At 38.3% G+C, this 72,089-nt stretch overlaps 4 protein-coding genes across 4 annotated transcripts; 3 read left to right on the top strand and 1 right to left on the bottom strand.

Annotated features, from left to right (window-relative positions):
- The first annotated feature begins 6,375 nt into the window (after positions 1–6,375).
- Positions 6,376–7,251, top strand: LOC125651758 (uncharacterized). Its single transcript, XM_048880511.2, has one exon. It carries the CDS (start codon positions 6,440–6,442, stop codon positions 7,175–7,177), a length of 738 nt encoding a protein of 245 aa, XP_048736468.2. The 5' UTR covers positions 6,376–6,439; the 3' UTR covers positions 7,178–7,251.
- Positions 7,252–13,874: 6,623 nt separating this feature from the next.
- On the top strand, positions 13,875–14,609 carry LOC125651760 (uncharacterized). Its single transcript, XM_048880512.2, has one exon. The coding sequence runs from the start codon at positions 13,875–13,877 to the stop codon at positions 14,607–14,609; it is 735 nt and encodes a 244-aa protein (XP_048736469.2).
- A 3,301-nt stretch (positions 14,610–17,910) lies between these two features.
- On the top strand, positions 17,911–46,682 carry LOC125650676 (IgGFc-binding protein-like). Its single transcript, XM_048879141.2, has 43 exons — positions 17,911–20,102; positions 20,269–20,964; positions 23,252–23,530; positions 23,774–23,803; positions 24,476–24,523; positions 24,641–24,774; positions 25,086–25,218; positions 25,351–25,455; positions 25,536–25,780; positions 25,885–26,195; positions 26,432–26,724; positions 26,847–27,052; positions 27,271–27,466; positions 28,699–28,746; positions 28,873–29,006; positions 30,491–30,623; positions 30,754–30,858; positions 30,939–31,183; positions 31,288–31,598; positions 31,834–32,126; positions 32,249–32,454; positions 32,638–32,833; positions 32,941–33,057; positions 33,739–33,983; positions 34,159–34,469; positions 37,251–37,543; positions 38,084–38,289; positions 38,943–39,138; positions 39,231–39,335; positions 39,521–39,765; positions 39,943–40,253; positions 40,591–40,889; positions 41,096–41,298; positions 41,531–41,723; positions 41,817–41,921; positions 42,024–42,265; positions 42,354–42,664; positions 42,749–43,041; positions 43,247–43,446; positions 43,537–43,729; positions 43,813–43,872; positions 45,997–46,305; positions 46,603–46,682. The coding sequence occupies exons 1-43, from the start codon at positions 20,042–20,044 to the stop codon at positions 46,608–46,610; spliced, it is 8,853 nt and encodes a 2,950-aa protein (XP_048735098.2). The 5' UTR covers positions 17,911–20,041; the 3' UTR covers positions 46,611–46,682.
- Positions 46,683–47,531: 849 nt separating this feature from the next.
- LOC125650677 (mitochondrial amidoxime-reducing component 1-like) lies at positions 47,532–56,163 on the bottom strand. The gene is made up of 7 exons (XM_048879150.2): positions 55,737–56,163; positions 51,099–51,275; positions 48,744–48,918; positions 48,307–48,447; positions 48,151–48,212; positions 47,910–47,984; positions 47,532–47,758 (listed from the first exon to the last, which is right to left on the bottom strand). The coding sequence occupies exons 1-7, from the start codon at positions 55,952–55,954 to the stop codon at positions 47,647–47,649; spliced, it is 960 nt and encodes a 319-aa protein (XP_048735107.1). The 5' UTR covers positions 55,955–56,163; the 3' UTR covers positions 47,532–47,646.
- Between the last annotated feature and the right edge of the window lie 15,926 nt (positions 56,164–72,089).

The following is a 72,089-nucleotide window of genomic DNA, read 5'->3' as shown; positions in this document are numbered from 1 at the left end:
CCATGGAGTAACGTATTTCGAGATATATAATAATTATGATGTTGTAGACAGTACTTATGGTGAAACTGAAAACAACTTAGACGGTTATGATTCTGATTCTGGAACTATGGTGGTATCGCTTAATGCGCATGATAAAATTTACATTCACTCGCCATGGCATGGACTACTTATGTTTGAAGTTCAGTCCAAGCCAGAACATCTTTTGCAGGATGGAAATTAAACTGCTATTCTTGCAAAATATGTGTTTGTTTTACTCTCCGTCGAAAATATTTCACTCATATTGAGACGTCACCAGTTCTGACTGAAGTACCAAATTGAGACTCGGGGCCGTAACAGTGAGGGTTCTTTAACGTGCTAAGGCCTGCCGCGGCACGGGACCTCCGTTTTTAATGTCATAACCGATAGACCCCGCAATTCTCACTTCTGAATGCCAAGGGTTTGGCGAAGGAGCAATCACTACTTATGTTAACGTCTTGGGCTTGACTCGGTTACGAAGCGAACGTCTTGCACAATAAACTCAATTGTAGAATCAGTGAAATGAAATGCGTGTGTGAAACGCAGGGCCCCTGGTTGTAAAATGGTTTAAGTTATATAACTTGACATTGATTGGAATTTATTGTTATGACTTGAAGTCTATTATCAGATGGCAACGACGAAATGCCAAATTCATTTAACTGAAGTTTGGGAAGGAAAGACGCCTGGAAACCTTGGACAACTTTGTCCTAATCATTGATATCATTGTCTAAAGTTGTTCAGCTCTCTTGTGAGTTTGACCTTGTGTAACTGACTCGGCTCGGAGCTAAGAAATTTCAGGATTCTGGCATGTATCTATGGCTTATACACGAATTTCATGAGCATCTTGGTATAGTGCCAGTGAGATTGACTTTACTTTATTGACCTTGATTTGTCATAGGAAAAATCCGAATCGATTTACCAATAGACACTAAAAATCCTCGAGTTTGGAAATACTTTCGCGTCTTGTTGTTATTGATCTAGTATTGCTTCTTCGTCTCAATTACATTCCTAAGTAATAGATACTATTTTTAAAAAAAAATTCTTCATTGGGATAAAAGGTTGGTCGGTGGTTCGTGATCAGATCTACTAAGATTAGAGCCCCCCGGGCTTCAGATTCGATCAGCGATCACCCCAGTTTATATTCCAGTGAAGTTTTTTAAATGGTTTCATTTCCTAAACTACAGGGTTTTAAAAAGTTTTTTAATTTAAGGCATATCAAATTTTGAAGCCTTTACCTTATTAACAAAGCTCTGAATATACAACATTTTTCTCGATATTCCTTGTTAATTTTTCTTATTGCTTACAAAATATATCTATATGTGAGACACATTAATGTGATTTTCCCATTTCTATTTGTCAACAAATGTACCGGCGATATTTGTAATGCGAAAATGAACGTTGTGTGTTTTCGACCTCTGCATAAAGTACTGAAAATCGACACTGACAAGACAGGTATTTTGTGATTTGATGAACATTTGATCTACGATATGAAAAGCAACCCATGAACTAATACACAGACTTAAATTAGAAATACTCTCCTATGAGTACCCATGAAATATTTGGCAATTCCATGCGAGGGTTGCAAAAAAAAAGCGGTATAACCCGAGGCTTTTGCAACCCTTGATTGGAATTACCTCAATATTTCATTGCTACTCGTAAGAGAGTGAAAGGTAGATAACGAAGAGGAGTCAATTTCCTAACTCCTATAATGTAAAACTTATACGGTACCAATTTTGATGCACCAGATGCGCGTTTCGACAAATAATGTCTCTTGAGTGATGCTCAACCGAAATGTTTGAAATCCGAAATAACAATGACGTTTTAGAGCTATTATAGGGAAAAGCAGTGTGCCAAAAAATGGAGTCAAATTCGTCTAAGGATAAGAGCTATGCGTGAGGGAGATAATCTTTAATTTTGAAATGAATTTCTAAATTTTATAACCAATTAAATATACATCCGTATTTTCAAGCTAGTAACGGAATACTATAATCAATACAAAATAGATAGTTGGGCAAACACGGACCCCTGGATATACCAGATATAGGATCAGGTGCCTAGGAGGAGTAAACATCCCCTGTCGACCGGTCACACCCGCCGTGAGCCCTATATCTTGATCAGGTAAATGGAGTTATCCGTAGTCAAAATCAGTGTGCCAAGAACGGCCTAACAAACAGTATGAAACACGTCAGACAGCATTTGATAGGTTGCAAACTAGATCGTTATAACGACCAAAGAATTTCCGAAATGCTGACTTTAAACGAAACTGTTGGAACTCCTGCACCATCAACTTGTTTGTAAGTAGCCTGCTTTGATTTAAAAATTTATCATAAGCAGAACAAGCTCTTTCATATCGAATCAGTTGAGATATACAAACACCAGATGCAGGTGATAATGGAATATTGCTATATAAATATGAGAAGCTGAAATCATCATATTTGTCACAAAGTTGAGCTGTTAGTTTGCTGTTGATATCTACTTTCATTAAAATGTCTAAGTAAGAAGCAGAAGTGGACGACTCTGGTGTCTTTTATTTCGAGTTCACTGGGATATATCTAATCGACATATGAATGAAAATTATTATTGTTAATAGATAATACGTCGTCGATATACCTAAATATCGAATTGAAGGCCACATCAAGAGGGGTTTTCTTTCATGTAGAGGTTTTTAAAAAAATAAATTCTGCTTGATAGGAATATAAAAACAAGTCAGCTAACAAATAAGCACAATTCGTGCCCATGGCAATTCCAACAGACTGTTGATAGACCTGATCACCAAAGACCACGCAGATATTGTCAAAAAGGAACCCCAGCATATTTTTTATTTCAACGTCAGAGTACTTATGCGTGAAATGAGAATGGCGTTAAAGAAAGTAATTTTTGGATGACTAATCACTAGATAGAAATATATGCGTTTTCCTTTTTTGTTGAAGAACCAACAGTCTATATTGTCAAAAAGTTTAGTCTTTAATTTATCGTGAGGAATGGTCGTGTATAGTGTTGAAAAGTCATACGTGTTGATGTTGTTGATTTGAGAAAAGTTTTGCGATATCAAGTTTACTGAAAGTTCTTTAGAATTTTTTAAAATCCACATTTGATTTACACCACTTCTGGCATATGTAATCGCACAGTACGTTTAAAGTTTCTCCTTCACAGCTGTCAATATTTTCGTGAGGAGCAAAGATAGGGGCTTGATAGAACATTTACTAGATTTAGCAATGTATCTTTGCAAGGTGAAGATTACGAACAGTGATCAATCTCATAACTCCTACAAGCAATACAAAATAGATAGTTGGGCAAACACGGACCCCTGGACACACCAGAGGTGGGATCAGGTGCCTAGGAGGAGTAAGCATCCCCTGTTGACCGGTCACACCCGCCGTGAGCCCCATATTCTGATCAGGTAAACGGAGTTATCCACAGTCAAAATCAGTGTGCCAAGAACGGCTTAACAATCGGTATGAAACACGTCAGACAGCATTTGACCCAATGCGAGGTTGTATTGACGAACTAGATCGTTATAACGACCTTAGAATTTGCGAAATGCTGACTTCAATCGAGACTGTTGAAATCCCTGTACCATCAACTTGTTTGTCAGTAGCTTACCTCGATTTAAAAACTGACTATACCCAGAACAAGCTCTTGCATATCGAATCAGTTGAGATATATAAACACCATATGCAGGTGATAATGGAATATTGCTATATTAATGTGGGAAGTTGACGATGGAGAAGCTGAAATCATCCCGTTTGTCATACAGTTGAGTTGTTAGTTTGCCGTTAATGTCTACTTTCAATAAAATATTTAAGTATAAAGCAGAAGTGGACGACTCTGTGGTGTCCTTTATTTCGAGCTCACAGGGATATATCAAATCGACATATGAATGAAAGCTATGGTTTTTAAGAAGGTTAGGAATCCAGTATACATGTAGGTACGGTAACTCAAATTCATCCGACCATTGACTGGGATATTAAATGTGTCTAAAACTGACCCATGATTTTGAAATATTTCCTCTTTTGAAAGGGCAGTTGGAGTATAAGTACGAGTACCAGATGTGGAATTAATGCCAAGTTCGTTTAAAATACAGTTGTAATAGTGAGCCTTACAAACAAAGACAATGTTGTTACAATCTTTCTCAGCTGGAACCAAAACATATTCCTCATGTAATCTATCTAATTCTTTTATCACTTCTGGTTTACTAAACACAGAATCGTCTAATGCGGGATTTTAATATCCCTTTTATACTTTTAACTCATTCTGACAATATATCAAGTTCTTCTTTTTCACATTTAGCCCACCGTCTGGCATAATCCTCGACAGAATTCATAATAGAGATGAAGTTCTATTTCTAATTGATTTTTGTTTTCCTTTAGTCTGGATCATCACAACGTTTGTGTATACGCCGACAGGGAGTCGGTGTATACACAAACGTCGGGATGATTCTGAATAGATTTCCTTATGCCAAGCGACGACATACTGAGAATTTTAAAATCGATTTATTTTAGCTATACAATAAAAATTACACTAGAAACGAATTCTACGACCGTAATTTAGACAATTATGTTGCTGACAGTAAAATCAAATAAGTAGTGTTTGGGCGAAGAATATAAGAGTTATTATTAGAATGTTTGTCCGATTGGTTTCTGTTCTGGACAAGTGGACCTCACACGATTTCATTTTCACCTGTCACCACATGAGATGAGGATGAACCCTATCGAGTTTGGGATTAAAAGGTTAAGCATACTGGACACTGTTCAAGGAAAACGGTTTCCGGGCCTCGAATCATTTCTCTTTCCACCTTGATTATATTTCATTTAGAAACTTCCCATAGGATGATGATTATGACCCCTATTAATTTTGAAGTTCAAAGATCATGCAAACTGGACAATAATTAAGGATAATGGTTTTAGGGTAATAAAGAATTCCCTTTTTCACTTGAAATCACCAAACTTCACACAGAGACAAGGGATAAGGAAAACCTTTATTGATATCGGGGGCCCAATGTTCAAAATAAGCTGAATTATGAGATATAGTTATAAGTGGATTTCCCTTCTCGTGTAGAATTCTGTTACTCTCTAATCATATCATCATGAATGTATCCAATGGTTTCTAGTGTTTGTCATCATCAATACAGCTGGGAAAAGAGACCGGATATGAGGACAGATCTCTCTCCCCGACTACCTTAAAACAATTTTCGAAGTTACAATGAAAATAGAGGGTTATTTACAACCCAAAGCTCTTTTTAGCTCAACTGAGTAAATTTGACTGAAATTGGCCCGTTGGTTCTCGAGATGAAGATTTTTAAAAGATGCTACAAAAACTAATTCTTAGTCATCTTCCCTTGATTCAATTGTACAAACTTGAATTTTCTTTACCTAAGCATGTTTCATGACAAGTTTGGTTGAAATTAGCCCAGTGATTCTTGAAAAGAAGTCGAAAATGTGAATAAATTTACGGACGGAAGCGGGACAAAATGTGATCAGAAAATCTCACGTGAGCTTTCAGTTCAGGTGAGCTAAAACGATACCTTTCCTGCTCATAAAAGGAGGAATACAGACTGTATCTGAACCACCACTGCGAGAGACATTCTCAAAACTGTCACTCAATACCATGATAGGGGTTTAAAGTTTAGAAAGTAAAAACAGATGCTAAAATATTTTTTCCTTTTTTCATGAACAACACCCGCGTAATTTTATTATGTTCGATAAATGTGCAAGTATATATCAGTGGAATTTTCCAGAACTCTCGGTTTGACCATCTCTATCGCTGTCTTTTCTAAAATGGTCCAATATCTTGAAAACGATCGAGTTCCTCATACACTGTATATAATTTTTGACAAGTCAAGTTCAGAGATACACAAGATTTTTAAAACTATAGAAATCCATACCCATAAAGCATGGATTTTCTTGTTCTAAGGGCAAGGCGATTGTGATGATTTATAACATAAACTCTCAAAGAAGACCATCTATAGCCCCGCTCTATCGGAAGTGGTCCCAATATCTTGAAAACGATCGAGATCCCCGACCGTAAACCCTCTATTTCCCTGTGACAAGACGAGTTCAATAGTATCAAACAGAAGAGGAAGGGGAATATCGATCTCTATTCCAGCCCTTTAAGAAATTACCAAAGTTTTTGTGAAAAAACAAATTATTCAGGTAAGCACTGTTGCCCATGGGGCTTCGTGTTTTATCACCCCACTCAGCTGCTATGAAAGTAGGTGCGAGGAATATCAATTTGGGTTTCGTCAATCTGTCTGTTTGTAACACCTTTGGTTTCCAGATGATCTTATTTACACTCTAATCGTGAACACACGTTCATGTATCGAAGATCTATTTTTCTTATCAAACGTTCCTATCCAAACTGTTGGTGTCATTGCATACAAGATAAGGAAAGACATCACGTGATTTTTGTTTGTACACTTTGAAGAATGATTGGCCTGGTTGTGATTTTTGGTGTGTTAACAACCTGTTCTGCGAATAGTTATATCGAGAGAGAGTTTTTGCAAATACGCGCGACTCTTAACCGCCAGGAAAGGGAAATCAAAGAGCTCAGAGGTGAGAACAGGGTTCTACGTGCCGACATGGACAAACTTAACGCGGAGATTCAGAGACTTACAAATGGTCAAGACACTTCTCCCCGTCACTACGACGAAATTCGAGAAAACAATAACAGTGAAGAAGAGATTATACAAAGCAAGCAACTTAATACGATCACAGAGTCTGACGTAAAGCGAATACGACACACAAGGATATCCCCTGAACCTGTTGCCTTCTATGCGTACATGAGTAACAATGAGCCAAGTCCAAGCGTACATCACTCCTTAATTTTCGATGTCGCGAAAACAAATTTGGGTGGAGGTTACAACGAATATAGCGGGATGTTTACAGCGCCAAGTTCCGGTGCATATGTGTTCACTTGGACTATTTATACTGGGAACCATGGAGCAACCAAATTCGCGATATACGTTAATCATGATGTTGTAGACAGTACGTTTGGTGAAACTGATGACGACTTAGGAGATTATGATTCTGATTCTGGATCTATAGTAGTGTCGCTTAACGTACGTGATAATGTTTACATTCGCTCCGCCATCACATGCACTACTCAAGTTATCAGTAATTCAGTCTATGCCAGAACATCTTTTGCCGGATGGAAATTAAACTGATGTCCTTGCATGATAAACACATTATATCTTTTAAGGTTGTAGAATTTGTGAAATAAAATGCGTGTGTAAAACAACTGCAGGGTTGTAAAACTATTCAAATTATATGAATTGACCTTAATTGGAATTAATTGTTAAGACAAAGCCTATCAAGTTGCCTTATCAGATGACAACGATGCAATTCCAAATGCATTTAAGGTTCATCGATCCTCATGTGATGTCATCGGTTTTTGTAAAAATCTTAATAATTTAAATTTTGCGCATGATAGAAATATATCTTTCTGAGGAATTTTATTCACTGGATATAATAAAAAATCTGGTAAACTATTGATAGTGAAAAAGTTTATATTTTCCATAGATAATCAATTATTTATGATCTTAAAAATGTTGTCAAGGGCAATAACTCCTATGGTGGAATTTCCTCTACTGGATGTCTATTATACATTGGTTTCCCTAATATCCAGAGTTAATCTATACATATTTATGAATTAGCAGTGTTTTTTTTTTAAAAACTGATGATATTTAAATTTTGTCATTTCAACAAGTTTTTATCTATTTTTATTATTCTGTTTAACGAAAATGTGTGATTTTCTGATGATGATGTATACCTCAATTTTTGTATGCCTGACAACTTTAAAAAGATAGCAACATATACATTTTCTTTTGTTATTAATTAAATTGAACTATATTGAGTGGAAACTAATCAAATGTTTCCACTTTTAACCATTAATATTGATAAGTCACATGAGGATGGAGCTACCTTAAATGAAAGGCGATTGATTTCAACACTGAATACCATAAACAACTAAGAAGTATATGTTGGTAAACTTTTCTCGAGTACCAAGAAATTTGGTGCTGAGTGAAGCGAGGGACCGAATCTAGTGGCGAGAGAAAAGTTGAACAACATACTTTTAGTACACGTTTCACACGAGTACTTAAACTCTTTTGTGGTTTCTGTTTAACTTATCTCTTTGTGGTTTTTGTTTAATTTATCCTAACCTTTCTGTGTTTTTCGTCATTTAATCAGATCAACAGAATGTATCTTGATTGAAATTTTGTACTGGTTGGTTTTGATAATTAGTACCCACCAAAGGAAATTTACCTGTACTCAACAGCCAGGTGATAGCCAATGGTGAGTAGTTTCAAGCAAGATTATGTTTTTTCTACAAATTCAAAATATCTTCTTTCATGTTTCAAGACCACGTATAGTGTAAAACTTATACGGTACCAATTTGGATGCACCAGATGCGCATTTCGACAAATAATGTCTGGATTTAAGTCAAAACTTCCTAATAGTAACCTTTTGGACATTAGTGAGGAATGTTTTCGGGCATGTGTAACCGGAACCAGTACAACAGGGGCAGGAACTCAGGTGATCGAATGCACAAATAAAATCTGTACACTGCCTCTAGTAAAATGTTCAACCCAGGTAAGTTAATTCCTGAACTATGGTCAACACATCGGAATGAACACACCAGTCAGGAGTTTATAATTTGTTAACGATATAGGGTTGATTTTCTTTTAATTGATAACAAATTACATAGATAAATAGCCAAGTGTAAAGTAGTATCAAAATTGAAATATATCAACAAAAATGGAATATTTTAAGTTTTGAAAATACATTAACTGAGTAATTTAACAAAAGGACTAAATAGTATGAGAAAAATCTGTGAAGAAAGGTAAGGGACTGACGGAATCAAAAATGAAAATATCTAAATATGTCCTTACTGTGCCTCCATAATACTGAAAACTTCTAAAAATAGAAAGAGAACGAACTACATCTTAACCTGTCAAGAGTATTCCCTTTGAGAAACTATACAAAAATGGCTGACCCTATATTCGTTGTAACCTCCACCCAAATTTGTTTTCGCGGTATCGAAAATTAAGGAGTGATGGAGGCTTGGATTTGGCTCATTGTTTTTCATGTACGTATAGATTGATTGTATCTTGTTTAACATCCCTGTCGAGAATTTTTCACTTCTATGGAGACGTCACCAATACCGGTGAAAAACTTCAAATTTAGATCTATGCTCGGCGCTTACGGCCAGCGTTCTTTAGCGTGCCACACATACTGTGAAACGGGACATCCGTTGTAAAGGTCATCTCCGAGGACCCGTGATATTCACACCTGATGACAAACGTTTGGTGATGGAACTGTCACTACCTGTTTTAACAACTTGGGTCTGTCACGGCCGGGATTTGAACTTCCACATGCAGGGCGAACGTTCTATCTGTAGACTACCGCGGCGGTCTGTAAGCATAGAAGACAGAGGCCTCTGGGGATACCCTTGTTTTTATAATTCGTTTCATGTCAGACTCTAAGATTATGTTAAGTTGCTTCTTCACTGTTATTGTTTCGTAGAATTTCGTCATCTTGACCTGGCGAAGAGTTTAGACCATTTCTAAGTCTTTCAATCTCCTCGTTAAGTTTGTACACGTCGACGCGCAGAACCCTGTTCTCACTTCTGAGTTCTTTGATTTCTCTTTCCTGGCGGTTAAGAGTCGCGCGTATTTGCAATAACGCTCTCTCGACATAACCATTCGCAGAACATTTTGTATGCAATGAAACCATCAGTTTGCATAAGAACATTTGATAAGAAAGATAGATCTTCGATACCTGATAAGAATCTGGAAACCAAGGTGTCACAGATAAACCCAGTCTGACAAACCTAAATTGATATCAACAGTTGCGTGGGACAATAAGAAGAAAGAGTCCCACGGGGCCAAAGCACCTCAAACTTTGTACACTGGTTTCTTCTAAGAAGTAGATGTCCCCAATTGATTTTGAAGTCATAAAGGCCAAAAGTCAAACTGGATAGATATCCCCAATTGAATTTGAGGTCATAAAGGTTTAAGGTCAAACTTGACATTGTTTGCTCAATATCTAAAGAAACCTTTGCTTGACAGTTATCAATCTTGGTACAGTGATTGACCTTAGAGAATAGACGAACGTATTGATTTTAAAGTCACAGGGTCAAAGTTAACTAAGCCATGTCCACTCAATATCAAAAGAATCCTTTGCTTGAAGGCCCTTATTGATTTTCAGGTCACAGGTTCAAGGGTCAAACTGGAATAGTAAGATAGTTTCCATTCAATATCTTGAGAACGATTTGTTTGACAGACCACAAACTTAATAGATACCATACAAAGTACCAATCTACTAAGTTTGGTAGCTATTAAGTAAAGGGTTTTCTAGATATTGAACGGACAGAACTTGGTTGACAGACCGACCTACCGACAATATGTCCAGAATAGTTTGACTATTAACTTTTGGCCTCAAAATCAAAACGAGTCATCTAATCTTTAGGTAGAACCAGCGTACGAAGTTTGTGGTACGGAATTTTGAAACATGAATGAAGATATTTTGAATGAGCAGAAAACCCCAATCATGCTTGAAACCTAACGATGGACTTTGACCTGAATTCAGTTAAGTTTCCTTTGAGGATACTAATTATTAAAATCAACCAGTACAAAATTTCAAGATAAATTCTTATGATGTTGATTAAAGGATAAAAAATACAGAAGGGTTCTTATAAGTGAAACAGAAACCACAAAGAGTTTAATTACTCGTGTAAAACATGTACTAAGTATGCATAGGTAAACTTTTCTCGAGTACCTAGAGATTTGGTGCTGAGTTAAGCTCAAGTCCTCTTAAAATCACCAAACGTCGCACACAAACAAGGGATGAGGAAGACATTTATTGACTTCGGGGGTCCAATGTTTAAAGCAACTGGGTTGTGATAGAGAGAAATGGTTTCTGGGATACAAGTAGTTTTTCTTTATCATGTAGAATTCTCTTATTTACTCTCTGATCATATCATTGCAAACGAGATCATGAATGTATGCGAGGGTTTCTACTGTTTGTCATTATGAATGCGTGATTACAGTCGGGAAAAGAGACCGGATATGAGAACAGATTTCTTTCCCCCTAACTACCTAAAGGCAATTTTAGGATGAAGCAGGAAGGCAAATCGCGGGTTATTTACAAACAAAAGAGCTTTTTAGCTCACCTCAGTAAAAATTCGTCCATTGGTTCTTAAAAGAAGCTTTAAAATGTTAACTAATTCTTGATTACATGTATATCCCTTTGAAAAGGGATATGACTCTTCAATGAATTTCCAAGATTGATTTGTGGCAAGTTTGGTTGAAATTAGCCCAATGTTTCAGTTTACGGACGGACGCCGAAGAAAATGTGATCAGATGAGCTTCCAGGTCAGGTGAGCTAAAACCCTACTCTGCTAAAAAAGAAAGAAAGAGGGAATACAGACTGCAAAATGACCGGGATGCAACCCCTGTAACACCTGCTCCCTCCAGATCCGTCACTAGTGTTGGTATACCTAAAAAATGATTTACAATGCTAAAAGCCAAGTTTCCGAAATTCGTTCTCCCTTGTAGTAGCAAATCATACCATCCCATAATATCACTAGATAGACTGTTTTACGCCCCATCAAGAATTTTTCACTCATACTGAGACGTCACCTGCTGTAGGTGAAGTACCACAAATCTAGACCTATGCTTAGTGCTCAGGGATGTACCAGTGAGGGTTCTTTAACATGTCAACGCCTCCGTTTTTAAGGTTATATATCCGAAAGACCCGTGATTATCACTTTTAAATACCGAGCGTTTGGCGAAGGAGCAATCACTACCTATGTTAAGGAGGTATGCTACACCAGAGAAATTTGATATGGGTGAAAAGTGGAGGGTATGTACATCAATATTTTGAAATTGAAAACTTTCAAATTTACTTTATTTAGTCCAAAAATACAGTTTTAGTTGAAAGCAATCTGAGAAAAATTTTAAACCCTGCTGGACTCGAACACGCGATCTACAGTTCAGCAGTCGACGTGCTGACCTACTGAGCTACTCAGCTATGCGAGAATTTTTCTAATGAATAGACAAATATTGCGGATATTCATATTTTCATCTATGTTTTAAAAGGAAGTCAGCTGTTATGACAATGTAGAGTACCCCCTTAACGTGTTTCTTGTTTGACGCGGTCATGGCATTAGTAGGGCTCGAACTCACGGCCTTTACGAAGCGAACTAATATCACTAAACAAATTGTTGAATCTGTATCATATTTTATGCACATGGTATGTTTTTGACGTTTGCAATTCTGAAGAATATAATGAACACTTAATTATCGTGCAACAACTTTATCAATCGCTATATCTTATGACACATCTTATCTGAACCGCCACTCCGAAAGGCATTCCCAAAACTGTCACTTAATACCATGATAGAGGTTAAAAATTTAGAAAGCCAAAATCAGATGAGAAAAATTAAAAAAAAAATTCATGAACATGCATGTAGTTTGATTGGGTCACATGAATATAATAGTATATATTTTCTTGTTCTTTGTGACAATTCAGTGGATTGTTACAAAATGGCGGTACTCGGTTTGTCCATCTCTAGCCCCGTCCGTTTTAGAATGGTACAATATCTTGAAAATGATCGAGTTTCTCACACCTCTCTCAATATATTTTGTACCCTGTGACAAGTCAAGTTCAATGATACACAACAGAAAGCCGGGAAGGGGCAATCCTTAGTCCCTCCCTTTCTAAAATGTTCCAAGATTTTTAAAACTGTACATATTCCCACCCCTAAAGCATGAATTGTCTTGTTCCATATGCAAGGTGTTTGTGATGATTGATAACATAAACCTCAAAGGAAACCATTTATAGCCCCACCCTATAGGAAATGGTCCCAATATCTTGAAAACAATCGAGATTCCCACCCCTGATATAAACCATACCTTTTATGCAGCTTCAGTCCCAGACTGGTGTACTGCAGGGTGGAAAAATAACCTCGAAGCCAAGTAGTAATTCAATACTTTATTATGGTTATGGCTTGACAAGAGGTAAAAGACTGAAATTAAATATAAACCACAAATAAATTCCAACACAAAAAATTCCTGATTTAGAAAAACACTTATTACTCATAAATTTGATGATTTCACCTAACTGACTTTGGCAACAATATGATTTGACAAATCTAAACAGTAAAAAAGATTCCTAGGTAAATTTAACAATGAATATCTGCTATATTTTCGAAGTAAACAATCGTTTAACACCTAACCCGAATTTTCTCACCTATGTTCCAAGAATTATCGAACACGTGCTTGGTATTACTAAATTATACAAAAACATATATAAACGCATTTAGATCAGTGTTCTAATGAAAACTTACATCGGTGTGGCATCTCAAATGATTGAAAAAGAACAAATTTTCAGTAAATGTAGCAGCCCGCTGCATTGATGAAGTCCCGGACATAAAGTGCTAATCCCGTATAGACGGAATTGGGTTTTCCGGAAAACGCGGCAGCACATCTTTCTTTATGAAAAGAATGGTTCAATGGTATCAAACAGAAGAGGAAAGGAAGATCTCTAATCCAGCTTTTTCTGAAATGATCAGTGGTTTTGTGAGGGGAAATTACTATGGTGAGCGCTGTGGCCCCATGGAGCTCTTGCTTGATATTGTTCCACTCATATATATCAATTTGGGTTTGTCAATCTGTCTGTCTGTAACGCCTTGGTTTCCAGATGATCTCATTTACACTCTAATCGTGACAAGACCTTACGATATCGAAGTTGTAATCAAACGTTCCTATATGCAAACTGATGGTGTCAAGATAAGAAATAACCTCGTGTGTTTTTCGTCATCCCATACGGACAAACTTTTATGTCAGTGCACTTTCAACAATGATCGGCCTAGTTGTGTTTTTTGGTGCGTTAACAACCTGTTCTGCGAATAGTTATGTCGAGAGAGAGTTTTTGCACATACGCGCCACTCTTAACCGCCAGGAGAGGGAAATCAAAGAACTCAGAAGTGAGAACAGGGTTCTGCGCGCCGACATGGACAACCTTAACGCGGAGATTGAGAGACTTAGAAATGGTCTAAACTCTTCGCCCTGTCACGATGACGAAATTCGACAAAACAATAACAGTGAAGACGAGACAATACAAAGCAAGCAACTTAATATGATGTCAGAGTCTGGAGTGGAACGAATACGACACACAAGGATATCCCCTGAGCCTGTTGCCTTCTATGCGTACATGAGTAGCAATGAACCAAATCCAAGCCTCCATCGCTCCTTAATTTTCGATGTCGTGAAAACAAATTTGGGTGGCGGTTACAACAAATATAGCGGGATGTTTACAGCACCAAGTCCAGGTGTATATGTGTTGACTTGGACTATTTATACTGGAAACCATGGAATAACCGAATTTGAGATATACATTAATCATGATGTTGTAGATGGTACTTTTGGTGAAACTGATGACAACCAAAACTATTTTGATTCTGATTCTGGAACTATGGCAGTGTGGCTTAATGCACATGATAATGTTTATATTCGCTCCACCATACTATGCACTACTTATGTTGCCAGTGAAGTCCACGCCAGAACATCTTTTGCCGGATGGAAATTAAACTGATGTTCTTGCAAAATAAACACATTTGTTTTAAGATTGTAGAATCTCTGAAATAAAATGTGTGTGAAACGCATGGCCCCTGGTTGTAAAATGACTCATATTATATAACTTGAATGCTTGGGAAGAAAAGATTCATGGAAACCATTGGCAACTTTGTCATAATCATTTATATCATTGTCTAAAGTTGATCAGCTGTCCTGTGATTTTGACCGTGTCTAACTCGAGATTCTGGCTTGTATCTATGGCTTATACACGAATTTCATAATCATCTTAGTATAGTGCCAGTGACTTTGAACTTAATCGATTGACCTTCATTTGCCATAGCACAAATCCGAAACAATTTCCCAAATACACAATTAAAAGTCTCGAGTTTGGAACTATTTTAAATATCGTCTGGTTGTTAGTGATTTAAAGTTTCACGTTCGTTTTGAATACGTACGTAGGTAATAGAAAAGGCTTCATTGTGTTAGCACGGCGCTCACAGCGTCAGGGGATGCTTACTCTTCCTAGGCACCTGATCCCACCTCTGATGTGTCCAGGGGTCCGTGTTTGCCCAACTGTCTATTTTGTATTGCTTGTGGGCTTTGTGAGATTGATCACTGTTCGTTATCTTCGCCTTTCATTGGGCTACAATGGGGGTCGGTACGTAATCAGGTCTACTAAGATCATAGCCCTTCGGATTTTCTCAGTGATCACCCCACTTTCTAATTATATGCAAGTGAAGTTTTTAGAATGGTTATTCATTTCCTAAGTTATTTTTTTGTAATTACTCGCATGTCAAATTTTTAAGCTTTTACCTTTAATATTTCCAAAGCTCTGTATGAAAGGCGAAGATAACGAACAATGATCAATCTCATAACTCCTATAAGCAATACAAAATAGAGAGTTGAGCAAACACAGACACCTGGATATACCTTAGGTGGGATCAGGTGTCTAGGAGGAGTAAGTGGACGACTCTGTGGTGTCTTTTATTTCGAGTTCACTGGGATATATCGAATCGACATACGAATGAAAATTATTATTGTTAATAGATAACACGCCGTCGATATATCTAATGTCGAATTGAAGGGCACAGGAAGAAATTTTTTCTTTTCACGTAGAAGTTTTTGAATAAATCCTGCTTCATAGGAATTCAAAAACAGGTCAACTAACAAAGGAGCCCAATTCGTGCCCATGGAAAATTCCAACAGACTGTTGGAAGACCCGATCACGAAGATATTGTCAATGAGGAACTCCAGCATATTTTTTATTTCAACTTCAGAGTGCTTGTGCGTGGAATCAGAGTGGCGTTTAACAAAGTAATTTTTGGATGACTGATCACTAGATATAAATATTTGCGTATTCCATTTTTGTTGAAGAAGCAATCGTCTATGATGTCAGAAAGTCCAATCTTTAATTTATCGTGAGGAATGGAAAGTCATACGTTTTTATGTTGTTGTTTTGAGAAAAGTTTTGCAATTTCAAGTTTACTAAAAGTTTTTTATAGAATTTTTAGAATCCACATTTGATTTAAACCACTTCTGGCATATGTAGTCGCACAGTGCGTTTGAAGTTTCTCCTTCACAGCTGTTAATATTTTTGTGAGGAGCAAAGATAGGGGCTTGTTAGAACATTTACTGGATTCAGCAATGCGTCTTTGTAAGGGTTTTTATGAAGTTTAGGAATCCATTATAGGTACAGTAACTCATATTCATCCGACCCATTGATTGAGATATTGAATGTGTCTAAAACTGAAGCATGGTTTTGAAGAGTATAAGTACAATTACCAAAAGTTTTATGGCCTACAAAATCATCCTATACGAGGGCTGTTTGATGTGTAATTTTACGATATCTCAAAAGCATTCGACTCAAATAGTGAAATGAACATTACATCCCTTCAAAGTATTCTCCGCGGTTTGAAATACGTAATTTCAATCTCTGAATCTATTTCTGAAATGCGTCATGGTACGCTGATTTAGGTAGACTTCTGAGGCACTGACTGATGGCTGACCCAAGGGCTTGTCGGGACTTGTAACGACGACCAGATAAGAGCTTTTTAAGTTTTGGAAAAAGGAAATAGTCGCATTGGGCTAGATCTGAAGAGTATGGTGGGTGTGGAAAGACCATAACCTTCTCCGATTTCAAAAATTGCTTCACAAGCTCAGGTGTATGTGATGGAGCATTATACGGAAGTAGACGAACATGCCTAAATCCTGATACAGGGCGTCGTTTATGATAATATTTCTTGAGCTTTTTAGTATAACATCTCGGTAATACCGACCTGTAACACTTTTGCCCTTCGGCACCGACATTTGTACGGTTATACCATCACATGAGAAGAATATGCAATAAAGAACCTTCTTTGTGCTTATGGTTCTTTTTGGCAACTACATGCCTTCTACCGTGTTTAGTTTAACCATATTATGTTTCTAATTTTTCTTATTGGTTCGAAATAGTGAACTCTTGTTTCGTCACCAGTAACAATGTTTGCAATTTGTCTTCGATTCAATTTGGGGAAATATTTTGGGCAATTGCTTAGCGGTTTGTACTCGTACCCGTTTTTGGTCATCTGTCAATATATGCGGTATCCATCTGGCAGAAATCTTTTGTACTTTCAAAATACGTTTCAAAATGAAATGCACCTGCGATAGCGATATACCAACAGTTTTTTGTAATATCACGAATCGTGTATCTGCCATCATTTTCAATTATTTCCCTGACTTTTGAGACATTTGCCTTGCCTGTTACAGTCACAGGTCGGCCAGATTTTGCTGCATTTTTGACGGACTCTGTGCCAGTCAGAAATGTCTTTCTCCACCTACGAACTGTCTCATAAGATAACTTATCAAACTTATAAACTTTCCCCAATTCATTAAAAATCTGCATTACCGTATGACCGAGTTTTGTGCGAACTTTTATATAAGCTCTAATTTCTTCAATATTCCCAACCCAACCATTTTTACAACAGTGGTCAACGACTGGCTCTATCGAAATGACTATAAGTTTAAAACTATGTGAAGCTGAAGGCTCGTGTTTATACCGTTGGAAGGGTATTGAATTAAGCTATTCAAAAAGTATCATCATCCACGAAATCGTGCAAAGCATTATCGCGCTGTGGTACAATACACATTACATATCGGACAGCCCTCGTATCTGATAAACATTAATGTGGTTTTCTATATGTCAACAAATGTACCGGCGATACTTGTAATGCGAAAATGAACATCTTGTGTTTTCAACCTCTGTAAATAAAGGTCTGAAAGTCGATACTTAGAAGACAAAACAAAATCCAATATTTTGTGATTTGATGAATGATCCCCGATATAAAAAGCAACTCAGGAAATGATATTATCCCCTCCGTTAATATATCGACAAAGAAGAAACAGCTCATTAAGGTATCACACCGGTAATTGTCCAATCAAAATGAACGTAGTCAATTGTAGTTCCATATATTTAAAGAAATATTTTTTCCTTGCCCGATTTTTCTCATTTCCTCTTCTTCTTTTCTCTTAATTTTTGCACCCCTGATTAGGAAATTTTGTGTAATTTGTAGAAATAACCAAGTGTATACAAAGGAACTATTTGCTGTTGGTAGGTGAGGCTACTTCCTGAGGTGTACTCCGGCTGTTTACACACATGTGAAAAACACGTGGATTTGAGGGTAGTCTTGTTTGCGGGTAATTTATTTTCGAAAATGCCGCGTAGGGTGGTGTTTTTCTGGTGTCGGCAGACGAGATAGGTAACATAGAACGTTTCTGACTGCGTTATTCGGCATCAATTCTGTAAACTGATTTTTAATGAATTTTTTTCCTCTATAGTAATATATAGTGAAAATAATTACCGGTGTGATACCTTAAATGAAAATGGTTTAAAATGCGCTATCATAGAGCAGTATATTTTGCTGTTGCTCGGCACCATAATGGCGGACTGCCAAGTGATGAAAATATGGCGGTGCCCCTAAATGATGCCAGATTTTACTAAAAGAAAGAGGAGAAACACGTTCTTCAAACTTAGTACTATTTTTAACATACTATCACGAGACACTTAATTCATTACCTGATATTTTTGTAAAGCAGGAAGATTCTGAGAATAAATGGAAAATAAGACACACACAGGACGATATTATGTTTGATAATGTCTCATGGAAATAGTTTATGGCAGAAGATATGATTATTTAAAAAAGGAGTAATTATGTAGTGACGCCAAAACACATTAAAACTCCTCTTGAAATGAATTAAATATATGGTAAGTTCAGCTCACTTAATTTGGGTATTTCAGACGTCCCATTTGGTTTATATTCAAAAATCCAATCTATGAAAAATTGTCCTTTCTCATGACTTTACTGATTAACAATACAGTTTCTCTAAAGAAAAAAAGCACTGCTAGTGAAATTCTATAAAAATCTGGTAAAAATGTGTAGGGATATTTTGAAAGTGTCTAGGGTATTTCTAACTAGATTCACAAGAAGTATGATTAACCCTGCATAAATCTGGGGAACCACTTGTTGACAAGAGAAATGTCATTATCAATGAACAAATGTTTGTATGCTTTGTGTAGAAGTTGAGAATTCGTTGAGCATACATTGCGCAGAGCAATAGTATAATTACCATAAGCGCGATCCGAGAAACGCCTTCCTTAATTTTATTAAAAAGATACGCTATCGCTAGAAATGCAATACACTAACTCATTGCCAGTAACGAAAGATTGTCATCCGTATTAGTTTTGAAATGAAGGTGTTTTTAAATACCGTGTTATTTGCTTATTTTATTTCTCGCATCATTTTGCGGAAACTGATTGATAACACAGGTAAATCACAGTAGCTCTTTTCTACGCAAAACAGAACGTATTTACTCAATGGAATTGTAATTCTAACAGTTATTTGCTGGCGTATTTCCTGTTCGATAAAACAACACATTGGCCATTTATTGTATGTCGGATTTAATACCGTGACATCCTTTTGTGTTTTCTGATTTTCGTGTATTGTTAAAGTTTCGGACACTTAATTACGCACTTTTGACTCCTAGCAGCTGTTTGTATTTACCATTAAATAACGCAACAGTCTTTAATAAATAAGATTTGTTTAATTTCTACAAAAAGATCAGTTATTTCACAAAGAAGTATCCAACCTTTTGTGGGATGTGTCGATTTCAATACCCCAGATGTTGAAGAAAAGGTTCGACACGGGGAATTCTGTAGTGAGAAATAAAAATGAGTAAAAAAAATATTTAAATATCTAAAATCACAATTCAATTTGAATAAATATTGGAATGTACATGCAAAATACAAAACGAAAAAATTACTATCCCATCAGAAAAAAATGACAATATAGTAATTCATACACAGCCTTTTCTTTGAGCAATAAACTTTACTTCCCTACCCATGGAATATTCTTCTTGCTGTATATATAAGAGGCGGCTGACGTACAGGCTGATTTGCCAGTGGGTGTCGCGACGAAAATGAGGCTCTATCTATTTTTTCTCCTTTTGGCGATCGTCATTATAGTCGCCGAAGTAGAAGGTAGGAATGTTTGTGTATTTCATATTTTAAAAATGTATATTGCTAAAATGCAGTTTGAATTTCGTATAGGAATCAATACTACCATTCAATTGTTTTTCGTTACCTTTTGTTTTTGTTTAGTACAACAAAACAGACGCATCTATATTCTCGTTACTTTTATTTTCAGGAAAGAAAAGTAAAAAGGGTGGAGGGAAAGGTAAAGATAGTGGAGGGAAAAGTATAGAAAAACAAGGAAAGCATAAAGAGCGTGGAGGAAAAAGTATAGAACATGGAGGGAAAAGTAAGGAAAGTGGCGGGAAAAGTAAAGAGAGTGGAGGGAAAAGTAAAGAGAGTGGAGGGAAAAGTATAGAAAAACACAGAAAACGTAAAGAGCGTGGTTGGAAAATCAAGAAAAGTGGAGGGAAAAGTAAAGAAAGAGGTGGGAAAAGTAAAGAAAGAGGCGGGAAAAGTATAGAACATGGAGGGAAAAGTAAGGAAAGTCGAGGGAAAAGTAAAGAGATTGAATGGGATAGCAAAGAGAGTGGAGGAGAAAGTATAGAAAAACAAAGAAAACGTAAAGAGCGTGGTTGGAAAATTAAGAAAATTGGAGGGAAAAGTAAAGAAAGCGGAGGGAAAAGTAAAGAAAAAAGAAGGAAAAGTAAAAAACATGGAGGGAAAAGTAAGGGAAGTGGAGGGAAAAGTAAGGAAAGTGGAGGGAAAAGCGTTGAAAAAGAAGGAAAACACAAAGAGAGCCGTGGTAAAAGTCTTGAAAGGGGAGGAAAAAGTAAAGAAAGTGGAGGGAAAAGTAAAAAAGGCGGAGGAAAAAGTAAAGATCATGGTGAGAAAAGTAAAGAGAGCAAGGAGGAAATTGGAGAAAGTCGAGGTAAGCCTTCAAAAGTAGTTGTAAATCTATATACAGTGCTCCCTTGATATATTGCCCCCTGTTATAATGCCATCTCCGCTAAGTGCCTGATTATCCTAAAGAACATATTTCTCCCTATGTTAAAACCCCCGTTATATTACCAACCTCCCATAATGCCATATCCGCTGATTTTCACAAACAAAAGGTAAAATTTAATAGGATTTACCCTCAATAATAATGCCAATTACCTAACACGCATCAATAATCACACCCGTACTTTGCAAGTAGTGCGGTGAAGTGTGACAAGCTGGACAAGGTATGCAGGTGGCCAGTTTAATTACAAATTATTTCTGAATTAAACTCAAAATTATTTAAATGTTTACACAAAATGGAGCCCAAAGACATTTACAGAATTGAATTTCATTTGACTGTTCATTGCATTATCTGTAACGGTGAATTCGTTGTATTGCGACCCCCGCTTTATTGCCCAAATTGGTCTTGCACAAAGGTTGGCAATATATCGAGGGAACACTGTACTGATAATTACTATAGTAATTTCATTAAACCAAAATCAGAGATTCAATGCAGTTTATCTTAGACATACATAGACAAATCAAATGGCTCACGGCAGATGTGAACGGTCGACAGGGGATGCTTACTCCTCCTAGGAACCTGGGGTCCGTTTTACAAAACAACTTACGACAAAGTCGCAAGTCTTTTAAATTGTATTACACAGTTATTAGTTTAAACGAGGGAATTAAAATGCTTCTGAAACTTAATTTTCAAAATTATGTTTTCACCATTTTACATTGGAGTGAATTATCTTACAATGAACGGGATAATTCCAGTACGTAAAGTTGGTAGTAAGTCGTAAGTTCTTTTGTAAAATGCATCCCTGATCCCACCTATATTATGTCCAGGGGTCCGTGTTTGCCGAAGTCTTTATTTTGTATTCCTTGTGGGAGTTATGAAATTGATCATTGTTCGATATCTTCGCCTTTCTTTATGAGATATGTCCCCGTGGTCATTGCTTAAAGGAATAAGTGTCATTCTAAATTGATATTATCAAAGGAATAAACGTTTTCGCTTTTTATCAAGGTATATAACTTATATATATTGACTTAATCGGATTAAAAAACAATCAAGATAATTTCCAATTCATTTATTTATCTTCCTAATCGGATAATAAACGCTCCATTCCGAAATGTTCATGATCACGTGACGGTGTAAGATGAATTTAAAAATTAAGAAAGTAAACTGGTTGTTGGCGGAACACATTCAGCTATAAAAGATAGTCAAACGGGGGATGATGAAGGTTTGGTTGGTTGATTGTATATTGTTTAACATTACGCTCGAGAATCTTTCATTCATATGGAGACGTCACCATTACCGATGAAGGGCTGCAAAATTTAGGCCTATGCTCGGCGCTTACTGCCTTTGAGCAGGGAGGGATTTTTATCGTGCCACACTTGCTGTGACACAGAGTCTCGGTTTTTACGGTCTCATCCGAAGGACCGCCCCATTTAGTCGCCTCTTATGACAATCAATGAGTACTGGGGGACATATTCTAACCCGGATCCCCACGGGACGATGTGGGATGGGGAAGGGAAACCACTTTGAGCAATGGGCGTGTAAAGGGGGTTGGTTGGATAAGTTTAATGTTGATAACATAAAACCAATTTTAATACGACAACATATAGTAAACGAAATCCTCTTCCTCCATGGTGTTTTTAATAATATTTTTCTCGTGCTCTTGCGCATCTCCACCTAAAACGTCTATCTTTCATTAATGTGCATTAGAAAATAACCGTTTTAAACTTGCATTGAATAGACCAGTACTTCGTAATACCAATTTGTCGAAATTGTCAGATATTATTTCTCATATCTTATCATACTGACAAAGTTTTGTTCTGGTTTCCAACATTGAAAAAAAATGTTTGATATGGCAATTTGAGAAATCTTAAGAATTTTTTTAGTGACTTGTAGTTTTCTTTATAGATTTATGAGGCAATCGTTTTATACACATTTTCACAGAGATTTTCTTTCGAAATTGTTCATCTTATACGCCAAAAGCATGTATTTAGCATAAGGTTTCAGTGTTGAAACGGTTAGGCAAAATTTGTAAAGGATGTTATTGGTTTTGAAAAATGTCCATGTGAATAATATCCTGTTGATGCTCTTTATTACAAAACCAGAGATTTTGATATTCAGTTTTCCTTTAATGAAAACATTTTGGCTATTCATCCATTGGATACCTCAAGGAGACAAAGAAAATGATGAAAATAACTACTACATGTACTATTTTCAGGTCCGAACAAGATAATTATTTGTGAACGTGCCAAAAAACAAATCACGTGTCCAGTAGGATCACGTTTGAGGATTCTCTCTGCTTCCTATGGACGATCTAGTAGAAATGTGTGTCCGGGAACTATCCGAACGCTACGTTGCTCATCAAAGGTTGCTCTTGCGAAGGTCAGAGGTCATTGTGATGGACGACGGTCTTGTGAACTTTTAGCCTCCAATACCGTATATGGAGATCCATGCCAAGGGACTGCTAAATACCTAGATATCAGCTACAACTGTCAGGGTGAGATAAGTATACCATATGAAGGTATTATAAGATTGCAAAAAGTATTTAATATAACCTATAAATGATACACATTTATCAACATATTTATTAAGAACTAATATAAATGCTCCGACAGTAAATATTAGCGTATAAAACCTCTGAACTTAGGTTTCAAAGAAATAATCATTGAAAAGCCGAGGCTACATTTGTAGATGGTTATAATGGTAGAATACCACAGTAAATCTTTTTGAATGTTTACAGCGATTCCTTCACGTCCTCCAAGGATGTCAGGTAAGAGCTGCTTTCTTTTTCATTCAATGATTTTAAAGGAATGACGACAATTACATGTATCATACATGCATATGCAAAATTTAATTCAGAATAATTTACAAACAGCACCGAAGACAGTTACGGTAAAGACTGCAAACAAATATTCCTACCATTTCCTGACCCAGTATGGTATCACTGCAAACGACAGAACTTGTTTCCAGTTTGAAGTTTTATCTTGTCACGATGCACACGTTGCCATCATGGACTCACCCAAACAAGCAAAAAACTTCTACGAGATTGTGATAGGAGGCTGGAACAATAGAAAATCTGTTATACGGAATATGCGACAAGGAACCCCCAAAACTTTTTTCATGAGCGGTTTATTGAGCTGTAAGGAATTCCGACCATTTTGGATCAGCTGGATCGCCGGCCAAATCAAGGTTGGTCGTGGGAAAATATGTGAACAGCAGATTTTAATGAGATGGAAGGATCCACGTCCTTACAAGACCAACGTTATTGGAATATCTACCGGATTTGGAGCTTATGGAATCTGGCGTTTTGGGACTGGTGAGTAGATGTTTGACTGACTGAATTTAAGAACAAGTAGTGATACATTTCACACTCAGGAAGATGATCTGGACAGTGTTACATTATACTGATTGCAAAAAACTTTAATACATATGTTAATTTCAGGAAAACCTACTAAACCACAAGAAGAGCCTCCTGTACAGAAACCCAAAGGTACACAAAACACTGACGCAGGCTTTGTAGTGATATTGTAAGCATAATCCAAATGTTTGTCACATGGTGGCAAAAGTGAATGAAATTAACCTTAGCCTCTTATATTTGTGTCTGTAGATATTTACCTTGGTTGCTATGAGGATCGCAGAGTTCGTCTGTTGGATCAGCAATATATGCGGGTGACAAAATTAACCATTTCGTCTTGTAAGGAACTCTGTAGGAAGCGAGGAAAGAAGTACGCTGGAGTAGAGGTAACACAATGCTTAACAGCTGAAATAGTACAGTGGAAAGATAGTTCTACCCTGTTCTGTTCAAATGATAAAAGAACACGCCATTGTACACCATCACCAAAATGTCATAGAAAAAAACCCACTCAAGATCTTATATTAAAGTTCATAATTTAATTTTCCAAAAATCAAAGGAGTACATCAGACATAAGACATACCACCTCCGTTCCAGATATGTTAAATGCTGATATTGATACAACATATTTCAACCATTGGTCAATATACTGTATCAGTAAAACACTAAAGCTCAATATCACTGTCGTTTTGTTCTCCAGCACCGCAATGAATGCTTCTGTGGAAATACCATGAAAAAATATCCTAAAAAAGCGGACAGGGAATGCTCTTATCCTTGCAGTGGCAATCCCAAAGAGAAATGTGGCGCTTCCTGGAGGATCAATGTGTATCAGTGTATGTATATATCGGTGTGTTGCAAGCCATTTGTTGATATCCCAGTTCATAACATGACAAAGTATCATGCATGCCTTTGTAAATGTCTTGTTTTTGTGTTACATATGTAATTTTATTCATTTTGATATAAAGTGAGCACACCAACTTGTGGACAGTGTAACAAGAACGCCAAATGTATCAATGGGAAATGCGTATGTAACAGGGGTTATCATGGTGACGGAGTAAACTCCTGTCAGAGTAAGTACCTTTTTCATTACAACATAACTCAACACATATTCTCCTAGGGACAAAATCTGATGTTTTTCATTACATCACAGAATCGTGTTTCTGCATGGCGTCGGGAGATCCTCACTACAAAACGTATGATGGTGAAATGATCCACTTCATGGGAACATGCAAATACACGCTGACTAAATCCACGACGTCAAATGACACTTGCGGATTTCATGTTACCGTGAAAAACGAACATCGTCACGGAAAAACACACGTGTCTTATACCCGTCAAGTGGACGTTGATGTCCTCGGGAAGCGTGTCAGCCTTCGACTGAAAGGGGTTGTGATGGTATGGCTTCGTAATACATCTTATTTCAGTATTTACCAATTTGTTATTTTCAATACAATATGTTGTACAAGGAAAGAATACCAGTGAATAAATATGATTTTCAGATTGACGGGGAAAAGAAGTATCTACCAGTAAATGAACTTGGCGGTAAACTGAAGGTGTTCCGAAGCGGACGTTATGTTCAGGTGTTGACTTCCTGTGGAGTACGAGTGAACTTCGATGGTGTCCACGCTGTGTCGGTGACAGTGCCCGGTACATACCGAGAAAAGCTGAGCGGGTTGTGTGGAGATTGTAACGGTAAACGTGATGATATGAAGACCAGTACCGGACGTGACGTCAGTAAAGAGAGGTTGAAATATTCATTGATCGGCAACAGTTACGAGGTCAAGGACGACACGGGGGATGTGGGAGAGAAGTAGGATTTTTTTCTTTGGGGTTTTGCTCGTTTCTTTCTTCTCACTTCCATTTTTATACATCTCTCAAGGAATAATTAATCGCAATTACGTTATATATTATATCACAAATAGATCTAAACATTCCAGAATTAACGTTAGTGTTTTTCAAAGACCGACAATGCATAAATATATATACATCATGCGTAATGCCTCTCTCATAATAATTGTTTCAACAAAATTGTTCATTCATGACCAGGTGCAAAACGGTAGAGGATGACCCAAACAGTTTTAAATGTGATAAGAAGATGAACGATCTAATGGCGACCGATAAATATTGTGGCCTGATCAGGAGTACGTCAGGGCCTTTTGCTGCGTGTATAGCCAAGTTTCCAGACATGTCCAAGGAGTACTTCGAATCCTGTCGCATTGACGTGTGTTCTCTGCAGGGAAGCGGTCTAGAAGTGGCCAAGTGTGAAGCGGTGGAGGCGTTTGCTGAGGACTGTGCCGACAACGGGGTGACTGTCAAATGGAGAACGAAGGGCTTCTGTCGTATGTTAGACTATTTATCTTCTTTGTAAAGCTGGAATATGATTTTTAGACGGTAAAATTAGATAAGATTGTGTTCAGATGACATCTTGTTGCTATATAGACGATTATGACTATTCTTTCAGCTCTGAAATGTACAGACCGAAATTCAGAATATAGAGCTGGTGGTTCTGGGTGTCCGGCCACGTGTTTGGATCCAAATTCGGAGACCACGTGTACGTTGGAACCACAGGAAGGGTGTTTCTGTAAGGCGGGATATTTAATGAGTGATGGAGCATGTGTTCCGCGAACGCAATGTGGATGTAAAACGAAAGCAGGCGATTATTATCCGGTATCTAACATACCTGTCGTTATCTTCTCCTTTCATACTCTTCAGACAAACGTCGGAACAAGTTAATCTTCTGTTAGTGTTGTTCATTAGCACTCGAAGCTAAATTTTGTTTATTACACAAAGTGAAGGGAAAACTACTTATTGCTAGAGTTAATAATAACCGATGACGAAGTATACATGTATATTGATATCAATTAGCTTCGATTTCATTTCATTAGGTGGGAGCAAAACTGCAAAGTACTGATTGTGGGTCAGTCTACTTATGTCGAAACACTCGTGGTGTGTCTTCTTTTAAAAGAATATCTGTTGGTCTGAAATGTCACAGGAATGCCAAATGTGGACTTAACAAAAAAGGAGAAAGGGCGTGTGTTTGTAACAAAGGATACATAGGAGACGGATACCGCTCCTGTTTACGTAAGTTTGATATTTGTTGTTGCATGGATAATGAAGTCCTCGCAGAAAATATATAAGCGATCGAGGCTAAACTGAATGCTGTGGGGGAAAAGTTAACTACCTCATGCACAGGTTTCACTGTATCCGATCGGAATATCGCTCTACCTTTTCCGTTAAATCAAGAAAAAACGAGGTTTTGACGGAAAAGATCAAGTGATGTTCCTATTGCACCTGGATCTTCCCAAAACTTAAATTTCCACTTTGTAGGAGAAAGCAATGTTTGATGAATGCTTCATGTTGTAAAGGCAGATGCATGTGTAAGCGCGGTTTCCATGCTGGTTGTTAAAATTCTTGTACAAGTAAATCACAAAAACATTATAACCTCTTTCAAAATTTACACTCATTCAAAATTCCAAATGGGGAAAGGCCCGCAATGAATTAACACTATTTGGAGGAAGGTAGATTGAAATTGGTAGTATCATTAAAAGTCATTCACAGCATTATTTTTTACCGTATGCCCTTCTTTTCCCATTTTAGAACTGTCAAAATGTTTAAACTCTAAGTATAAAATGTAAATTCATATCATAATTCAAAGTTTCATATTGTATTGGATTAGATGGAAATTTTATTTATTCTATTGCTTGGTTGAATAATTTTCACCTTCTCAATTGAGAATTTTTCACTCATAACGGAGACTTCACCATTGTCGGTGAAATGCTTCAACATTTAGGTCTATACTCGGTGTTTACGGCTTAATTTGAGCAGAGAGAGATCTTTATCGTGCGTCACCTGCTGTGAAACAGGGTCTCGGTTGTTGTGGTTTCATCCTACGGACCACCCCATTTAGTCGCTTCTTATGACAAGCAAGTGGTACTGAGGACCTATTCTTACCCGAATCTCCCGGGATTTGTTTACTTGAAATTCAAACCTTTGGGAAAACTTTAAAGTGGTAGAATAAGAATAACACGATATCAATTTTTTAACCATTTGATACTGTCATCAAATGCAGAAGGAAAGGATAACAAACATTTTTATCATTTCTATCGAAAGTATAAAATCGAAAAGCGGATTAGGGCCTACTCGAAGCACAAAAAGTACACTCCGCACTTTTCATCCTCCTTTTGAAAGAATACAACTAAGTCTGAATACACGTGCACTCTGCATTTTCAATTCAGTAAGATTAGACAGTCTATTTTCTATGTCTTAATTCTTAATATATCCTGATCAAATGAGTGCAAAACTTTTAATTGCAGGGAAACCCACGGTGCCACAAGAGGAGCCCCCCGTACTGAAACCGAAAGGTACATACTGTTCTAGACACTAGGACAACCTTTGTAATGATATTGCCATCTATATTCAGATGCTTGTAACTCTTTTAGGAAAACACGAAGGAAATTATATACTGCTATTTTTCATTTTGTTGACAGATACTTATCTTGGTTGCTTCGAGGATCGCAGAGTTCGTCTTTTGGATCAGCAATATATGCGGGTGACAAAATTAACCATTTCGTCTTGTAAGGAACTCTGTAGGAAGCGAGGAAAGAAGTACGCTGGAGTAGAGGTAACACAATGCTTAACAGCTGAAATAGTACAGTGGAAAGATAGTTCTATCCTGTTCTGTACAAAAGATAATGGTAATAGAACATGATATTCTAGATACACACTTATATTTCATAGAAAAAAATAATTCAAGATCTTAGATTCATCATGACTGTCTGACATTCTAATTTTCCTAAATTCAAAGGAGTAGAACAGACATTAGACATACCACCTCCACTCCACATCTGTAAAATGTTGATATCAATACAACATGTTTTCAGCCATTGGTCAATATACTGTATCGGTACAAAGCACAAAAAGAACTTTGCACGTTAAATCTTGATTCCCGCCTACATTTTCAAATCGTATATTTGAAAAAGCTCCTCAATTTTGCTAATGAGATTTTTTATATACAAAACAGAATTTATTAGAAATTGATGATTAACTTTTAAACCAGTGGGTTTTTTTCTATTATATAAATATTTTTCCAGAATCTATTCTATAACAATAATAATAAAATACACTAATTCATAGGGCAGCTGCCAGGGATGGGGCCCTGGCTAAGCTCCCTGAAAATATGACAAGACATTACCTACTGTGCCACGAAGGGCACTTCCTATAAATTCTATTCTATAATGTGCAAGTATATCTATCTGTCTAGTGTATTATAATGAATATAAAAAACTTTATTATGTATATTAATTATGATATTTGTTTTGACAAACAAAACAAACAAACAAAAAACATTCTAGTATACATTCTTTAAAAAAAAAGATTATCACTATAGATAAGATGATTTATGATTTGATTCATAAAAATAATGTTATTTAAATGGACTGAAGAATTTTAAAATATACCGCTAATGCTGCCTTAAAGGTCCACACACGACAACTGAGAGTTCATAGATGACCCTTAAGCAGCCTAACTTTTAAACCAGTGTTAATTAATAAATTGCTCTTAATTACAACTCCTTTTGATTCAGGAGTAAAAAAAATCTGTTCCATAGTATCATGCTTTAAAAGCCTTATTGATGTCAATAAATAACCAGCTCATTTGTCAAATTACATTATTATTGAGTAAAAATGGTTAAACTTTATTTTTCATAGTACAATCTTAGTTGCAAGTGATTGAAGAATGAATATTTTCGCCGTGTTTTGGTTTGTAAATATATACCCCCACCCCGTGAAACAACAAATGTTTGATATAGAATTACTAAATGACAATCTATAATACATGTACCTGTACAAGGGATTTGTGTTTCACGGGGAAGGGGTGTTTTAAAATAATTTCCGTTTTCCATTGATTTATATCGTGAAATACGTTATTTTAACCCAAAATATAGAGTTATCTCTCTTTGTTTTGTCCATAAATCAACTTTTATGACAATTCATCTATATGTCTATATTGACAGAAAAATTATAACATTTAGAATTTGACCAGAAGGTAAGCAGGAAAACGATACTATCGTCCGCAGTTCTTCAATATTACTGTCGTTTTGTTATTCAGCACCGCAATGAATGCTTCTGTGGAAATACCATGAAGAAATATCCTAAAAAAGCGGATAGGGAATGCTCTTATCCTTGCAGTGGCAATCCCAAAGAGAAATGTGGCGCTTCCTGGAGGATCAATGTGTATCAGTGTATGTATATGTCGGTGTGTTGCAAGCCAGTTGTTGATATTCCAGTTCATAACATGACAAAGTATCATGCGGGCCTTTGTATATGTCTTGTTTTTGTGTTACATATATGATTATTCATTTTGATATAAAGTGAGCACACCAACTTGTGGACAGTGCAACAAGAACGCCAAATGTATCAATGGGAAATGCGTATGTAACAGGGGTTATCATGGTGACGGAGTCAACTCCTGTCAGAGTAAGTATCTTTTTCATAACAACATAATTCAACACATATTCTCCTAGGAACAAAATCTGATGTTTTTCATTACATCACAGAATCGTGTTTCTGCATGGCGTCGGGAGATCCTCACTACAAAACGTATGATGGTGAAATGATCCACTTCATGGGAACATGCAAATACACGTTGACTAAATCCACGACGTCAAATGACACTTGCGGATTTCATGTTACCGTGAAAAACGAACATCGTCACGGGAAAACACACGTGTCTTATACCCGTCAAGTGGACGTTGATGTCCTCGGGAAGCGTGTCAGCCTTCGACTGAAAGGGGTTGTGATGGTATGGCTTCGTAATACATCTTATTTCAGTATTTACCAATTTGTTATTTTCAATACAATATGTTGTACAAGGAAAGAATACCAGTGAATAAATATGATTTTCAGATTGACGGGGAAAAGAAGTATTTACCAGTGAATGAACTTGGCGGTAAACTGAAGGTGTTCCGAAGCGGACGTTATGTTCAGGTGTTGACTTCCTGTGGAGTACGAGTGAACTTCGATGGTGTCCACGCTGTGTCGGTGACAGTGCCCGGTACATACCGAGAAAAGCTGAACGGGTTGTGTGGAGATTGTAACGGTAAACGTGATGATATGAAGACCAGTACCGGACGTGACGTCAGTAAAGAGAGGTTGAAATATTCATTGATCGGCAACAGTTACGAGGTCAAGGACGACACGGAGGATGTGGGAGAGAAGTAGGATCTTTTTTCTTTAGGGTTTTGCTCGTTTCTCTTCTCACTTCCATTTTTATACATCTCTCAAGGAATAATTCATCGCAATTACGTTATATATTATATCACAAATAGATCTAAACATTCCAGAATTAACATTAGTGTTTTTCAAAGACCGAGAATGCATAAATATATATACATCATGCGTATTGCCTCTCTCATAATAATTGTTTCAACAAAATTGTTCATTCATGACCAGGTGCAAAACGGTAGAGGATGACCCAAACAGTTTTAAATGTGATAAGAAGATGAACGATCTAATGGCGACCGATAAATATTGTGGCCTGATCAGGAGTACGTCAGGGCCTTTTGCTGCGTGTATAGCCAAGTTTCCAGACATGTCCAAGGAGTACTTTGAATCCTGTCGCATTGACGTGTGTTCTCTGCAGGGAAGCGGTCTAGAAGTGGCCAAGTGTGAAGCGGTGGAGGCGTTTGCTGAGGACTGTGCCGACAACGGGGTGACTGTCAAGTGGAGAACGAAGGGCTTCTGTCGTATGTTAGACTATTTATTTTCTTTGTAAAGCTGGAATATGATTTTTAGACGGTAAAATTAGATAAGATTGTGTTCAGATGACATTTTGTTGCTATATAGACGATTATGACTATTCTTTCAGCTCTGAAATGTACAGACCGAAATTCAGAATATAGAGCTAGTGGTTCTGGGTGTCCGGCCACGTGTTTGGATCCAAATTCCGAGACCACATGTACGTTGGAACCACAAGAAGGGTGTTTCTGTAAGGCGGGATATTTAATGAGTGATGGAGCTTGTGTTCCACGAACGCAATGTGGATGTAAAACGAAAGCAGGCGATTATTATCCGGTACGTAACATCCTCTTCAGATGAACGTCTGTGCACATTAATCTTCTGTTAGTGTTTATCGCCTGCACTCAAAGGTTAAAGTTTATTATTACACAAAATGCAGGGAAAACAGTATATATTTGTACCGTGCAATATCAATGACGAAGTAGATGTTAATATCATTTTGCTTCGATTTCATTACAGGTGGGGGCAAAATTACAAACTACTGATTGTGGGTCAATCTACATGTGCAGAAACACTCGTGGTGTATCTTCGTTTAAAAGAACATCTGTCGGTCGTAAGTGTCATAGGAATGCCAAATGCAGACTGAATAAAGAGGGAGAAAGGGCGTGTGTTTGTAACAAAGGATATATTGGAGACGGAGACCGCTCCTGTTTGCGTAAGATTATATTTCTAATGATGAATTTTGCTAAAGTGGAGACTGATATCACTGCTGTGTTGCCATCTAGATTTCCTAAGATTCAAACTTTGCTTTAAACATTTCAGCAAAACTGAAAACTCCACTTTGTGGGGAAAAGAAATGTTCGAAGAATGCTTCGTGTCGCAAAGGCAAATGTGTGTGTAAGCGCGGTTTCCATGGTGATGGTTATAATTCTTGTACAAGTAAGTAACTTAATGTGTACAACTTTTTCCTATATTCACACTATCTTAATATTCCAAACTCTGAAGTATCCATTTTCCCAGCTGGTGTTATGGGGGAAACAAAATGCATATTCTATTTACTGGTATAATTAAAATGTCATTCACAGTCATTGATGCTATCTATCCCCCCTTTCCAAAAATGAAACTACGAAAATTGTCCACTACAAAATCTTTAAACGGTGTTAATTTTACATTTATTATGAATCAGAAAATGAAGTGAGTAAAGGAAAATTGTATTTTGTGATAGGAAACTAAAATGTTAGAATAGCATTTTTTAAGACCCTCTGATCAAGGAACAGATTAAAGAAAAATGTACACGAAGCATATTCTTGGAGACTTAATCCTTTCTCAATATGCTGTATTTTCAATTTAGCAAGATAAAGATATTCATTTAATCTTTCAGTGAATAAAATAAACGTAAGGAGCTCCGGATTCTCTTAGACATAAGTAAGGAAAAAAGTACATTAATTGGAACGTATGTAGAATGAAAGGTTTTTAAGATGAAATAATTAAACCTATTCCTCACCAGATCTCACCTCTCATACTAGTATATCCAGGGTTCCGTGTTTGCACAACTCTCTATTTGTATTGCTTGTAAGAGTTATGAGATTGATCACTGTTAATTATCTTCACCTTTCTTAGAATCGTGCTTCTGTATGGCGTCGGGAGATCCTCACTACAAAACATATGATGGAGAAATGATCCATTTTATGGGAACATGCAAATACACGCTGACCAAATCAACGACTTCGAATGACACTTGTGGATTTCAGGTCACCGTGAAAAACGAACACAGAAACAAGAACACGCGGGTTGCTTTCACTCGACAAGTGGACCTGGACATCTTAGGGAAAAAAATAAGTTTACGACTTAAGGGTGTAGCAATGGTAAATTCATGCTTAAGGATTCAACATAAAAATGAATGTTATTTTATTTAAAAGCAATAGTTTTATATTAGTAGAATTTAAATGTACTGTATATGGCGGTACCATCAACACATTTTAAACAAATTATCTTTAATATCTCATCAAGTTTAGGGTTTTGTGATCAATTCCTTCGTAGATTGACGGGGAAAAGAAGTATTTACCAGTAAATGAACTTGGCGGTAAACTGAAGGTGTTCCGAAGCGGACGTTATGTCCAGGTTTGGACTTCCTGTGGAGTACGGGTGAACTTTGACGGTGTCCATGCCGTGTCAGTGACGGTACCCGGTACATATAGAGGAAAGTTGACTGGGTTGTGTGGAGATTGTAACGGTAAACGTGATGACGTGAGGACCAGCACCGGACGTGACGTAAGCAGGGAGAAACTGAAGTACTCTTTGATTGGTAATAGCTATGAAGTGTCTGATGACACGGATGACGAAGGAAAGAGGTAATAGTTAAGGCATCCTATAGAATAAAGAATCAAAATTACCTATGATATTCTTATCAAGTTTTGATAAATCTCGAATACGAATTATCGCCACCTTCTTTCTGTTTTTGATTATTTACCCTATGTATTCATTAACAGAAGCTTTGTCAAATCAAATCACTTCATTCCAACTGACAAAGCTTTTAACGACATTGTCTTTGCAAGGTTCGTTACAATTGTATTTTCAACGAACTTTGCATTAATTCTACATTTGGTAATCGTACTTGTACTCGAACTGCCATTTCCTTCAAAAGCATCATTCAGTTTTAAACACATTTAATATACCAGTCAATGTGACGAATGGATTTGAATTACCGCACTTATACTGGATTCCTAAACTTAACAAAAATCATTACAAAGACACATTGCTGGATCCAGTAAATGTTCTACCAAGTCCATATCTTTGCTCCTCACGCAATTATCAACAGCTGTGAAGGAGAAACTTCAAACGTATTGTGCCACAACATACACCAGGAGTGGTGTAAATCAAATGTGGATTATAAATTCTAAAGAACTTCGATAGATTTGAAATCACAAAACTTCTTTCAAATCAACAAGATCAAAACGCATGACTTTTCACCACTTTACTCGACCATTCCTCACGATAGATTAAAGACTAGACTTTTTTTATATCATAGACAGTTGCTTCTCCAACAAAAATGAAAAACGGAAATATTCAGTTATCAGTCATTGTAAAAATTACGTTGTTTCAAAATCACTCTGATTCTACGCACAAGTACTCTAAAATTGGTATTAAAAAGATGCTGGAGTTCCTCATTGACAATATCCTCAAAGTCGTTGGTGACTAGGTCTTCCAACAGTCTGTTGGAATCCCCATGGGCACGAATTGTACTCCATTGCTATCTGATCTGTTTTTATATTCATATGATTATCTCCCTCATGCATAGCTCTTATCCTTGGACGAATTTGGCTGCACTTTTTTGGCACACTGTTTTTGGCTATATTTAGCTCTAAAACTTCATAGTTATTTCGGATTTCAAACATTTCGGTTGAGCATCACTGAAAAGACGTTGTTTGTCGAAATGCGCAACTGGTGCATCAAAATTGGTGCCGTGTGGGTTTTGCATGAGACAATTCATTCAAATGCCTCTAAATGAGAAGAAATAATCTCTTGCTCTGGTCGTTAACTCGACATTTAGATGTATCGATGACGTTTTATCTACTAGCAATAATCCTTTTCATTCATATCTCGATTCGATATATCCCAGTGAACTCGAAATAGAAAACACCACAGAGTCGTCCACTTCTGCTTCATACATAGATATTTTGTTGAAAGTAGATATTAACGGCAAACTAACAACTCAACTTTATGACAAACAAGATGATTTCAGCTTTTCCATCGTCAACTTCCCATATTAATGTAGTAATATTCAATGATCACCTGCATGTGGTGTGTATATATCTCAACTAATTCGATACACAAGAGCTTGTTCTGCGTGTGATCAGTTTTTAACTCAAGGCAGGCTATTTACAAACAAGTTGATGTCACAGAGGTTTCAACAGTATATATCGTTTAAAGTTACTTGTTTATGTATTGATCGAATGTATGCGTATGAGACGATTACGGTGTACACTGACTCAAACCAGGTTATATCACACAATATGCCCCAACATTAAATTCATTCCTTTTAATGTAATGCAAAATGATAAAAATGCAAGTCTTCGTGTGTCAAAATATACACAAACACTGATAAAGAATACAAATCATTCGCTGCGCACAAGGATTCATTTAGCAACCAACGACGAACCTTCGAGCTGTGAAGGTAGTCCTCTTGGTTTTACGGAACATGTAATTTAGGCATATTTATCAAATTTGAAGAAGTAGTTATTGAAGGTGAAGTTTGTTACGAACTTCATAGTAGAAGATATGTGTAGACTACGAATGTAACGTTAAAGCGATTTAGTTTGCCAACAAAACCTGTCATTGGGTCAAATGCTGTCTGCCGTGTTTCATACCAATTGTTAGACCATTCTTTACACACATTTTGACTACCGATTACTCCGATTACCTCATCAAGATATAGGGTTCAAGACGGGTGTAACCGGTCGACAGGAAACGCTTACTCCTACTAGGCACCTGATCCCACCTCTGCTATATCCAGGGGTCCGTGTTTACCGAACTCTTAATTTTTTATTCTTCAAAGGAGTTGTGAGATTGATCAATGTTCGTTATCTTCACCTTTTCACAAGTAAATGTGACCTGACGTCATTTGATAAAATGTGATGCATATTTTTTTTGGCTTGGAGAGGCGGATTAAGCAACCCCATTCCCCAGTGAGAAGTGTATTTCAAAATGAATAGTGCAATATTTGCTTGATATGACATTAATTCGAATATGTTATCTTTATTTCAAACTAGCATTCAAATATCATACAGAAAAAGGTATTGATTTTACCACAGTGATTTAAGTACTGGAAATAGATTTTAACGTTACGTCTTGCTTGACATCGAGAAAACAGTCTACATTACACAGTAGTATCTTATTGTATACGTTGATTTTCAATTTGATAGAAGGCCTACAACAGTACTGTGATGTAAATCAAAACAAGAAAAGGAAGAAAAGTTGTTCTGACAGGGGTGTCCCCATATCAGACCATATTATACAAAATAAATTACATATCTTAGTTTGAGTTTGACCAATCAGAGACTATAATACAATAACAATTAAATTATTGTTGAATATTCCATAATTATCATTATGATTAAGTTTAAATTCTCCAGATGCAAGACCGAAGAGGACACACCATACGCTTTCACATGTGATGCGAAAATGTCCAACCTTTTGGCTGGAGATAGATATTGTGGTTGGATTCAGAATAAAGAGGGTCCATTTGCAGAATGCATCACCAAATTTCCAGACATGTCCAAAGAGTACTTTGAGTCGTGTCGTATTGACGTGTGTTCTTTAGAGGGAAGCGGTCTAGAAGTGGCCAAGTGTGAAGCGGTGGAGGCGTTTGCTGAGGACTGTGCCGACAACGGGATCATGGTGAAATGGAGAACCAAGGGATTCTGTCGTACGTTGGACTGTTGATATTTATGGACAGCTCAAATGATTTTATTATCGACTACTACTAATTGTCTTTAACGAAATTTGATATCTGATAGATTGATCACTGTTCGTTATCTTCACCTTTTGCACACACACACCTTTTTTTAAATTGCCCTAATTCGAAAGTATGTCACGTTTATTAAATTTCAAAAAGGCCCACTAGATGAAATGTTTTTGAGAGAGATGAGGGTTTTCTGATAAACCTTCCATTGTGAGTTCAAATCCTTGAGAAATGGTTCACTCATCACAAGTTCTCTTCCAAAATCAAGTTTTAAATATAGCTTAGTTTTTTTCGAAAACGTGCAATGATGCCTTCTTTCGTTTTAGATTTAGCGTTTCTTAATACACTGTTATTGATACGTCAGATATATGTTTACTGGTAGAAAGGATTTTCCAGTTCGTGTATCAGACATTCTTCATATATATGACAATGAGATAGGTTCACCATACATTTCTTCAATGTACTCTAAGACTGTGTTTGTGACAATTGCCCTTTTCTTTCCAGCCCTAAAATGTGAAGACAAAAATGCTGAGTACCGATCCAGTGGTTCGGGCTGTCCAGCTACATGTCTGGATCCGCACTCTGAGGACACATGTACTTTAGACCCAACGGAAGGTTGTTTCTGTAAGGCGGGATTCGTTCTTAGTGACGGGGCATGTGTACCACAGGGTCAGTGTGGGTGCAAAAATGACAAAGGGGACTACTATCCGGTAACTACCAGTCCTAGTTGACACTGCAAACAAAATAATACATTGTTAGAATATACTTAATTCATTTTCAATTGATAAGTCGTTTTCAAATTTTTAATCAGAATACATGCATACACTCTTTATTCATTCCCTAGAATTGTCAACGGGATGGAATAATAAAGAAAATATGTAACATGCTGAACCATTGTATTTTCAAATAACTTTAACATATGTAGCGCAAAGTATTCATACCGATTGCTAGGCCTTTCTTGACACACTGATTTTGACTACGGATAACTCCCGTTTACCTGTTCAGGATATAGGACTCACGGCGGGTGTGACCGGTCAACAAGGGATGCTTACTCCTCCTAGGCACCCGTCCCCACCTCTGGTGTGTCCAGGGGTCCGTGTTTGCCCAACTATCTATTTTGTATTGCTTATAGGAGTTATGAGATTGATCACTGTTCGTTATCTTCACCTTTCATTCTCTTCTTTCACCATAGGGCTAAGTTTGTGGTACTTCGCCTACAATTGGTGACGTATCAATGAGTGAAAAAATTCTCTATAGGACGTAAAACAAACCACTATTTAACCAAAATATATTTCGCATTTTCTTTAGAAAGCCTAATGAATGCATCGGTATAACGTTCTCATTGCTACATTATCAATCGTAGATTGGAAGCAAGATCCAGGCTCCTAACTGTGCAAAGACCTATGAATGTAAACTGATTCGTGGGAAAGCCACCTTGGTGAAAACTTCGTCTGGACTCAGATGTCATAGGAATAGCCAATGTCGACTGGATGAAAATGGAGAGAGAAAATGTGTGTGCAGAAAAGGATTTTTTGGGGACGGGAAGAAATCTTGTCAGCGTAAGTAAAGAGTTCTTAATTCGATAGAGGATATTGTTTGCGGAGTATGAGTTATACAACTTTGTGAGTGCACCAGATCACACTCTTTACAGCTCTGTGTGGTGGTAAATATCGATGTCATAAGAAGGCTGCCTGTAAGAAAGGACGATGTCAATGTCGGAAAGGATTGTTTGGAGATGGAGAAAACAGCTGCGAAAGTACTATTTCTGTTAAGCTCTTCCTCTGACTCTTGAAACAAATTATTATCTAACGATGGTAAAGCATTAAATATTTTCCCACCTTTTCATTATAAACTTGTTCCTTGTATAATTGAATTCACTGAGTGGTTGATACAAATAAACTACATCAAAGCCAAGCATACTTCAATGGTTATCTTCTGTAGAAATGTGTACGTGTAGTGCAAGTGGAGACCCTCACTACAGGACGTACGACGGCCAAATGATTCACTTCATGGGAATCTGCAAATACACGATGACCAAGTCCCTTACGAGGAATGATCCTTGTGCATTCAGTGTGGAAGTCAAAAATGAACACCGAGGTAGAAACCGGCGTGTGGCCTACACCAGAACAGTGGATGCTAAAATATACGGCAAAGTCGTGCGGCTAGCCCCTAATCGTAAAGTATATGTAAGTAACGAGCATGTATATATGTACGTCGAATTCCAACCTCAGTTCTGTAATCTGATTTTAAATCATTTTGATAAAGTTCACATTATAAACTGACAGCAAGTTCACATTACAAACTGACAGCAGAAATTTTTCAAAGCTTCGTATAGTTATCATTGGTGAAATATATACATGTAGATCAATGGAGAAAGGAAGTTCCTCCCTGTATCAGAAAATAACGGGGACCTGAAGATTGTGATCAGTGGTAGATTTATCCAACTAATCACAAAGTGTAACATATACGTGAATTGGGATGGCAAGTCGGTGGTCCAAGTAGGTGTTCCAAAATCCTATAGCAACAAGATGGAGGGATTATGTGGAAATTGTGATGGTAGAAAGAATGATTATCGCACAAAAGAAGGCGTAGATGTGTCTTGGAAAAGTAACAAATATGTTCTGATTGGGAAAAGTTATGAAGTATTTGACGACTCAGACAAACCATCCACCAAGTAAGAATCTAGTCACTTCCAATAAAACTACATAATCACTGCATATCCGATAAAGCTCCACAATTATCACGTAACAATAGTCTTTCACAATAAAACTCCACGTAAGAAATTAGTCACTTCCGGAAGAGTTCCACAGTCACGTAAGAGTTTAATCACTCTCGATAAGAATCCACAATCATTATGAAACAAATGGAGTCATTCTCGATAAAACTCTACAATTACCACATAAGAATAAAGTTATTCCCGACAAAAGTTTACAAATTAAGTTTCCTCTGTTTAAATGATTGACCAAAAATGTGTTTTCTGTGTAAGATACAAATTTTTCGTATCTAAACAGGTGTAAAACTTTCGAAGATGATGTGCAGTGTTCCAGTGAAATGTTAGCAGTGGCTACTGACAAGAATCACTGTGGATACCTGAATCCAAAGACTAGAAGGAGTTCTCCCTTCAATATTTGTTTGGCCTACAAACCCACACTGGCTTTTCAGATGTACGAATCCTGTATTTACGACGTCTGTTCATATTTTGATGACGTTAAGAAAAGATCTGAAGCGTCTTGTAGAGCAGCAGAAGGACTTGAAGCTGTTTGTGAGACCAGTGGTTTTATGGTGCAGTGGAGATCGTCTGCTTTTTGTCGTAAGACGTATCTGCAATACACAAATAATGACATTCCAAATATGTCATCCTAAATTAATGCTAATAAATTCAACTTCCATCATGATTAAAATATTCGAAAATAGCATTCCCGAGTCTTTTGCGCTGCTCTAAATTCAAATTAATATCTCGTTACTTAACTACACGACCAACAGTAAAAGAACGTTTGTCATGATTGTTTGTTTCAGCCATCAAATGTGGAGCTAACCAGAGATATAGTGCCGCAGTCAGTGGTTGTCCCGCTACATGTACGTCACCAGGTGCCCCTGATAACTGTCGCCTCCCAAATACAGAGGGTTGCGAGTGTCTGCCAGGGTTCTTATTTAGTGGGACAAGCTGTGTGCGAGAGACGGAATGCGGGTGCCAGGCACCAAACGGAGATTATATTCCAGTATGTTTTATCTCCTTGTCAATTTGACGTTCCATAAATACATGTACATATCATAAACTACGAATAGCATTCCACATCTTTCATTTTACTGATTTAAAAAGCGCACTCTTATTTCTGATGGAAAATGCTGAAATGAATACCTCTCTTGAGATTGATGAAGAATACAAATGGCATCACACTTCTTTAAGTGTCAAGTAGAAACACCAGGGTACAAAATAAACTTTGATTTTAGTTAAATGCCGTCATTGTGTCAGATGACTGTACCACTACAAAGAAATGCATCCGAAGAGATGGGGAATCGCTTCTACAAGTATTGAGTGTGAATACACGATGTCACTTCAATGGCTTATGTGGAATGAATGATGGTGTTCGTCAGTGTGTCTGTAAGGAGGGCTACTCTGGAGACGGAGTCAATGAGTGTAAAAGTATGATCTGTATTCATATAGAGTATCTTGTATGCTGGTTTGCCTTTCGCAAGAACATGAAATTTTGATTCTCGGCTTTTCTTTGATTCACAGAGTTGTGCGGTGGAAAATATCTTTGCCATAAGAATGCCAGATGTGACAATGGAATGTGTCAGTGTAACAATGGACTATTTGGTGACGGAATCCTTTCGTGTCAAGGTAGATATGTGTATGTAACAATAATGTTTGATGCTAAGCTAGTATCAGTACATCATCAAAAAACTAAATATTTTAATTTATCCACTTCAATATCAATTTTAGAATCTTGCACGTGCATGGCCACAGGTGATCCTCACTACCGTACATTTGACGGACAGATGATCCACTTTATGGGAGAATGTAAGTACACGTTGTCTCAGTTCAAATCCACCGACAAGTGTTCGTTCAACGTGGAGGTCAAAAACGTCAAACGTCATCAGAACGCCAAGGTGTCCTTCACACGACTAGTGGACGTGAAAGTCCCTGGATACAATATACGTCTACTTCAGGAAAAGCGTTTAATAGTAAGGAATAGTAGATCCTAAGTTTGTGTACATAAATATAACGTTAATGGGTCAAGAAAGTGATGCAATTGTATTCTTTTGTTCACAGATTAATGGTATAAAAATGTTTGCACCCTGGACATCTCCAAATGGTATATACAAGGTGACGACAAAGGGGCGTTACATTACCGTCACCACGATTTGTGGAGTTGTTGTTAGTTTTGATGGTGTGCACTCGGTTTCCTTATCTGTGCCAAAACAGTATGGTGGCCATCTAACGGGACTTTGTGGCAACTGTAACTCAAGGAAGGACGACCTAAGAACGAAAGCCGGTGATGATGTGTCCACAAGACCCAATAAATTCTCACTTATAGGAGACAGTTACCAAGTGTTCGACGATATGGCAAAGCCCGGAGAAAAGTAAAACATTGAGTACATGTATACATATTCAAATTGAAATCTAAATCATTGAAAGAAGCTGAGCGTCGCAATTATTTCTTGTAGATGTACCACCACAGATTCTGATTTCAAGTGTTCGTCGTTTTGGTCCAAACGAGCAGCATCAAAGGAATTTTGTGGCATCTTACTGAATAAATCGGGACCATTTGCAAATTGTATCAAAGCTGATGAAAATTTGGCGAAAGAGTTGTACGAGTCTTGTGTTGACGACGTATGTTCTTATGAGGATGAACCTGCATTTGCTATGAAGTCCGCCTGCATGGCCGGAGAGTCACTCGCCGAAATGTGTCTCACCAAAGGACTTGGGAAAGTGCTTTGGAGGAAATCAGACTTCTGTCGTAAGAATATTATATACTGTATTTCATGAAAATATGTTTTCATTACTATTAAAGTCGCTTTAGCTCGACATATTAAGTAAATATGGTTCCATTGAAAATTTACGTATTTAAAAGATGTTAGAACCATGAAGATTTATCGTTGATAGAAAAAGAGTACATAAAACATTGTCCTCGAGTTCCTTAACCCGGAATTATGATATTCCAGCTTTGACCTGCCCAGAAAACTCTGTCTACAACCCAGCAATTGTTGGATGCCCACGCACCTGCACAGATCCAGAGGGAAAATCCAAATGTGACACAGTTCCACAGGAAGGATGCGAGTGTGCGGATGGCTACGTCCTGAGTGGCGAGAAGTGTGTTCTGGAGGACGAGTGTGGATGTTTCTATAACGATCAGTACTTCCCAGTAAGGATATTGATCATTAAAAATAATACTTCAAATCATTTCTTTATATTCTGAGTACACAGATGGTGAGATTGACATTGATCTTTGCAGCTTAACTCCTATGGGCCTTTGACAAACTGCGAAATTATCCAAAAGTGCGTGAGAAAAGGGGGCATCAACAAGATGACGTTAACCACACGTCACTTGAACTGTCACAAAAAAGCGCGCTGTAGGAATGTTTTAGGAGATTTTACATGTCAATGTAATCGTGGCTTCGAGGGAGATGGTAAAAAAGAATGTAAAAGTTGGTATCATTAATCATTTTATTCTGAACTTTGACCACGCTTTCACAGTTTGCAAAACAGTGAGGAAATTTCCATTTTGCAGGAACCGATGAACCTGTTGATGATTTTCCATTGATTCCAGAGGAACCATCAGGAACACAAGGTATGAAGCAAAGCACATAAATTATTACATATATATCATACATTAGTAGTATTATAACTTATTATAAGTCACTAGTACTATAACTTGATATAGGTTTTCATAACGCATAAGATGTAACTAGTATCATAAATTACTATCGATTATTGTAACTTACCATAGGTTTATGTACCATAATAACTTGTCATAGATTATCGTAACATCATATATTATCATAACCAATAGGTTTTGTATAATTCCATCATGGATTACTAGTTCTATCTGCAACTTATCATCATTACTATAATAGATTGTCATAAACTATGGGGTTCTAAAACTTAGTAGAGGCTTGTTTGATTGTCTTACGTCCCTTCAAGAATTGTTCACTTATATCGAGACGTCATCAGCTGTTTAGGACTATAGCAGGGAGGTTTTTATCATGCCGGCGCCTAACACTCTAAATGCCGAGCTTTTTGAGCACTCACATCCTCGTTATACATCTAGGTTTAACTCGGGTCTCAAACTCATGACCTTCCGGTCACGCTCTAACCACTGGGCCACCGTGACCGACACTTATCATAAGTTACAATTTTTATGGATTGTAAGGGGTTCTTACAATATTATACATTATAACGACTTATCATAGATTACTATAACATTATAGATTCTTATGACCAACAATTTATCAAAACTTAACATGGGTAGATTAGAGCTATGATATAATTAATTGTTAGCACTTAGGAGATCAAGTATTTCTCGAAATCGAAGTGCCAAGTGTTATAGTGGCAATCAAACCTTCATGGGAGTAATTTGACGTTACAGGACATATCAAATAATATGCGTGTACACATATAGCGGCAGCTGTGATATAATGGCTTACCAAATACACTTCACATCTTGCAAATGAAATTCTATACTTTGCATCTATACATGCGTGTACATGATTATATTGTTATGATGTGTCCGCCTAATGATGTTATTCTTTGACATTTCTTTGGGACGCCTCTTTTTATATCCATTGTACTCAAAAGAAAGGGGGATCTTTACTTGTTTGTCTGTCCAAAGTAAAATAAATAACACACCATTTCCGTTTTTAGTCAATCATTTGCGGATATTCATGGATAGAGACACTGCTCATTTTTCTCGAAATAAAGGACACCACTCTTTTACAAATTTGCTTCATACTTGGATATTTTAATAAATATAGATGTTAACACCAAACTAACAACTCAGCTTCATGACAAACGGGATGACTTCAGTTTGTACATCGTCAACTTCCCATATTTATGTAGCAATATTCCATTATCAACCGCATATGGTGTTTATGTCTCTCAACTGATTCGATACGCAAGAGCATGTTCTACGTATGATCAGTTTTAACTCGAGGCAGGCTACTGACAAATAAGTTGATGTTTCAGGGGATTCAAAAGTCTCGTTTAAAGTGGATTTCGCAAATTCCACTGTCGTTATAACGATCACATTTACCAATACAACCTGTCATCGGATCAAATGTTGTCTGACGTATTTCATACTAATTATTAGGCCATTCTTTACACACCGATTTTGACTACGAATTACTCCGTTTACCTAATCAAGATATAGGGTTCACGGCGGGTGTGACCGGTCGACAGAGGATGCTTACTACTCCTAGACACCTGATCCCACCTCTGATGTGTCCAGGGGTCTGTTTTTGCCCTACTATTGAATCCCTCTACGACACAGAAATAATGTTCCACTGCGCGAACGTAAACTGCGCAGAGACTGAATCATTAACGTATACAACCTGTGGAGTTGTTCAAGATAATGCACAAATCCATCATTGGATATCCACGCTTAAATACTCTTCGTTCCTCTTTCCATAAACAATTTGACTGGGCAGTAAATTCAAATAATTATTCATGAGAACGAGCAAATTGGTAGGAATGGACCCACGAATGATGGAGAGGGGAACGAAACTTAATCAATGGTGGATGCAAAACATGAAAATCGAGGTCACGAGCACTAAATCGTCATACTAAATGTTAAAGCCTAGACGAAGAAGTTACGACACCTTACATTGTCATTGTAACCTTGTAAGTCTGCTGGTATACTTTTTACAGTCAATGTCTTATTACCTTGATAGAAATAATTCCTGTACTTTTACATCAGGTGAAAAATGCCGATTGCAGACTACCTACAGTACTTGTGGATCAACCATTAAACTCACCGGGGATTGCGAGTATCAGTCTGATATCTTGGCAAAATGTCAATACTCGATTGTGACGGCATCATCGGAAGGTCAAATACAAGCAGTGCTGACCACAAGAGGCAGGCGATCTCTGGTGTCACGTGGCAAGACGATCGAAGAATGCATCAAAGTTACTAATGAGGGAACTTTCATCTCCATCAGTGATGACGTATGTCAAAGATGCACAGTCGACTACCTCAGAAGTCTTATTCCCAATCAAACATGCAAAGGTACGTGAAAGGAAACTCAGCACTTACAGCGGATTGATAGTATTTCGTTTTTGTTTAAAGTTCGTGGCCTTCAAGCTAGATTTTTTGTTTGCCAAAGTTTAAAAACAACAGAAACATCTTTTAATACTAAAACAAACTTCATGAATATACGCAAAAGTATTGCATAGAATATTTGTTGATATAAAAATCTTCCTGAATGTATTTGATATCAAGAAACGCAAACAACTTTAAGTAGATTCTGCATGTTATTTCAATAAAAGAATTGCATAATTTTAATTTCACTTTTCTGTATTTCAGCACCCTGAATTGTATTCATAATGGAAACGCATCGATCACCGAAACCAATGCACATTAATAAATCATGATACACACTCTGATTTGTTGTTTTGGGTGTTTTTTGTTTGTTTGTTTTTTAGTTCTTACAAGTTTATTGTTATTTCGGGTTTCCAATATTTCGGCTTGAGCATCACTGAGAAACATTATTTGTCGAAATGCGCATCTGGTGCATCAAAATTGGTACCGTATAAGTTTTGCATTACAACCCCTGGGTCGAGGCCTGTTAGTTCCCGAGGGTCTCTACAGCCCAGTAGCTAGGTACTTAGTTACTAGCTTGAAAATACGGATGTATATTCAATTGCTGTTATAAAATTTAGAAATTCATTTCAAAATTAAGGATTATCTCCCTCATGCATAGCTCTGATCCTTAGACGAGTTTGACTCCAGTCTTTGGCACTGTTTTTTTTTTTTTTTTTTTTTTTAGTTCTTACAAGTTTATTGTTATTTCGGATTTCCAATATTTCGGTTTGAGCATCACTGAAGAGACATTACTTGTCGAAATGCGCATCGAAATTGGTACCGTATAAGTTTTACAAACTACAGCGTTCTGTAATTTGAAAACGGATACAGGAGTCCACTTTACAACAGAATTTACTACTAAGACCAAAATTTTGACGTCTAACAAATTTCATAAAAAATAGTCCTTAATAATGATTTTTCTGTTTCATATACATGTACATGTAACAACAAAACTTAGTTTTAATTCGTTGTAAAATGGGACCCATAGACGATTAATCGTTCATCTTGCCACGTGATCAATAATATAAAATTGATGAGATCCTTAAATACCACAGATTAATTCAAAACTTTTGGCCAAAAGCGGGAAAATGGGTAAAGTTATATCTGCAAAATGCATATATAACTGTCAACAGGAAAAACAAGACAAAATGGAGAATTTTATACCACTAAAGTAATATACTTTAATTCTCTATAAACATACAAAATTATGCCAAGACAGCACAGCTGTATATTAAGTACGGAGTCGCTGGATCTGGGAGTTGTCGGTCACTTGTATTTGATGTAAACCTCATCTCCAACACTTACGCCACCCAGAGAATCGGGAGCTAGACAGATCCCCATCACAGGCTTGGGACCGTAGCGAGATCGACATCGAAACCTAATCAAACCAATGCCAACAGTTTTACAGCAGATCAAATTTGTTATCATTATGTAGATCTATAAGTGTCACATATGCACCGACCTCTGCTCGAATTATATTAAACAGGACATTTAACACAAGTGTGCATCAATTTAAACCACACACTTACGTTCTTAATGTCTTTATGGGTTCATTATCCTTTGATTTTTCTCCTGTGTAAGGATCTACAGTCGTTAGGAGGCATCTGAAATAGAATTGAGGCAAATCATAACATTTTACATCATTCTACATGTGGTAGAATGAGTGTGCGCTCTGATCTCTCACCAGAGGGCGTGTTACACTGCGCTCCAACACGAAAGTGAAGCTATGCGTAGCGCGCCCTCTGGTAGATCGAAAAATTGTTGGCTAACCTGGTGCAGTCGTCAATATTCCTGAATTTTACGTTCCTAATCTTCACTTCACTCCATTTTTCCTGTAATTTAACGAAATATTTGTGCTCTGATTTACTTTGAGACTTGTGGTATAAAGTCCAAGATATGCACACCAAGTCGGTGATACACTTTTACCTCATCGAACGCCTCGCAACCATCCACGACGATATTTGGCCGGAAGTTGAGGATGTATACTGGTTTCTCGAGCTTGCTATTGAGGACGTCCATGGACTTGGAAGACATCAACATATAACTTGAGTAGTCCGAGAAAGCAAGCTGTGGAAGAAACATTAAGCTTTTCTATAAATCCCGAGAGACGTCTTAACCAGCATCAATAGAATGCAATTCACCAGAAGTAAGAGACAACACCGCGCTCTGGTTTGTGTAATTGCATTTTTTGTGACATTACAAACCATGTCAATGTGATTTAGGCGGAATTTGCCTTTGGGCGGCACCTTATAATGGTAAACTATTTAAAAAGATCAAGGTCACCATACACAAAAAGAAATTCTTCGGAGGCAGAAAATATCGCTAACTCCTGCTTTAACTTCTACTTCAAGAATCATTCTCACCATATCGCCTTTTTGAGCGTTGTGTTCCCACAGTTTCTGGGCCGTGGTTGCGTCCCTTTTGTGAATGTCTGGAGAGGAGAAGCCGACCTTTAACCCCTGGCATCCGAGGTACTTGTTGATCCATGCGGCGGCCTTTTCTCCGCAGTCCAAAAACTCCGTGGTGTCCACTTTAATTCTATCCAACAATATACAGCGTATTTCAGTATATAGTAATTATAGAGCACAAGAGCGCTAATTGACGCGATTGCACCGAGTAGTTCATGACCCATCGTCGCAAGCCACGTCTATTGTCTCCGTTTACACTAAGTCAAATGCCAAGGCTGTATGATCATTATAATCCTCGACTTCATGAATATTTATGTTCATTACTCAACCAATCGGTGAGATTCCATGATATTTTTTTTTTAGTGGAAAGAAAATAATTCGGAGTTCATTGCGTGCTCGTAGTGGGATAATCTGAGGATTGCCGATTGAGAACAAACTGGACACCTTTTAGCTGTTGTAACGAATGGACACTTCTTTGTTGACTTCACCATATCAAATTTATCATACAATAGGCGTAATTCCACGTCGCCCTCTTTAGATAATTGTTCGATCAACTCTAGTCTTTCAGGTTTCATCGCATCCACTTTACCCCGAATTTCCTCATCAAGTTTGAGAAATTAACACAAAAGTTACAAGTGCTGTTAATGCGATTTTCATTTAATAAATATTTATAAACTTTACTTGCTTCTGCAACCTTTTTATCCGTTATTACTTGTAAACAAATACTGCATGTTTTAGTTGTTAAAATATTGGAAATCTGTTATTGTGACTGTGATTGGTCAAACAAATTATTGCGTCATTTTATAAATATTCATGAAAATCGAGGGTTGATCATGCAGCCACGGTTTGAGGTTGGGTAGGTACTACCTGACTCAGTAACCGTGGCTAGCGACAATGTTTATGACCATCAATTACACTAATATACACCCATATTGCATCTCTTAATCTAAACCTGTGTATCTTAGAACGAATGAAATGACCGCCTGAATACCAAATCACATCATCTTAGAACACTTTACATAATTATGCAATCTCCATAAAACAAGCCAGCTTGATTTTCGTCGATGATATTCCAGCCTTGTGGCCAACCCACTGCACTAAATCAAATATTGTATGAAATACATATGTCGATTTGATATATCCCTGTGAGCTCGAAATAAAGGACATCACAGAGTCGTCCACTTCTGCTTCATACTTAGATATTTTATTGAAAGTAGACATTAACGGCAAACTGACAACTCAACTGTATGACAAACGGGATGATTTCAGCTTCTCCATCGTCAACTTCCCACATTTATGTAGCAATATTCCATTATCACCTGCATATGGTGTTTATATCTCTCAACTAATTCGATATGCAAGAGCTTGTTCTGGGTATAGTCAGTTTTTAAATCGAGGTAAGCTACTGACAAACAAGTTGATGGTACAGGGATTTCAACAGTCTCGATTGAAGTCAGCATTTCGCAAATTCTATGGTCGTTATAACGATCTAGTTCGTCAATACGACCTCGCATTGGGTCAAATGCTGTCTGACGTGTTTCATACCGATTGTTAAGCCGTTCTTGGCACTCTGATTTTGACTGCGGATAACTCCGTTTACCTGATCAGGATATGGGGCTCACGGCGGGTGTGACCGGTCAACAGGGGATGCTTACTCCTCCTAGGCATCTGATCCCACCTCTGGTGTGTCCAGGGGTCCGTGTTTGCCCAACTATCTATTTTGTATTGCTTGTAGGAGTTATGAGATTGATCACTGTTCGTTATCTTCACCTTGCATGAAAATGTTTGTCCCCATTTCACAAGTACCAAAACAACAGTCTTGCCAAAATGACGCCAAAAAGTAGAACATCACTAGTGGACATGTCGTTTTTCTACATCAATGTACATGTTTAACTAAAATTTATTACGTTCATTATTTTCAATAGTATGAAAACGAATTGAACTTGGCTATAAGTGATTTGTACCTATCTTTAGAACTTTTATGGGTATGTTTTAAGTACCTGCCTTTACTATAGAATTGAATATATCTTTAAATCGGCTGTACCTATCTTCAATTGATTTATAAATATGTATGATTCAACTGCACCTGTCTGGAAATAGATACAGATGTACAATGTAATTCGTTTGATTTAAAAATAGGTAGAATTCAACTGAACCTGTTAAAGATAGATGTAATTCAATTACAGATCTAGGTACCATTTATTTGAACCTATATTCAAAGATCTTTAATAGAATTGCAGGCCTACCTAGGTTCAATTATTTGAAGAGAAATACCAATATGAAGAAGGGGAAGTATATCTATAAACTCACTTGACGTTGTGGACTTGTGATCTGTCTGTCTGTGGCTCAGTGGACAACTGCAGTGTTGGCATTCCTGGGGCATCCAAGCTCAGCGTGTTGCCTTGGAGATGGAGTTTGATGAGCGCCATCTTTGGTTCCTGTCGTTGAGTGACGTACCCGCCATCTTGTGACACGATAACCCATGTTCTGATATAGATCAATTTGCAGACATGTATAATATCTAGCTTAACACCAAAATTAGTCTGTTTTGCATAAAATTGTAAATATACTAATCTTTGCAATTATAAGCAAATTAATTAAGGATATATTATACATCATAATAAACCGCTATTAATCTAGTACAAAATGGTTTTGCACAATATTGTAAATATACCAATTATAAGCAAATTAATTAAGGATAAATAACATATCACCATAAAGGCATCATCAAAACTTAAAGGAAAATATAAATATCAGATATACATGATATTTATTCCTTTTAAATTTAATTGCCTAGCTCTGTAGCCCAGTAGATTAGCGTGTCGACTGCTGAACTGTAGATCGCGGGTTTGACTCCATTGTCGCTAGCCACGCTTACCGAGTCTGTGGGCACCCGTGTACAGGAATAATGGACGTGGTTTGCGACGATGGTTTAAGTCTGGCAGGAATTATAAAATAATTTTTTTTCCAAATTACTTTCAACTAAAACTATTTTTTAAAACTTAATAACATTTCGAAACTTTTCAACTTCAAAATATCCTTTTTTTAAAATTGTAAATATCCTCCACTTTCCATCCATGTCGGATTTAGGGAGAGGGCTAAAATAGGCTATGCCTGCTGCCCAATTCTATTCACTTACTAGTGAATAAAATATTGTTTAAATAAATCATGTCAGATTTGTCTGGTGTGTTATTTCCCTTAAATAGATTGTCCCTTCTCCGGTGCTTAGAATATAACAACAAATATATTCTACTGCATGCCTTGTACTACTTCTGGATAACGTCCTAAAACATGAGCCGTTTGCAACAACCAAAACAAACAGTACAGAATTATTTAACCTCAAACTAACCTCTTCAGAATCATCTCTCCTTAAAAGAAATGTCGTCGTCACTCTTGGCTAGCGAAGATGCGAAAGAACCGGAACAAGCAATTAAAGACTTGCATAGCCGCTCAGCTCGCAACCAAATCTTTACTATGATTTTCAAAATAGTGAAATATTTAAAACTAAGATTAAAGCGATATTACTAGTATTATGGCATATCAAACTTTGAAATATTTGATCTTTCCATTTGTATTCGTATAATTTTTCGTTTGTGTTGTATATATTTTTCACTTGTAATTGTATACTTTTTCATGTATATTGTAAAAACAAATTTCGTTTGTATTGTTTAATTTCTAGTTGCATTATATAATTTTCCATTCGTATTGCACGTCCGAGGGATTTTCTACTGATTTGGTTTGTTCCAAGGGATTTCGTTGGCTTAAATCGTTTTTCGTAACTTTTGTTTACCTATATACTTGTCTATAGATACTACTGAACTTTCCTCCGCATATCAAGTTTGTGTTTAACTAGTCCTGCATACAAATAAGGGATCAGTTTATCTTTTTTTTCAAAAAGCATCAGAATATCTTGTTCGTTTTCTACATGATACAAGCTAAAACTTGACCTATAGAATCCTTTACAATAAATCAAAATAAACAACCCCTTGGACATATTCTACCGCACGGTTATTGCAATAATCAAAGGAATGCCGCGGTTATTATTCTACGATATATCTTCATACGTATTAACTGATTATGAGAAAATTGATACACATCTCGTTTCCAATCATCTTCACAAGTCAAGAGTTATTGATTCGTTACCTCGCACTAACCCTTGACATCAGTCGCTATATAAAAGTTGGGCTAATTAGACCATTACGCAATCCACTATAAATAAAACATCCAATGAAATCACTGCATCTGGTCATGGTGTACATGGATACTTGTAAATGACGCGATCTCATACTGCTGTATTAATAAACACGCGAAATTGTAATATTTACACCACTAAATAAGTTTATTGATAGTAGATCAGGTTTGGAAACCTTTTTGCTTAAGAAAATATTGCTTAAACGATTGAAATAGCCATAACAGTGGTTATCAATACACGTGTTTTTATCTGAATCTCTCGCTTCGCGTTGTTATAAATAGAACCGCATTCTCATTGGTTCCCACTTTTTTGTGGAAACAATCAGAAGGAGCCCAACTTTTTGAAAGTCACTGATGTCAAGGGTTAGTGCGAAGTATCAATAACCCTTGACTTGTGAAGATGGTTTGCAATTCGAATTTTGCTAATGAAGCAATAAAGTCAATGACTGACGCTTCAATTTTATAATCATAAAAATCAAACAATATATCATGTTGTAAAACAAATTCATAAATGACTGAAGAACATTTGACATTCAGTATAAACCAATCGTCTGTATTCCGATAGCGATACACATGTAAACATGGCGATGCACAGACAAGTTTTTCTTGAACTGTATTCAAAGCAATTGATATACCCCGTTAACACCAAACTAAATACTTGAAATACTTTTGAAAATAGGTTTAGAATACCCCTATCTCACCCTTTCCGTCAGCAAAAAACAATGTACTGCCATGACGTCATAGTGACCTCATTCCTAGTAGCTAAATAAGAAAACGATCGGTTGTATATTTCTGAACCGTAGTAGAATAGAAATAAAGTTCTTGTTTTCGTGTATGTTGCAGGAAAACTCCTCGATCTCGAAATGTTGGCTTAAATTATATTTCAAAACAACATTTCGAGACCGAGGAGATTATCCTGTAGCCTATTCGAAAACGCGATCATTATTTCATAATTTTACGACACAAATCGAAAATATACGATACAAATGAAAAATTATGTAATACAAAAGGAAAAGATTAAATATTGCAACGTTTGGTACGCAGAAACAGAAAACAACTTCACAATCTTTGTATCTTTCTTCAAAAAGCTACTGCCCATAGAGATAATGTATGCTCCTGGCGCGTATCATGTTATAATGTATATACAATATATATGCACATATGCTTCTGTTAGTAAACTTATGGTATAATGTGTGTTGTGTACACCATTGTACTCCCAGTATTATTATATGTGTATATTGATGTGTAAGTCTCGTGTTATTTAGATGAATGTTATTAATTTTTCTACATGTATGTGGTGTACTTATTACATGCCTGTAAACCGTATGGTTTTGTGCAAATAAACTGAACTGAACAGAGGCCTATATTATACACCAGAGCATTTTTGTCAGAAATGATCATCCTTCCCTCCTGTTTTATGGTTCGCTACTTGATGAGATAGCGATCCCGACGCCTGGTCAAACATATGACGTAAACATAAGGTCACGTGTCACGGTACACCTTAGATCGATAAAGAACCCTCACTGCTACAGCCCCGCGCACCGCGTATTGGTCACAATTCGTGACACTTCACCTACAGCTGGTGACGTCTCTATATGAGTGAAAAAATTCAAGAATGTGATATACAAATAAAACATGCCATTTTGTCTCAGGACTTTGCTCTCCGAATTAAAAACCACGGGGGCGTGTCTAGACCACACACACACACACACACACACACACACACACACATATATTTATTACTGGTTTCAATAACATAATTTAAGAAAATGCATGCAAATAATGAAACCAGATATTCATTCAATCACAACGATCCTTTTAATACGAATCAGAGGTCGAAAAGCAGTTTATTTTTAAATCCTTTAAATTAAACGTAAAGTCTAGGAAGTTTGTTTTTTATTTCATCTTAATTATATTTATTTCTTCCATGTATGATTAAAAGTAAATCATATATCTTGCTTTTCGTTAATTTAATTTGCGGTTGCTTCTGACCGACCCACTGCTAAATTTTTACCATTAATTCTCTTCAGAGAAGTGGGCAGACCGTTAGACTACATAGAGTGATTAAGTTAAACCTGTCCACTTCTCTAAAGAGAATACCGGATAGTAGGCTATGCCTGTCCACTTCTCTAGCGAGAAAAGTTTTTACCAGAATAGCTCTCCAAATCTTGAAATTTTGTTTGCGGTTAACATCATCTGACTCTAGAAGTTGACATGTACAGACATGTTTAATTTGTTTATTTTTCAAAACTGAAAATAAATGACTCCATCATCATTTACACCTACATTATGAATTCTGACCGAGTTTACACACCCTCGCCAGTCATTCACCGACTTGCATAAAATTAACAACTCTTTTTTAGAGCAATCTGCTACTTTTGATTAGTTTGTAAACTTAGTTTACTAATAAGCTACATTTTTAAAATGTAAAAAGATTGTACAATGCAGTGAATGATTGAAAACTGAATGGGAGCAGCATTAGCCTCAAATGAACTGTGCATTTCAATAAAGGTCAACGAATAGGCCCAATGTTAAATTAGAATCGGAAAACCCCGGTCATTATATAAGTGCACCATCACGATGCATTGTACTCTAAGGCTTTAAACGATTTTATTAGAAGTTAATGGCACGTTGTTTAAACTGTTAGTGTTAAATAATGTACGGGATTACATATATATATGAATTCTATCAAAACGTTTGATCACGTGAAAATGTACAAGATCACACGTGAACAGGTAAACATTTACATATACGTACCTATCCCCAACTCCGCCGTGGAATAGTCCCGTACTCTCGCATTGGCCACTCTGGACCTTAAGTCCTCCACAGGATTTCACCGGCCATACATAAAGTTCGGACACCTTGCCTACGTACACAAAGTCTTTCTTGGCCGTGTAGGCAGCACCAAGGTGCTTGATGAGAGCCCCCGCCGCTAACGTACCTAGGACAGCCGCTGGGGAGATGTCCGACGACATTACTAACAAATTAAAGGGTTCGGCGTGTTATAAATCATCAGGAATGATCAATTTTATTTACCTACGGCTGGCCATACGCGTCACAACGTGTTATGCATAGCATTACTTATTAGTAAATCTTATTTAGACTCGGCATTGTACACAATATAAACAAATAATATTAGCTCTACAGAGCTCTTACAACCGACTATCACAGACAATTATATCCCAAATTATCAAAGGTGAGCAGGTAAGACATTAAATGTGTTTACACATATCAATAAATAACAATTTTCAAAAGTTAAGAAATTAAATACTAATTAACCGCTCTAAGCATTTGCCTATAAAAATTAAACGCTGAATCAAACCCCAGCAGTAAGATTGTTAATCGATACTAAAGCCGTTATAACTAAAAAATGAAGAAAAAAATATGTATAATGATACATGTAATAATAAAAGTAATCAAAAATAAATACCATTTACATGAGAATTTAAAAATTTAGCAAAACATAACTAAAGTGTATTAAATAAAAGATAAACATATTTTATTAAGCAAAACTTCTTGCCATGGGGTGGGTCAATCCCTACCACCACTACAATAAAGGAAAGAAAAGAGAATGAAAATTGCTAAAGGCAAGCAAAAAAATTAAGTTACAATGTATGTAAAAAAAGGTTTGGGAGAAAAAGAAGAAGAAATATAGAGAAAATAAATCTTTCAAACCAAATTTGAGCAGTAAAGCAGATGAAAGGCTATAAAATTTGCCTAAAACGAAGAAACAAACTGCAAACTAAAAATAGTAAAATTAAAAGATGCTTTCATTCAGCCATGCAACTCCACGCTGTGTCATCGAAAGGAGCTGCATCTGTAGTCCCGCCTCTCCAGGTGTCAATAATTTATCTATAAATTGATCGAAGGTGGAGATTCCCCTTACATGGTTAGGTGAGGAGTTCCACAGCGAGGCGTAGCTGAACGATTGTTTACCACACCTAGTAGTTAGTTCTACAGTAGTTTGGTATCTGAACTTGTAGTTTGAATTTCTTATCTGAACAAAGTCTTGCAGAAACAAAGGACTTTGTTTGTTGACAATTTTAAAAACTTCAAGGATCATGGCTCTCACACGCCTGGTTTTCAGTGAGGGAAGATTTTTTTAATCTAGGAGTTGGTCGTTTGTGCCACTATAGTCTTCGTAAATATATCGTGGTGCTCGATCTTGAGATTTTCGATTTTTCTACAATTTTGTTCTCTACAAAAGTGTCGCACAAGAGGACAGTAAATGAAATTTGACATGATAAAAGATTGATAGACAGTGAGTTTACCCAACCTACAAAGATGTTTCCCTATCCGCCCAAGTACATTTAATTGACGAGCTGCTTTCTTGCAAATATTTGAAATATGGAAAATAAAATTTAGGGTAAAATCAATAGTAACACCGAGCACCTTCACTTCTTCCTCACAGGCATGAACTGTACCATTTAAGTTAAAAGTTATATTTTTATCAAATGTCTTTCTACCGAGAGAGATCGGGACAAATGCTGTCTGACGTGTTTCATACCGATTGTTAAGCCGTTCTTGGCACACTGATTTTGACTGCGGATAACTCCGTTTACCTATTCAGGATATAGGGCTCATGGCGGGTGTGACCGGTCGACAGGTGATGTTTACTCCTCCTAGGCACCTGATCCCACCCCTTATGTGTCCAGGGGTCCGTGTTTGCCCAACCATCTATTTTGTATTGCTTATAGGAGTTACGAGATAGATCACTGTTCGTTATCTTCACCTTTCATTGCTTGGAATTTCCCGGGTTAGTTTGCATTTTGTTTGCTGAAAACCGGTCTAAGATAATACCACTTTCCCTTTCAAGTGGTTATCATTATCTAAAACAAAATCATAATGAGATAGGGTATTGTCAGTCGCATAATTGTACAATGCTGAGTCTTTAACAAAATAAAAATTATCATTAAGGAAAATAATAAACATTACTGGCCTGAGTAGGGAACCCTGCGGTACTCCTTTGAAATTATCAATAAAAGAACTTATATTATGTCCAACTTTGACACATTGCTTTTTACAAGGTAGGTAGATATGTTGTAGATCTACGGCAGGTGGAGAGAGGCCATAAAATTTTAATTTGAGCAGAATGAGGTTGTGAGGGAGACAGTCAGAGGCCTGGGAAAATAAGTCCATTAGTATGGCAGCGGCAAGCCTTTTATATCAAATGCTCTTTTCCAATACTCAGTAATTTTTAAGAGGATATGGACTGACATCCAAAGCCTGACATAAAAGCTGATAAGAAGGGGTAGGAATTTTTCATCAAAATAAACTGATAATTGAGTGTTAGTAGCATTTTCATAAGACATAACTGGTAAAGCACTAATTGGTGAATAATGACCCCTGTAAGTACCCCTTACAAAGAGGTGACTAAATGGGGCGGTCCTTCGGATGAGATCGCAAAGGCTCCATGTCACAGCAGGTGTGGAACGATAAAGATCCCCCCTGCTCAACAGTAACAGTCGTACATAGGCCTATATTTTGCAGTCAATCCCCTGCAATGGTGACGTCTCCATATGAGTAAAAAATTCTCGGGTGGGACGTCAAACAACATACAACCAACCAGCCCAATTTCAACCAAAGTTGGTACATGTAGTTAGTATCCTTAGGTGAAGGGAGCTCAAGTTTACCTAATGAAGTATTAAGATTTTTTCCAAAGGGAGATAGTTTTTTTTTAAAAGGGTGGAACATTTTTAAAAATCTCCTCACGCAAAACTGAACCAGAATTTAAAGTTACATAGAAAAAATCTTTTATAATCTTATCAATATAACCTCCGAGGTCTGGAAATGTTCTGCAATATAAATTATTGGTGTAGGAAGAAAGCTAAAACAGGCTGTGTCTGCTACCCAATTCCAGTCACGTACTTGTGGATAAGATATTGTTTAAATCAAATTAAGTTTCTTTTTCATATATATTCAAGTTTGTTCACGACAGGAGTCCCGGGACCAACGTGGGGCACGAGAGGGGTTTCAAGTGTATCAAAGTAGGAGATATTGTTTTAGATACTGTTAAAACGGCCAAACTTCTTGGTGCACAAATAGATGAATATCTAACCTGGTCTGTACACATTGATTCTTTATGCAAGAAACTTTCACAGAAAATAGGCATTTTACGTCGTCTGCAAAGTTTTATGTTAAATGCAGCATTATTGAAAATTTATAACACTGTTATATTTCCTCATTTCAATTATTGTTGCACAGTTTGGTGCTCAGTCAAAAACAGGGTTTTTATTGACAGACTTTTTAAGTTACAGAAAAGGGCAGCCAGAATTATATTGAAGGTGAAAGTAACTCAGACTTCTACAGCTGATATTTTTAGTGTTCTTGAATGGATGCCTGTTCATGATTATTTTGTATATAGAAAATTAGTGCTTGCTTTTAAGGTTCTTAATAACATGACACCAGAATATATGAACGTTTTTAATTTTGTCAGCCAAGTTAGTTCCAGAACAACAAGAAGTAGCGATAGTGGCATTTTATATTTACCAAAAGTTCGAACTGAATATTATAAACGGTCTTTTAAGGTATCCTCCACAATTTTATGGAATCAGTTGCCCAAGTCTGTCAGAAGCTGTGGTTCTATTACATCTTTTAAATCAGCATATTTGCAGCATTATTTCTCAAATAAGTGATATATAGATATGATGTGTATGTATGTGTGTGTATGTGTATTAATACTTCACATGTAGCTTTGTTAGCAAGAGAGGATATTCTACTTGATTTCTAAGGTACCTCACTAATGCCGGGATGTTTATGGAGTCGGGTAACCACCTGGTTATGACCAAAGGCGTCTTGACAAAAGGACTCAGCGTACTAATCTGGATAGGTCATTTTCTAACCTTGCTGACGCCATCTCCGGGGTATCACAGAGAACAGTGCTTGGACCACTTTTACTCCTCATCTACATCAATGACCTGCCAGAGCATACCCAATCAGGTGTGCGGTTGTTTGCTGATGATGTTCTGCTCTACAAGTAAATATCCAGCAATGCAAAGCAAACAAACGGACCTGACAACACTCCAACACTTGGAGCACCTGTAGCAGATAGTGCTCCGTCCAGAAAAGTGCAGTGGTACATGTCTCTAACTAGCGACAGCCACTGAAAACAGGCCACACACTACATGGACACGCCCTGGTGGAAATTGACAGTACCAAACCATCCACTACAAGCTCCGTCGAAACGAGCATATTTTCAAATACCAAGATCAAGGCCACCGGATATCTCGGATTCATCAAACGAAATCTCTACGGATGCAAGCCTCACATCAAACCCATGGTTCATCACAGTGTTGGGGCCATGTTAGGGCTCTTGAAATGGTACAGTAGAAGACAGCCCGCTTCATAACAAAAAACTACCAGAACCCCAGGTGGCTACCATGGTACAGGAACTGGGACTTTTACAGCAAAATCAAAATACATCAAAGCTGGTGTTTAATATCTGTTATGGGCTTATTGACATAAATCCATCAACATACTTGACAACAGGAGACAGTAGAATAAGGTTCCAACAACCAATAGCAAAGGGAAGTTTACAACAGCTCAAACTTCTCCACATACACACCATCAGAGAAAAAATTACAACTGTTCACATCTCCCCACATACACACCATCAGAGAGAAGTTTACAACTACTCATATCTCCCCACATACACACCATCAGAGAGAAGTTTACAACAGTTCATATCTTCACACATACACACCATCAGAGAGAAGTTTACAACAGTTCATATCTCCACACATACACACCATCAGAGAGAAGTTTACAACAGATCATATCTCCCCACATACACACCATCAGAGAGAGGTTTACAACAGATCATATCTCCCCACATACACACCATCAGAGAGAAGTTTACAACAGATCATATCTCCCCACATACACACCATCAGAGAGAGGTTTACAACAGCTCATATCTCCCCACATACACACCATCAGAGAGAAGTTTACAACAGATCATATCTCCCCACATACACACCATCAGAGAGAAGTTTACAACAGTTCATATTCCCTACATAAACACCATCAGTGATAAGTTTACAACAGATCATATCTCCCCACATACACACCATCAGAGAGAAGTTTACAACAGCTCATATCTCCCCACATACACACCATCAGAGAGAAGTTTACGACAGATCATATCTCCCCACATACACACCATCAGAGAGAAGTTTACAACTACTCATATCTCCCCATATACACACCATCAGAGAGAAGTTTACAACAGCTCATATCTCCCCATATACACACCATCAGAGAGAAGTTTACAACAGCTCATATCTCCCCATATACACACCATCAGAGACTGGAACGAATCTTCTGTGAGGACAGTCAAATCCATTGAGGTGTTCCGCATGCTGTTTAGTACCTTCTATTGGTTTTAAACTGCAAATACTACCAGGTTTGTAGTCGTCTTTAACATGCGCCAGTGTATTTTTAACACCCCCCCCCCAGTAGTATAACGCGTCCCGATAGGGAGTTCAACTGAGTGCACTTTTTATGCAAATGAGGTCAAGTAAGGGCGTTTTTGATTGGTCAAGCGGTGTTGGGGTCAACGGAGTGCACTAGGACGGGGTCAACCCCAGCAGGGGTTGTAGAGCGGGTGAATAGACTGGGCTATGGCCGCTGGTCTATGATGCGGTACTTTCGCTTTGAGTTCCTGGAATGAGTTCCTGCTATTTTTCTGAAAATCCAGTGAAATCCTGTGTATTAAATCTAAAAGAATAACAGTGTATTAAATCTAAAAGAATAACACAAGGTTTTAAGTTGACATGTTTATTAAAGAACAATAGTACAATCCCCAGAGGTGGCACGGTCCCTAGTTTTACCCAGCGCTGTCTACAGGTAATATATATATAAAGCGGCGCGCGGTGCATTGGGTGTCACTTTCGACATCATGTCAGACAAGTTACCTACTGGACTTCCACGGAGTTATATTGAACAGCGATTGAGATTTTTGAATGATCAGCTGAACAGACAACGGCAGCGTGAATTACGACTTCGCAGAGAGAATCAACGACGACTACAGTATTTACAGCGGGGAGGGGGGAAAAAGAAACTCATTTCGGATTATTACAAAATTCAACTGGAACGAGGACGTCAATCACGGAAATTCAAAGTCAAGGAAAATGTCTACAATGTTGCTTTCAAACCTATTCCAGAGAAAGAAAATACAACCTTCATTCGTCGGCTCTTCCGGGATATGTTAAAAAATGTGAAACAGGAAATGCAGTGCAATCCCAATGATTATCTACGTTTAAATATTCGGCACCCGTCTCTGGATTCAGCTATTTGGTACGAATTTACGCAGTCCAATCAGCTCAACGAGGACAAAATTCTGAACAAAATAGAATCCGTCCAGCAATCTAAAAAGGAATTCCTAATCACCGACGGGGCAGTGCAGATGGATTTTTTCCATGTCAAATATCCACAAGGCAGCGGGTGCACTAAGAAAAAACATCTACACATGGATAAGGAGAAATTCAAAAACTCCAAGAGAGCGATCGTTCGCATTCAAAATCCTGAGGATTCTCTCTGCTTGTCCCGGGCTATTGTGGTAGCACGTCTACACAGCCAGAAATCAAACGACCCGGCATGGGAAACGAAATGGTTACGCATGAGAAAAGGGGATTTCAAAACGCTCGACCAGAAACGAGAAGCGATAGCCTTGATGGAACAAGCTGGGTGTGTTATGAACCACCCGTGTGGGCCGCGTGAATGGGAGCAATTACAGCACGCGCTCGCCCCACAGTATCGATTGAAAATATTTCAATTCAAAACGAATACAACTCGTTTACGACTGGAACCTATTTACAAAGGACCGGGGTACGGGACTTGTTTGAATATCCTGCTGGATAACGAGCATTACGATGCCATTGTGTCTATGGCTGGAGTGACGGAAAACGGATACTATTGCGATTATTGCGATGTTGGTTACAGTCACATTGAAGATCATCGGACCGTCTGTCCTCATCGATGCTCATTTTGTTTAGCCGATACCCCCTGTACCCCGGACGGGACTCAGACGAATTGCCCTCATTGTAAGGGATTTTTCAGAAATGCAGCTTGTTACCAGACCCACTTGAAACCTTACAGCAGTAATACAACAACCACGGTCTGCAGTTTAATGGGGCGGTGTAACCAGTGTCAGAAATGGATGTCCAAGCAATTATTAAAACGCCACGCGTGTGGGGGTCAAACCGAATGCCGCATCTGTCACAAAGTCGTCACCATGCCTCATCACTGCTTTGTACAGACGAAACCCAAACCTAAGAAAGAAAAAGAAGAAGAAGAGGAGTTGAAAATATACATTTATTACGATTTCGAATGCAGTCAGGAAAACGGTATTCACATCCCCAATTTATGCGTGGCAGAACGTGTGTGTCAACATTGCGACAGTGTGGATATCGACAAGCCCTGTTCTCATTGTGAAGGATTCGGATCACAACGCCGCTTCCTATTTCAAGGCCCCGACACGTTAAAACAGTTTATGGAATGGCTCTTACAGAGCGAGACCGATGAGCAAGGCCATGTGGAACTCAAACACGATGAAGCCACCATCATTGCCCACAATTTCAAAGGATACGATGGGCAGTTTATTTTGAATTACCTGGTGCACACGGCGTGTATCAAACCCACCGTCATCCTGAACGGGAGTAAAATCTTATCCATGCAAGTCTTGGGGTTGAGATTCATCGATTCTTACAACTTTCTACCCTTTGCTCTTGCCAAGATGCCCTCTGCTTTCGGATTAACGGAATTGAAAAAAGGCTATTTCCCGCACTTTTTCAACACGACAGAGAACCAGCAGTATGTGGGTCCTTACCCGGCCGCTCATTTCTACAATCCTGACGATATGTCCACCGCCAATCGTGAAGCCTTCTATACTTGGTACCATCAACAAGAGGGCAAAGTCTTTGATTTCCAGAAAGAATTCTTAGCTTACTGCATCTCGGACGTGGATATTTTACGCCGCTGTTGTGCCCATTTCAAATCCACCCTGTTTGATCTGGTGGAAGTAGACCCCTTTCAAGAATCCATCACGTTTGCCAGCACGGCTAATTTAGCCTACCGACGAGGATTCATGGTTGAAAATACCATCGCCATCATTCCTAATATGGGCTACCGGCCAGCACGACGATATTCAGCTAAAGCTTGCCGATGGCTCGCCTGGTTAGAACATCAACATCACTGCATACGACATGCTAGAAATGGGGGTGAAGTCACGCTTGGACCCTATACAGTAGATGGGTATGATGAGGAATCCCGTATCGTGTACGAATTCTATGGCTGTTACTGGCACGGCTGTCCCACCTGTTACCCGAATCTGTTGACTGACATGCATCCTCATCGTGTTCAGCATACGTATCAAGACCTCTACCTGGACACCTTAAAACGAGCCAGTGCTTTAGAAGACCAAGGCTATACAGTCGTGAGCATATGGGAACACGAGTTTGATCGTCAGACCCAGACCAATGCCGACTTACAGGAATTTTTACAAGGAGTCGATATACAAGATCCTTTGAATCCCCGTGACGCTTTGTACGGAGGCCGGACCAATGCTACACGACTGTATTGTGAGGAGGGTGACATGCGATACGTGGATGTCTGTTCCCTGTACCCGTACGTGTTGAAATACAAGCCATTTCCCCTCGACCATCCCCAAGTCATCACCAGCCATTTCACCGATGTCAGAGACTATTTCGGGCTCATTCGTTGTCGTGTCCTCCCACCCCGAGAGCTGTATCACCCCGTATTACCTTACAAGACCGGGGGCAAATTACTCTTTCCCTTATGCCGCACCTGTGCGGAACAGCGCAACTTAGGACCCGACGAGCGGTGCCAGCACACCGATTCTGAACGCAGTCTCACGGGCACCTGGGTGACCACCGAACTTCACAAAGCATTAGATCTAGGCTATCGTCTCGACCGCATTTACGAAGTTTGGCATTTTGAGAAAACCAGTGACCACTTATTTCGAGCGTATATCAACACCTTTTTGAAAATTAAACAAGAAGCTTCCGGATTCCCCGAGGATTGTCAAACAGCCCAACAGCAGCAACATTACATTGAGGAAATTCAGCAACGAGAAGGCATTGCCATGAATCCGGCCGACATCCAGAAAAATCCGGTCCGAAGAACCATTGCCAAACTCTTTTTAAATTGCTTGTGGGGAAAATTTGCTCAACGATTACAATTACCCAAATCCCTGTATCTCACGGAAGAAGAAGAATTACAACAGAAATTACAAGATGCCACTTTAGAAGTCAAAGGCATCGAACTCTTAGAAAATCGTGAACGCCCCGAATGTGATATGATGCTGATCAATTATCAGGAGAAAGAAGAATTTTTAGAAGACTGTCCCTTTGGAAACGTGGTGCTGGCGTGTTTTACAACAGCTCATGCTCGTTTACATTTGTACGAGACGTTACAGCCTTTGGGAGAGCGTGTCTTATACTTCGATACCGACAGTATCATCTATCAGCACGACGAGACCCAGTTCAATCCGACCATTATCAACAGTTTAGGCGGCTGGACCGATGAATTGGGTGGAGATCGTATCATCAAGTACATGTCGGGCGGGCCCAAAAATTATGCATACGAGACCCAGGGGGGAAAATCTGTCTGCAAAGTCAAAGGATTGACACTCAATTATCGTGCCTCTAGAGTCGTGTCTCTCGATACGTTGGAAAAAATGTTAAAAGGAGAAGAAGAAGAAGTCCATGTCCGCTATCCGCACTTTATTCAACGAACCCGCCAACATGATGTGCGAACCATTCCTCTGGTGAAGAAATACCGCATGGTGTATGATAAACGTCAACGTATTCATGACTATGACACGCTGCCTTACGGGTATTAAAAAGGACATGCTAGAGAAAACCATCAGTCGGCAAAATGACGGACTACGAATCACTACATAACCCGGGTACACCACGTTATGCTCTACTGTCAGATCGAGTAGCGTCGTTTGAAAATGCTCCCGAACACTTGCAGAACCTATTACCTACCATTGCAGAAGCGGGATACTTTTACAAAGGGTACGGGGATAACACGTGCTGTTTTTATTGCAACTTTGGACTTCACCATTGGGGAGCTGTCGACAATCCTTGGATACAACATGCTTATTGGTATCCTCACTGTCCTTACCTGAAGTGTAATAAGGGTAAACAATGGGTACGACAAGCCTTCAATGCCTATGCCCGCGCTAAAGACAGTGGTTGCGATTGGGAAGGCTTACCCTTAGACGCGGCAGGGAATCCAATGTGTACCCAGAAATGTCACATTTGTTTAGAACGAGACTTGAGAATTGCTTTTTTACCTTGTGGTCATTTATGTACTTGTGCTATATGTGCTACGGGACTGAAACAATGTCCTATTTGTAGACATGGTGTTGAGCAAGCTGTACGTATTTTTATTTGTTAATAAATAGATATGATTTTCCTGAACTTGTGTCATTTATCAAGATGTATACCTACGAGACACTTGAGCCTTTTCAGTTGAAACATGAATTTACCATGGTGGTGGCCGGACCCTCTAAATCGGGTAAAACGGAATTTGTGAAGCAACTGGTACAAAATACGCAGTGGATTGCACCGCCTCCCGAAAAGATAGTATGGTGTTATCGAGAATGGCAGTCCGCGTACGAATCCTTACAGGACAAGGTCACTTTTATCCGCAATATACCTCAAGACGATGAGCAGATAGTGGCGGATCTCAGTACGCGTCATCTACTCATTTTTGATGATATGATGGGAGGTAAAGCCATCGAATCGATTGTCGACTGGTTTACGCGCAAAGCGCATCATCGCAATACCAGTGTCATTTATATCACACAAAATCTGTTTGATCGAGCAGTACAACATCGTACCATCAGTCTGAATGCTCACTATCTTGTGCTGTTTAAAAATCCTCGAGATAAATCTCAGATTGGGGTGTTAAGTCGGCAATTACAAATGCCGCATTTACTTCCAGCCTATGAGGACGCCACCCGTGTACCTCACGGGTATTTACTAGTGGACTTGAGTCCTCAGACGTCGGACGATTTAAGATTAAGAAGTCAACTCTTTACCAACTTGGCTGTGCACATGCCCCCGAGAGTATAAATAATGTCACATCATGGGCAGGTGTATCATTCGAAAGACAGTCTTCATCATGGGTAGACCTTCCGCGAAGAGTAAATTAGTCAAAACGTTACGCCGTTTACAACGGGAACGGGATCCCGTTCAACGGAGCCATCTCATTGAATTAGGACGTAGAGCCTTACTCAACTGGTTTGCGATGGGCGCTCGAAATTTATTGCGAGGCGTCTTACCAGGCAATAAAATCACTCAGCGGTTCATTCAATCCCATCGCCAAGACTTGAGTGTCATTGCCGATAAGAAGTCCAATGAAGAAGAGCGTAAAAAAGCCATTTTGAAACGAGGAGGCGCCGGATTCTTAGGAGGGACCATTATCCGTCATTTATTCAAATGGGAAACAGGCCGTAGGCCCCGTGGGGGACAACCCAAGAAAACCAAGAAACCACGGGTTAAGAAAGCTAAAAAATCGCCTCAGAGAATTCCTAAACTCATTATTCGCTTACCTAAGAAGACACCTAAGAAGTCCCCTAAGAAATCCCCTAAGAAGACACCTCTCAGGATGAAGAATCCGTTTCCCAATTGGGCTCCAAAGAAAACCCCTCTCATTGTGAAGATGCCGTTTCCCAAGGCCACTCCCCCCAAGGCCACTAAAACGTTAGCCAATCTGAAAGCCGGATTAGCTCAAAAGAAAATGGAACGACCCATGCATGGGCCTATAGGAAGTTCCAGAACCAGTGATACTGCTCTACCGAGTTTTGCTCATACCTTTGGAAGCATGAAATTTCAACCCTTAACCACCTCAACACCAGTTCAGGTGCAAAAGAAATATAAATGTAAATTTTGCCCTCTGGTCTTCAATGCGAGAGAGAACCGCAATCGTCACGAAGAGACCGTCCATCACAAGCGTTTTGATCCTAAACATCCGAGTGCCATTGTCCTGGACTAGGTATAAAAAGGAGGGGGAAGGGGCCCCACCCTTCATTATCATGGCTCATACGAAGAAGTGTGAATGTCGATTACGACCTCATTTACCGCTCTTGCAGACGTTAGCGGCTCCTCACTATTCCAGCAAATTAAAGACAGAGGTGTTGAAACATTGTTCCAATGACTGCATTTTAAAGATTTGTGAGATTGTGTACAATCTATTAAAAGGGGTGATTCCTCTCAATCCTACTCAGAAGCGACAACTGGGTCGAAAGAAACACATCTTAAGACGCTTAGTCCGGACTCAACCCGTGAAAAAACGACGAGGTATACTCATCCACCAAAAAGGATTGGGTTCGTTTGTGTGTGGCAAGATTTGTAAGAAATCATGAGTCGAAAAATGGTATTGGTACCGGAAGCGATGCTCAACGAATTAAAAGGCAAATTACCTAAACCTCCCGAATTTACCTCGACTATTGGTTTACGCAGTGATTTGGACGAGATTGAACATCGAGATGATTTAACCGAGAAAGAAAAAGTGGGGTTGTACGGTCATCAACTTCATCGCTATCGTCAATATTTACAACAAGCTCGACATCCCACCCCAGCCACTCGGCCCTCCCCAACCAGTGCAGCCAGTGCCGCCTCACCACCCACAGCCGCCGCAGCACCCGATGACTTGGAGGAACAGATTATCAAAAGCGTCAATAAACCGGGTCGAAAGAAAGCAGGTTTATTACTCGATCATCTCAAGAAATCCAAAGTGGTGACTTGGAATAAAGAAGGAGAAATCAGCTATAGAGGACGCAGGGTTCCCGATTCCAATATTGTGGATTTAATGACCGAAGCCCAACGACAAAGACCCTTAAGACATCGTGATCCCCCCACGGGATTAGAGGAATTTGCTCAAGCGTTAAAAGAGACTCATGCTCCCAAAGGATATGTGAACAATCGGGATGTTATAAAAGCCATGGACAAACCAGGGAAAATCAGTACGCCTAGACCTCTAGAGGAAGAGGAGAGCGGATTTCAAGAAATCTCGGGTTTTGACCAATCGTTCTATGAAACTCCCAGACGAATGATGACCCCTAAAAATATCTGGGAGGCCAGTAAAAAGACATCACGTGAAATTGGAAAATGGTTAAATCTACCATGAAAGCAGAACAGATCTTACAGCGACTGTATTACGATCCCAAGACAGGGTATGGGGGAGTCCAGGCGTTGTATCGTCAAGTGCGTCAATTAGGACACAAGATTACCCTGTCTCAAATTCGAGAATGGGTGAAAGCTCAAGATACCTATACCTTGCATAAACCGATACGGAGGAAATTCAAGCGACGACAAACACGAGTGACGGATATGGATGAACAATGGCAATTAGATTTAGCCGATGTCTCCAGCTTGAAACAAGACAATAATGGGTATACGTTTTTATTATGTGCCATTGACGTGCTGTCTAAATATGCCTGGGTCGTGCCTTTAAAACAGAAAACGGGTAAAGAAATGATACGAGGCTTACGAGGGATTTTTCGAGAGGGACGTCGCCCCGTCCGCATTCAGTCCGATCAAGGAAAAGAATTTACCAATAAAGAATTTCGTCAAGCCTTCAAATCCATTCATTTCTTTACGACCCGTAATGCCGAAACCAAAGCCAGTATTGTGGAACGTTTTCAACGCACGCTGAAAGCACGCATGTGGCGGTATTTTACACGTCATAAAACACGACGGTATGTCGATGTCTTGGGGGATCTGGTGTATGGTTACAATCATACCTATCATCGCAGTATCCGGCGAGCTCCTGCTCAAGTCAATGCCAAGAATGTCTTGACCGTATGGAAAACCTTGTATGGAAAACAGAGTGCCGATACCACGAGTCGCTTGCAAGTGGGGGATCGTGTACGCATTAGTAAAGCCAAACGTACGTTTGAAAAAGGATATTTACCGAATTGGACCAAAGAGCTGTTTACCATCTCTAGAAAAGTGCCAGGACGAAACGTCTATCGCATTCAAGATGATCACGGGGAAGAATTAGAAGGAACGTTTTACGAGAAGGAATTACAACAAGTGATTAAAGACGATGATGTCTATGAAGTGGAAGAAATCTTAGGGTATAAAAAGCGGCGTGTGGGAAAAAAAGTCATTTCAGAAGTCAAAGTGCGTTGGAAAGGATATCCTCCCAGTTTTGATTCATGGATTCCGCAAGCGGATCTCATTCAGCCATGACCAACCAGTGGACTTTCTTGGGTGAAAAAGTCCCTCGAGCAGAAATTGTGTATTTTGCACAATTATTCCTGTGTTTAACCATCATTATCACCTCGGTCGTCATGTTAGCCTTAGGCGATCCCAATCGCGATTTTTGGATGGTCACCTTAAGTTCTTTGGTGGGCTACGTCATGCCTAGTCCACAAATGACGTTAGCGAGCCCGAGTATAAAACAGGAACGATCTTCTTCAGATTCATCAGTTCACCATGGCTAACACACAGTACGCCTGGAAACAAGAGGGAAAGAAAACGGCATGGTTTGCAGATAAGCAAATGTGTTTGATGCATTGTAAACAACACAAAACGTCCACGCATCCTGTGTACTTGTACAAACGTATACTGATACCTCACGGATGGTCAGCCTTTATCATGAAGACCAAGTATCAAGAGTTTCGCTGGAAAGTCAAAGCCTTCTGGGGATTGATGGGACGACAAGACGAATCCGATTGGACCTTAAATGAGAGTCCTTGGTTTGACCATTCCGAGGACTGTCTCCGACATTTCAAAGACATGATCAATGAAGGTTATGATGTAGCCGATTGCTGGGGAACCCGACACTATCTGGTGATGCGACGACGCTTAGTCCCGAGACGAACACTAGAGTTGGAAGACTCGGAAGCGTTGATGTGGGGTGGTGGTGGTCGCGATCAAGAAGAATGACATGTAAAATTGTGTATTAACATTATGTTGTATGTTCAATAAAATATGAAAATGTTCATTGTGTTATGAGTATAAATAGAGAAGGAAACAGAGACAGGCTCTCATTTAAGACATCATGGCTGGAGGAGGAGAAGGGTTTTACATGACTCTGTTGAGTGATGGGTCGATGGAATCGTTTCCGACGAATACGACGGCTCAATTTAAAACGTTATTGCCACACACCATGGACTTAACGGATGGAGCATGGGAAGTCGGATTGACCGAAATGATGTACTCGGCCAACTTACAAAACGTATCGGATAGCGAGGCTTATGTGGACGTTCTCATTCCAGATCCGTATACGAAACATGTCCAAGATCCCAACACTTATAAATGGGAAAGATTTAAGACAGAGAATATGGGTAAAGTCACGATGGCCAGGTGCGAGGTGGTGGTCCCCTGGGATCTGACACCATGGTCCCATCTCTTTGCGGGAGGGGATAGTTTATTTCCCTTCGATATCATTCGCATTCACTTCCGACCCGGAGCTTATACACAACCTTTGGCGTTAATCAATGAAATCAACGCAGCCTTAAGGAGAACCCTGTGGAAAGTATGGAGCGAGTTAGGGAATCCTAACGACGAGGGGAACAACCAGATCTTAGTGTATCACCCCGAGTACGATCGTGTCGAGTATCAGTTTAATGGGAAAGCACTGAGAACCACCCCCATGTGCATTCGTTTCCCTACGCCCTTAGCGTACAAGCTAGGTCTGGATAGTGACAAAATGATCCTGGGCGATGAAACCATGACGAAATGGATCAACGTGAATTACTTGGGGAACACGACCATGGATGTCTACGACAATCTGAAAGCCATGTATGTGTATTGTGACATTGTGGATCCTCAAGTGGTGGGCACCAACAAATTGAAATTATTGAGAGTCGTCCCCTGTACGGGTCAATACGACGATCGACAACAAGCCCGTTGGGAACCGATTCGAGCCGAATATTTGAAACTGAGTAAGAAATATTTCGATACCATTGAGGTACACATCATGAATTCTTTAGGGCGTCCTATGGGGTTTTTAAATGGGCGCTCCTTAGTCAAACTTCATTTCCGCAAAGTGTATTGAAAGATGAAGTACCATCGAGGAGTCAGACGCCAGAAAGGACACGGAATCTGGTTTCTCATTCCGTGGATT

Source organism: Ostrea edulis, chromosome 5 (assembly GCF_947568905.1).
Source record: "Ostrea edulis chromosome 5, xbOstEdul1.1, whole genome shotgun sequence".
Lineage (NCBI taxonomy): Eukaryota > Metazoa > Mollusca > Bivalvia > Ostreida > Ostreidae > Ostrea > Ostrea edulis.
The sequence above is the reverse complement of the archived record's forward strand: the minus strand, read 5'-3'. Positions and strand labels throughout refer to the sequence as shown.

Coding starts and splice junctions, on each gene's coding strand:
- LOC125651758 (XM_048880511.2), top strand. CDS start 6,440: ATGATTGGCCTGGTTGTGATTTTTGGTGTGTTAACAACCTGTTCTGCG.
- LOC125651760 (XM_048880512.2), top strand. CDS start 13,875: ATGATCGGCCTAGTTGTGTTTTTTGGTGCGTTAACAACCTGTTCTGCG.
- LOC125650676 (XM_048879141.2), top strand. CDS start 20,042: ATGAGGCTCTATCTATTTTTTCTCCTTTTGGCGATCGTCATTATAGTC. Junction 23,531..23,773: donor TATCAGCTACAACTGTCAGG/GTGAGATAAGTA, acceptor GAATGTTTACAG/CGATTCCTTCACGTCCTCCA. Junction 39,336..39,520: donor TGGAGAAAACAGCTGCGAAA/GTACTATTTCTG, acceptor TATCTTCTGTAG/AAATGTGTACGTGTAGTGCA.
- LOC125650677 (XM_048879150.2), bottom strand. CDS start 55,954: ATGTCGTCGGACATCTCCCCAGCGGCTGTCCTAGGTACGTTAGCGGCG. Junction 51,276..55,736: donor CACGGCGGAGTTGGGGATAG/GTACGTATATGT, acceptor GATCTATATCAG/AACATGGGTTATCGTGTCAC. Junction 47,759..47,909: donor CCCATAAAGACATTAAGAAC/GTAAGTGTGTGG, acceptor TGGTTTGATTAG/GTTTCGATGTCGATCTCGCT.